The following is a 72,089-nucleotide window of genomic DNA, read 5'->3' as shown; positions in this document are numbered from 1 at the left end:
AGAAAACCACAGCTGGTCTCCAGAGGTCTCACGCGGAGCCACGGAACAAACCCTGAATGTAAAAAAAATAAACCTGGCCTATACATTCAATACATACACCCCCCCCCCAACACCTACAGTACAATAATGTGCAAAATAACTATTATCCAGATATGGATAATAGATTAATTGCCCATTATTAAAAACATTAACTAGCATATTCAAAAAAATAATAAAGTGCTACTGACCTCATCAAGAAGAAGTCTCCGTCGCCAGCAACATTCTTGTCTTGTCCACAAAATACATTGCCAAAACAAAGCCAATACATTGCAATTACATTCAGATATCAATTAACCCCTTAAACACCTTATCGGATAATAACCGCAAAGGTAATTAAGGGGTTAAGCCACACTGGCCGATACCCACCCTTCACCCATGAATTTGTACAGTGGCTTCATCATGCAACTATACATACAGTATATATATATATATATATATATATATATATACACAGATATATATATATATATATATATATATATATATATATATATATATATATATATATATATATATATATATATATATATATATACACACAGTATATACACACACATGATGAACCAATATACAAATAAATGTAGAAGGGTTATCAAAACCATACTGTACTACAAATAACACTTCTCCATACAGACACACTACATTACAATGAATTTCCTTTAATAATCCTAACTGATCTTACAATCTAAATCATCAAATGCCAATGAAAAACCTCACATTCCAATCAATACATTGCATTTACATTGTATAAATGATGCATAAAATCTATGCACCATATACATTCTGCAAATGAATGTGAACAATATCATTGCAAGCCAAATACAAACACAGTACCTCCAAACAAGTCAACTATTTTAAGCAATCAAGTAAACAAAAATCAATTAGCAATCATTATTTACATCCCTAAACAATTGACAGTCCATCCCGTACAATGAAACAATTAACTAATTCACTCCTGGAGCAGAAGAATTTAGCATGTGAAAAAATATAAGTACCAACCAGAATACAAACTTTAAAACCAAGGCTAACCCTGAACACAAGCACACAATATCAACAATTACATCTATCTAATTTTAAAATACTTTAAACACACAATAAAGCATAGCAGCATAGACAAATTATTTTAAAACACATGAAAGAAAGCTTTTAAAACAACATCATTTCTTACCCTGTATGTATATATCTCTCTAGACATATATACATACATACATACATACAGTTGCAAGAAATGATATACCAGAAAAAAAAAAATACACATGTTAAAAAAGCTTTTAAAAAAATTAACAAGTTAAATAAAATACATTTCTTTAGTTCACTTACCATTACTTGGCCCCACCGACTCCCGTTGCGCACCTTACTCACGAACCAATCCACCAGGCACAGGAACCCATAAAATAATAAACCATACAAAAAAATAAACATTAAACTAAAAATCCAAATCAATCCACGGGTCTTCTAATTGTAATCCATCTTCATCTGTATTCTTCTTTCTTCTATCTTCTTCCGGGCGGGGCACGGTCTTCTTTCCATCTTCGGCCACGCCCTGGTCTTCTTTCTTCTCCGGAGGTCCTTCCTCCTCAGCGTCTGGCTTCAAAATGAGACGACATAGGCTTTTAAAGGCCTATGACGTCATATTTTCGTCATATGGTTCCCACGGCCCTGATTGGGCCGTGAAAACCATGTGTTTTGGCCGATAAAAATAAAAATGATGACGTCACTTAAAGGCAATGAAAGCACAGCCAATCAGAATGGCTTTGCTTCAATTGCCTTTAAGATGACGTCATTAAAAGAAACATGGCCGGCCTCACATGGTATGGTAGCAAATCAGAGCGTGGGAACTCCATCCCTACTCTGATTGGCTCTAGTATACCATGTGACAGAGGCTTGAGGGGAGAAAGGATGTGACATCATTGAAAGCTTGTCACATGGTACTAGAGCCAATCAGAGCGTGGTAACTCCATCCCTACTCTGATTGGCTGTAGTACGTCACATCCTTTCTCCCTGACGTTTGCGGACAGAGCAGTTTGAGAAGCGCTGGGGACAGGTCTTGTGTACCGGAGCAGAGGCAGCGCACTGACGTCATTGGAAGACGGAGTCTCACGAGAGTCAGAGCCGGAGCACATGATGCGGAAGTGATCCAGTACAGCAGCAGTGCAGAGAACTGGAGAGAGACAGATACGAGTGTGAGAGACTCATTCAAACTCTCAACTGCCTGATTTAATTTTACAGCATGTGAGTGGAATACTGTTTGTTATTTTTTAGATAGATTTTAATAAAAGGTTTTACACTATTCCTTGTTCTATTTTCCCTTTCCACTCCCCACCCCCTCTCCTCCCCCCCTCCCGGTGAGTCTCATCCCTTGTAAAGGTATCGTCTAGCAGCAGAAGGACGGTGATTCTGCAGCAGCCTTCTGGAGTAATCTGTGCAAGTGAAGTACATGAGACACACAGACATCACAAAGACAACCAGAGGCTGAGTTCCTGAGTCCCATTGAGGATTAAATGCTTTAATTTGCTGAATAAAGTGTAAGTGCATATCTTACCACCCTTAATCTGATAATTATAGACATACTGCCCTATGATATTTTTCTCTCTGTTTCTTCCCTGGCTTATTTGCGACTAGGTCGTTTCTTCCTTGTATTATCCATTGCGGCAAGTGTGGAGCCGCAGACCTAATTGGCAGCATCTGAGTAGGGTCAGATTCTAAGGTATACACCTCTTGTTTGACTGATTGGCCAGGTGTAGTTGTTATAACAATTGCATCAAACGAAGTGTTTGGAATTTGCGCTGTTTGTATCTTGTTTTTATATATATATATATATATATATATATATATATATGTAATATATATATATATATATATATATATATATATATATATATATATATATATGTAAAAAAAATAAACCTGGCCTATACATTCAATACATACACCTCCCCCCCCCAACACCTACAGTACAATAATGTGCAAAATAACTATTATCCAGATATGGATAATAGATTATTTGCCCATTATTAAAAACATTAACTGGCATATTCAAATAAATAATAAAGTGCTACTGACCTCATAAAGAAGAAGTCTCCGTCGCCTGCAACATTCTTGTCTTGTCCATAAAATACATTGCCAAAACAAAGCCAATACATTGCAATTACATTCAGATATCAATTAACCCCTTAAACACCTTATCGGATAATTACCGCAAAGGTAATTAAGGGGTTAAGCCACACTGGCCCGATACCCACCCTTCACCCATGAATTTGTACAGTGGCTTCATCATGCAACTATATATACAGTATATATTATTTATTTGAATATGCTAGTTAATGTTTTTAATAATGGTCAATTAATCTATTATCCATATCTGGATAATAGTTATTTTGCACATTATTGTACTATAGGTGTTGGGGGGGGGGGTGTATGTATGGAATGTATAGGCCAAGTTTATTTTTTTTACATTCAGGGTTTGTTCCGTGGTTCCGCGTGAGACCTCTGGAGACCACCTGTGGTTCTCTCGGGTATATCACGGGTATCAGTCTGGTGGTTCCACGGGTGACACATGTGGGGATGAAGCGGTGGCCTCACATCTGTGGGGGCACCGCAGACCCGTAGTCTGCGGGGATGAAGCTGTGTGGTCCCATTTCTGTGGGGGCACCGCCGACCCGTAGTGAGCACCCGTGAGTTCCCCAGACCCCCGTGGGAACCACCCGACGCCCCGCAGACACCTGTGGGTCTGACCCGGGGCTCCCAGACATCCTTGGGCCTACCGTGGGGACACAATTGTGGCCCACGGTGACACAAGGAGACCACCTGGGGGCCATGGTGCTGGCGGGACCCACCAGCAGGCCTCCAGAACCTGTTTGAAAAGGGTGGCTGGTATAGTGGTAGACCATTAAAATATAATGGTATGATCAAGCACTCACACGGGCTAATGTGAGTCTTCTCCTATCTTGGTATCTTATTGTTGCCCGTTAGGGATAACTTTCAATTGGTTGTAGGTGGTGATGAAGGGGGGAACAATAAGATAAATCACAATACTCACACGGGCCAGTGTGAGTACACACTCCTAGTGGTTTCTTTACACTTTTGTTCCTGTTCTTTATGTACCCCTAAAGCTGAAGATGGGTGAACACAGATTAAATGACACTATGGTCTGCAGGGTAAAAAACTTTATTTTAAGTAAAAAAAACATGAATATAAAAACATGAATATAAAAAAACAGAAACCAAAGGCTTCTATTGGGGAAATAAAAAGCTAGGGGAGTAGTGTGGTGTAGTGTAGTGTAGTAGTGTAGGGGGTCTCTCCTTCCGCGTCCGGATGGGGAGCTACGACTGCACCTCTGCCTCCTCTGAGATAAGCTAAAAAATGTCCCAACTGAAGAATAGAGCAACGCGTTTCGTCCGGAACTGGACTTCCTCAGGCTCAATAGATGTGGACCGGCTGTGCCTTTTCTTTTATGCAGGGATTAGCCAATCCAAATTGCGTTGTAATAGCTTCCAGCTTTCCATCTGCGACGGGACGTCGCCATCTTGGGAGTTGCGCGCGCATCGCGTGTTGTGTTAGGTCGCGCATTTGTGAGTTTCATTTTAGGATAAAGTTTTTAAAAATTGAAGGGGGATTGTATTGAGGGTTGCGTGCGCATCCTTTTGCTGACAGCGTGGCCGCATATCCTCGTGGAGGCCTCTGTTGATGTCCATTTTGTTTAGAAATAAAGTTTTTTTCTTTTTTTTTTTTTCTTGTTTCCGATTTTGAAGGGGGATTATGTTGAGGGTTGCGCGCGCATCCTTTAGTTTACCTCGCGACTGCATACCCTCGTGGTTGTCTCTGTAAATGTCCATTTGCAGCCGGGTATTAGTTTTAACCCTAAAAAAAGCTGGAGTGTGTTCCAGAGATGGCATGGAGGGTGTTAGTTACACCTTGGAGAAATTTGTGTTTAAAGTGCATGTGGTTTTTTTTGTGTCATAAGCCTGTCTGTGTAAGCCTATAAAATTACATATATAAATAAATATAGTGTTGTGTCAGTTTTTAAAGTGCATAAATGGGAATTGTGTCTGGTTTTAACCCCAAAAAAAGCTGGAGTGTGTTCCAGAGATGGCATGGAGGGTGTTAGTTACACCTAGAAGAAATTTGTGTTTAAAGAGCATGTGGTTTTCTGTGTGTCATATGCCTGTCTATGTGAGCCTATAAAATATATAAATAAATATAGTGTTGTGTCAGTTTTTAAAGTGCATAAATGGGATTTGTGTTTGGATATTGCTTAACTTAGAAACTAGTGCTTTGTGTTTGTCCAAGCGTAATAAAAATAATAAAAATATAATCTAATGATTATACCTATGTGAATGTAATGTGCGTGTAATCAGGGGTAATTTAATTAACCTCTTAGTGGTGGTACTTATCCAGTGTCAATGGAGATATTTACATAAAAGTGATGTGTAAGTAATGAAATATACTAATGATAATAATATATATGTGTAATGGGTGGAAAAATGTATTTAAAAACTAATTTCGTTCTTACTAATTAATAATCTATGGGGGTGAATAATATAGATAATATATATAGATAAAGTGGATTAATATATCTTGTGTGTTTACTATTCAAATAAACAGTAACATAAGTGCACTTAACTAGAGTGAAAAAGTGAATGAACGTGGCGTGAATGAATGAAAAAGATATGTATTAAAAATAAAAATAAAAATAAGCAGGAGAATTGTCACTGTACAGTATGTGAATGGAAAAAATATATAAATAAAAAATAAAAAATAAAAATAATCATAATGTATATTCGTAGATGAAACAAGTCCAATGTGCGTGGTGGTTGTATTTAAATGCACATAAAAAACCTCAGACGGATGGATCTGGGGTTAGAAGAGAAAAAACAGGTTAGTTGTTACCTCGGACTATGCATATGTAATGTCTGTGGATAAAGATAATAGATCATAGTCTAGGGGATTGAATGCTCACATGAATGCCCCCAGTTCTATATCTATGTTGAGGCCTCTGGGGGTTAATGTCTTTTACATTGTAAATCCAAAAGGTTTCTCGTTGGCATAGCTTGCGCAACCTGTCCCCACCTCTCCAGTTGACGTCAACTCTCTCTATACCCTTGTATGTAAGAAGGTTTGGGTTGCCTTGATGAAATTCGCTGAAGTGTTTAGAGACACTGTGGGTCATTAGCTGCCTTTTTATGTTCCCCATGTGTTCCAGCACGCGGACCCTCAGGGGTCTTGAGGTACGGCCTCACGTACTGGAGTCCACATGGGCAAGACAACAAGTAAACAATGTGATCTGTGCGGCAGTTTAGGTTTTGTTTGATCTTAAAAATCTCTTTCGTTACAGTAGATGTAAATTCTATTTTGTTTCCCTTTGATACTTGCTTACATGCTTTGCAGCTAAAGCAACCAAAAAAGCCTTTCAATGGAGGTAACTAATTTTGAGTTTTTGGTTCTTCTTTTTTAAAAATGCTGGGTGCCAGTTGAGATTTAATGCATGGGGCCTTTCTAAAAATAACTCTCGGGACATTGGGGATATTGTCTTTGAGGATGGGGTCTTTTTGTACCACATGCCAATGTCTTTTAATGATTTTTGAATTTTCATGGCGTCTGAATTATAGGTGCTAATGAATGGGATTTGGAAGTTAGTGTCTCCCTTTTTTTCTTTTGATATCAGAAGGTCGCTACGTGAAAGTAGCAGGGGTGTAGAGGAGCACAGCAATGTTTCCTGGCAGCATACCAGCTAGTGGACCGCCAAAATCAGGGTAACTCCAGACAGGGAATAGTATTAAAAGGATACTTTAATGGTCAGTATATAGACAGCAATGGTAGGGACGCACCTACGCGTTTCGTCCGTAAAGGACTTTCTCAAGGTGTAACTAGAGGTTCATAAGTGCATCCTTATATTCACAAACCTTTTCGCGCCAAAATCGCGGCATCCGTGACGTCATCTCCATGCGACTGATGGTCCCGTCGCTGCTGTGATGCAAGCCAGACTCCTAACTCACGCCCAGAATGGAGAAGACGAACACAAACGCCGCGATTGGCTGAGAAGGCAATACAATTGAATGTTAAAACTTTAATAAAAAAAAACTACATCAAACACATAATAGTACACTGACAATTCATGTAGACAAAACCAATGGATAGAAGACTGAGCCTGTCCTCTTAGAAAGAGAGGAGGACAGACAAGAGCAATCAATAACAAGTGAAAAAAATGAAAAACATGAAAAAAATGAAAAAAATATAAATAAACAAGGTTGAAATATATACTTAATATGGGAACCAGGTTAGAAGTAATCAAATTAAATGAAAATGAAATAAAATTAAATTAGTGCCTACAAATGTATATGGAGTATTATACACTAGTGGTAGTGATTACTAAAACTAATTCCGGGCACCACATTAGGTATATAGGTACATGTATCAGAGGATGCTAAGGGAACATGGAACTCTCATTCCCCATCTCAATATATTGTTAAAGCTGGAATCATATACTAAAGATAGTATAGATAGATTAAGTATAATCTATAATTTAGTGTATCAATTAGTGCTTTGTATTGAATCCAGCAGACAATATAACAAGTGCACAGAAATACTCATGATAACTTATAACATAGGTGATTGAGAAGAGCTTTGTTTAGACCAAAAATAATTAAAGCGGAGATATCTATAACAGAAAACCAAAAGATATATCATGTGATAACAATTAATCAAAGAAACTTATTTTAAAAAGTGCTGAATATAGATATCTATATATGATTGATATTATTTAAAGAGAATTTAATCTAACTTATTGTCAAAAAATTAAAAAAGAAGAAAAACAAATGATTAAACCCTTAATAATACATGATTTTGTTTTTGCATAAACATGTATAGATGTAATCTCTTAAGTGTATGGTAACTAGAGAGGCACAGAAATCCAAACATATATAGAGGAAACAACATTTACTGATTAAACATGATCATTAGAGATATAAAATATAAATGTCATTGTTTACAAATATAGGAGATGATTTGACCCGAATGATCATAAGCACCTCAGACCCATATGTAAGTTACTGAACTGAGGAAAAACAGCTATAAAAAAATAGCTATAAAAAATGTGTGAGATCCCAGTCAATGTTCATACCGTGAGGCACCCTGGTCCTTAATGTAAAGATCCAGAATGCCTCACGGCGATCCAACTGTAGGGTTCTGTCACCCCCTCGAATTGAGGGAGTAACTATTTCAATGCCCTGGAAAGAAAAATTGGTGGAACCCCCTCTGTTACAGCAAGAAAAGTGTTTAGAGACAGGGTGACTGAGATCTCCTTTACATATGAGCCTGAAGTGCTCCATCATCCTGGTTTTGAGACATCTGGTCGTACGGCCTACGTATTGGCATCCGCACCCACACGTAATAAGATAGACAACAATGGTTGAATTACAGTTGATAAACATCCTATTATTATGAATGGTTCTATTTACAGTAGATGTAAATGTATTACCTTGTTTCATTTTTGGACATATTTTACATTTATTGCATTTGAATGTCCCTTTTGGTAGGTTTGCGTGATTTATTGTGGCTTTATTAAAGAGGCTTGGTGAAAGGGTATTGGCTAGAGTTCTAGCTTTTTTGAAAACTACTCTTGGACCTGATGAGAGGTGATAAAAAGTGGACACTCATCCAGAAATCCAGGGCTTTCTTGGGGACCGCTTGAGTAGGTCTCTCCTGTCCATGGCTGAGACCTCTCTAATGGTTCTAACCAGGTCAAAGTGATTGTAGCCCCGCTTAATAAAGCGGTCATATAGATCCTTGACCTGGATATCAAAGGACTCATTAGTGGAACAATTGCGTCGGAGTCGTATTAGTTGGCCCTTTGGTATACTTCTAATCAGGGCTTTGGGGTGGCAGCTGTTAGCGCGCAAGAAGGTGTTCCGAGAATTCGGTTTGCGGAACACATCTGTATTGATTTTAAGTGAGTTATTAATATAAAGATATAAATCAAGGTAGTGTATGTGATGATAGTTGAAAGTGTATGTGAATTTAACATTGAAGTTGTTAGTGTTAAGTGTCTCAATAAATAATAATAACGTAGTGACATCACCATCCCAAATAAACAGTAGATCGTCGATAAAAAGACGGTAAAATAAAATGTGCTCCCTATAAGTGTTCACTTCTCCAAACACGTGGATCGACTTACCACCAAGGAAGGTAAAGGGCTTATGCCCCTCATACTATTACCTCCCAGTGCTGGACTGACTGATATATTTCCTCCAGGGTGGTATATACCATTATAGGAGACCTATTTTGGGGTACCCGCGTGGGCACAACCAGGCCTCTGGTTTTTCACCCTGGGATGTTATGGATGGATTATTCTACATGTCCTTGAACTTGGATCCAATATGATATATATCATTTATGAGCCATCTATGGTGAAGCACCAATATACACTACTTACTTCGCTACGTGAAAGTGCATTGGTTTTATCGATCGCTGATTCAATAAGTTCTGAACTGTAACTTCTTTCTAGAAATCTTCCTTTTAATGTGTCGGCTTGGTCCCTAAAGGTGCTATCGTCTGTGCAGTTTCTTCGTACTCTCCGAAACTGGCCATATGGTATATTTTCTAGCCATTTCGTGTGATGGCAGCTAGTGGTCATTAAAAAATGATGTACTGTACTGTATGTTGTTTATTGCAATGCTTCAATGTGTGTACAGTATAATGTTTTTTACAATTAGATAGATGTAATCCTTGGTATTGTAAGGGTTAGCCTTGGTTTTAAATTTTGTTTTCTGATTGGTACTTATACAGTATATTGATTTTTGTTTACTTGATTGGTTAAAATAGTTTACTTGTTTGGAGGTACAGTATTTGTATTTAGCTTGCAATGATAATGTTCACATTCATTTGCAGAATGTATATGGCGCATAGATTTTATGCATCATAAATACAATGTAAATGCAATGTATTGATTGGAATGTGAGGATTTTCATTGGCATTTGATGATTTAGATTGTAAGATCAGTTAGGATTATTAAAGGAAATTCATTGTAATGTAGTGTGTCTGTATGGAGAAGTGTTATTTGTAGTACAGTATGATTTTGATAACCCTTCTACATTTATTTGTATATTGGTTCATCATGTGTGTGTATATACTGTATGTGTATATATATAAATACATTGTATATATATATATATATATGTATAGGGATTGTTGTTATATATATATATATATATATATATATATATATATATATATATTTATTTATATTCATGTATTTATTTATTTAGATTTATTTATTAATTGTGGGGCTGCTGTGCGTGAATTTTTTTTATTGTGGGTAGCGGGGGTGAAGGGGGGTGAAGGGGGTGAAGGGGGTATTTGGCCTTTGGTGTGAGTTTAGGACTTGCGGGGGGGTTGCGGGTGCACTTAACCCCTTCACGACCGTAGCAGTTAATACCGCTACGGTCGTGAAGGGGTTAAGTGCACCCGCTACCCCCCCGTAAGCCCTAAACAACCACCGTTGGGGCTAATACCCCCTTCACCCACCCCCACTACCCACAATAAAAAAAATTCACACACAGCAGCAGCACAATTAATAAATAAATCTAAATAAATAAATAAATACATGAATATAAATAAATACATTTAAAATACATTTTTATTCATAGTGTAGATGTGCAGGGGGTCTGCGGAGCTGAACCGCTTTGATTTTAGGTCTGGGGACCCCCTGCTTCCCGAGATACAGGCCCCTTTAGGGGGTGCCGGTATCCCTCTGCTTTGTTTACATGCCGCGGTCACGTGATCGGGACCTTGAAATGCAGAGGGATACCGGCACTTCATAAAGGGGCCTGTATCTCGGGGAGAAGGGGGTACCCGGACCTGAAACCAATGCGGTTCAGCTCCGGAGACGCCCTGCACATCTACACTATGAATAAAAATGAATTTTAAATTGATTTATTTATATTCATGTATTTATTTATTTATTTAGATTTATTTATTTATTTTTTGGGCGGCTGCTGTGTGTGAATTTTTTTTATTGTGGGTAGCGGGGGTGGGTGAAGAGGGTATTAGCCCCAACGATGGTTGTTTAGGGCTTGCGGGGGGGGTAGCGGGAGGGGTTAACCCCTTCATAACTGTAGCGGTATTAACTGCTACGGCCGTGAAGGGGTTAAGTGCACCCGCAACCTCCCCGCAAGTCCTAAACTCACACCAAGGGCCAAATACCCCCTTCACCCACCCCCGCTACCCACAATAAAGCGGGCACGGTGGGTTAACCCCTTCATTGCCTTAGCGGCTATCAGCTATGGTAATGAAGCAGCATTTCTGTATTTTTAATAATATTGTGCAGGAGCAGGGTGTCCCCTGAGCTTTGATTTGTGGCTCAGGGAACCCCCTGATCACTGTACAACATTATTAAAAATAGAGTCATGCTGCTTCGTTACCATAGCACATAGCCGCAAAGGTAAGGAACGAGTGTTTATTTATATATGTGTTTTATTCATACTGTAGATGTGCAGAGGGTCTCTGGAGCTGAACCGCTGTGGTTTTAGGTCCGGGGACGCCCTGCTTCCCGAGATACAGGCCCCTTTACGGGGTGCCGGTATCCCTGTGCTTTGTTTACATGCCGCGGTCACGTGTTCGGGACAATTAAATGCAGAGGGATACCGGCACCTCATAAAGGGGCTGTATCTCGGGAAGCAGGGGTCCCCCAACCTGAAACCAACGCGGTTCAGCTCCGGAGACCTCCTGCACATCTACACTATGAATAAAAATGTATTTTAAATAATTTTTAATGTGCCGATGTTTGCGCAGAGAGAGCAGCGGATCTCTCTCTGCTGCAAACACATCTCGCCAGGGGATGGCCTATAGTATCATTGATGTGCATATACAGTACTGTATGTGTATGTTAGGGATTATAGGGGTTGTTGTAATACAGTATTTACTGTATATATACAGTATATACTGCATTACAATTCATGAATTCCTCGGCTTCAAAGACAACAGCTCGCAAACGCCCCCATGCGTTTTTACACAGCATTGAAGTATTGCAGCCAGCGGGAATAAAATGCTTAAATCACAGCCGTGAAAATAACGCAATGCACCCTGGGAGAAAACGACACAAAACCGCACATCACCGGGATAATCTGAAATTCGTGGAGCTAGCCGAGTTAGAATAAAGTTGGTCGCCACTGTATTGACCTGTACCATAAAGTGGTACAGATTAATACATATTCAGTCAATGTGCAATGAAAAAATTACCAAATAAAAAATTACATCGAAAAAAACTGTAAAAAAAAAATACATTTAAATACATTCAATATTATACTTACCTTTAGAAGCGTTAGCCCTCCGACTCTCGGGGAATCAGGAAGCTCACGTACCGCGAAGGCCTGAAACTGCATCCGATGCCACCTGCCATGAAGGTCCGGATCAGATACCCCAATTAATCTTTCTTTTCAATCCGCTTCTTCTATCTTCTTCTGTAATTATTTCTTAATTTTCTATATCTTCTTTCTTCATCTGTCAATCCCAAAACCCGACGGTAGATCCATAACACAATGTTGTCTCGTTGGCTTCTTGGGCTCAAATGAGGCGTCACGGCCTTAAATATGGCCGGTGACATCACATTTGGGCGGTACATAGTTCAACAGCTATCTGATTGACGGTTAAAACCATGTACCCTTTTTTTTTAATGACGTCATTTAAGAGGAATGATGCCAGCCAATCAGAATGGCTGTGCTTCATTTCCCTTTAACATGACGTCACAAAATCCAAGATGGCCGGCGTCACATGATATTTCAGCCAACCAGATCGTGGGAACTAATTCCAGGGTACACTGTGGGGTCTGCGGACACCTATCGGGATGACAGGGGACCCCGGCCTGGTGTATTAATCCTGTGTGTAAAATAATAAATCCTGGTTTTATGGGGGCAAGGGGTAGGGTGTGGTATTGGTGCTTACTAAATATTTTTACATTTATATTGTATTCCTCGTGTAGATGAGCAGGGGGTCTCCGGAGCAGAATCAAGTTGGTTTCATGTCCGGGGACCCCCTGCTTCCCTAGATACAGGCCCCGTTATGGGGTGCCGGTATCCCTCTGTTTGTTTACAATCCACGTGGATTTTAACATGGCGGTGATACCGGTACCCCATACCAGGGCCTGTATCTCGGGAAGTAGGGGGACCCCGATGCTGAAATCAACTTTGTTCAGCTCAGGAGACCCCCTGCTCACGCACACTATGAATAAAAATAAAATGTAAGCAGCTTCATTACCTTAGCAGCTATCCACTAAGGTAATGATTTTTTATTTGGGGAGAGGGAGTGTTTGATACTAGTGTGAGGGAGCAGGGCATCTCCTGAGTTGAACAAAGTTGATTTCAGCCTCGGGGACCCCTACTTCCTGAGATACAGGCAGCATCATGGGGTGCCGGTATCCCTCTGCTTTGTTTACATCCAACGGTCACGTGACCCACAGGATTATAACATGGTGGGGATACCGGCACCCCATAACAGGGCCTGTATCTCAGGACGTAGGGGGTCCCCGAACCTGAAATCAATGCAGTTCAGCTCTGGAGATCCCCTTCTACAGTACTGTAATGTTAGAATTTTAATGAAACGCATGTGAGAGGTGCGCAGTTAGAGTGACTGATTCTCTTTCCGCGCGTCTTTTACAGAAAGGCAGACCCCGGTAGGACTCACACAGCAGGGACCCCTGCGTTAATCCGATCCATTAGTCTGCTGCGACAAAACTTGTGAGGATCACATGCATATCTCGAAATTCCATTTAGAGATTTGTTAGAATAACGGCCGCTGCATCTGTAGTTTATTGATATTATTATAGATTCTTTTAGCATTATTGTGTTTTAATATGGATAATCTGGTCCCACATGGGACATAGTGATTCTTTGTTTTTATATTAAATGTATACATTTTTCAAATATTGATCCCGGTGCACGGTTTGTGTTTTGCCTTCAAAGGGAAAGTGTCCAAAACTGTGGATGGCCAGGTCTCCCCTCTGGGCATCCCCCTTGGCCCCCCCTTGGTTCTCCGCTTACCTACGCACAGCGGGGGATCCTTCAATAGGAGCAGAGAGGTGGGGGCAATGTGCAGGGAGCGCTCCGTTGCTCCGGACGCTCCTCGACACACCCGGCTATCGGAAGCCACCATGTTGGGAATGGTGCCGGCGCAGGCGTTGCATTACGCATGTGCAGACTGGATCAGGTTGCGGCGGCCATTAGGAGCAGCACACGCATGCACAACGAGCAGGAACAGCAGTGGCCATTACCAATAAGCCCCGCGGGGGAACTACAGTTCCCAGCAGGCCCCGGAGCAGTGGATCACCAGCAGTACTACAGCCAATAGGGCTCCTGGATTCTCCTGCTCTCGCATTGCAACATTTCATGTGCTGAGGAGCACGCCAGATGGATCTGGGTCAAGGAGAGGGTAGGGTGTGTGTGCAGGGTTCCTGTGATCCCTGCACTAGGCCAGAGAGCCCTTTAGGCCCCGACTCCCCCTTTAGCTTGTGGTTGCTGCAGGGAACATCCCAGTAGAAAGGGACACTGCCCTGTAGTACAAGCATGAGGGACACAGCCAGGACATGACAGCAACCTGGAAGCTGGTGGTCTGGGACCAGATCACCATACACAGAGAAAGAGACTATTACGGTTCGACCCTCCAGCTGGACACCACCCCACGCGGAGGCAGACTCAACGCTTATGACGATGGCCTGGGACCGGACGGCCTCTTTGTCTTCAATTGGAGCTACCGGGTGTTGGAGCACCCGGCAGGTATCTTCAAGTGCACCAACCAATCACACTTTAGTTGTGGGCAGTGCAGTCGCACACATTGGGTGGGTTTTTGCTTGAGGCTACCAGGGAGGTTGAGTGCCCAGGGGCACCTCAGAACTTTGGTGAAATATCCCATCCAAGTGTGGACATTGTGTTGGAGGGCATTGTGGGATTGCGGCCATGCATGACCTATTTGGTGTGGGTGTTATATTGTTATTCCTTTCTCATATGCCTGCAGTAAACTGTTATCTTTATCAGTGTGTGTATTATTTTATTTGGTCCTGTGACAGGGTTATCCAACACAGTGGGATCCCGCACAGCTGTAGGCACTGTCACCAGATGGATCAGGTACATCCCAGTGTCACGGTGGACACAACTTATCAACACATTTATATTTCTGGGTACTCGATTGAACACAAGGAGCAAAATAAATTGTGATTTTTTTCATGGATTGACAAACACACGACAACTGCAGAATACACGTAAAACAACACTTACTGGGATACGGGAACGAAATAGATTGTCCTTTGCATGCAAGCGCAAGAAATGCAGTCTTGGTTTAAAGGTCCTGTGGCTAGATCGCAAGTTGCCGATCTAATAACTTTGCCACCTCACAATATTTCGTAGAAGTTCATAGGAATTCGTTTGAGAGTCCCCAGGGCTAACGAATTCCAAAGCTTGGGGTAGATTCTTGGTTGCGTTGGTATTAACCCCTTGCGTACTGGAACGGCTGCCGCTGTGCTTGAACAAAGTCCTGCGTGAAGCGAAGTTACATCATGGATCATAGGAATCACACCGGGGATTTTCCGTGGGCACACTTATAGGTGATTCCTGGGTACCTTTAACATGTACACCCAATCCCCGCTTTGGGAACATTTTACCCACCAATAGTCGCGCTGCCCGCAGTTTGCAAAATCGGGCAAAAAGGCTTTCCGGTTTAAAAAGCGCATGTGCTGGCTTGACACCCAGGCATCTTAGCATACTTGGGATACACCCTCTTGCTGGCGCCTCTTAGTCTGAGGTTTGACCCAAAGGTGTCAATGGACCGGGATCTGCCACTTATCAGGAGTCCGGCCATGTATACATTATGGTGCTCTGAGGTCTTTCATCCCTGTCACTTCTTTAGACTGAGGGTCGCCGGCTCAGCGGGACCCCCTTGAAGTGCCAGGGAGGAAATATCCTCAGCTCATTTACCCCTAGCACATTTACATGCCAGAGGATTTTCCCCGGGCTTATAGAAAAAACAGTCTCTGCCTGTACATTTTAAAATCACAGTTTTACACACTTTATTCAAACTTCATGTTCTGGGTATACTATCACTGTAATTGTTATATGTATCTTCGTGTTTTATTTATTTACACTTGCACACCAAAAACCAGGGTACTGGGTGCCTCCGTTCTCGATTTAGCCCCCTTAATTGAAATGCCGGCTCATGGGAGCCAAGTTCACCGAACTCTCACGTCAATTGACACAGTTCCCACGCCAATTGATTTTCCGGCTTTCAAGTTACGGGGCTAACAAGGAAAGGATACATTCTATCAGTAAATCCCTTCAGAACTTAACCGCAAGCCACTAATTCAATTGACTTGTGGTTACAGGTCAAACCGATAGAAAATGGATTCCCATTCTTTACACAGAACGTTAACCACAGCCACGCTTCTTCAATCAGCGCTTACTGTGGTGCTCACTACTCCATCTTGTGTCTCCACAGGATACAGCAGGCAATACACTCATTTTCAGTACAGCAGGCAGGGAATAGCCTGCAAATGGGGGTTAAAAAGGCTGGGACAGGGCAAATACAGTGGTGTAGTGCAAAGACTTTTAACCCCTTCATCCCCAATGCGAGTTAGGATTAATCAGCCGTGTATAACCTTTATTTTTGGCCTGATTAATCCTTTACTCGTCACACCCAGGCATCCAGCAATGGAGGTTCAGGCCTCCTGTGAACCACAGGTAACGCACCACACACACTCAGTAGCCATCATATCTCCCATAGATTGGGGGAAAGTTCGCTACAAGTGTTTTGAAAATAAAACCACTGAAGAGTTTGTGAGGGCCTAAAATACATCAACTCTTGCGTTCTGCTCAAGGATGTCTTCTCTCTACCCCTTTTGTATCTAATGCCCTCTCCCACCTTAAACCTTTCTCACTAACTGCCCCACACATCTGGAATGCCCTTACCCTCAATATTCCACTTGCACCCTCTCTATTAACCTTTAAGACCCAATTTAAACCCACCTCCTTAAATGAAGAATTTTATTAGCCTGTGGATGATACTTTACACCTCATACATTGACCTTGGCCCCTTGCAGATGCACGTACCGGAAAACCTTCCTACTGTCTTTGTATGTTCTTCCTACTTACTATTTAGATTGTAAGCTCTTCGGGGCAGGAACTCCTTTTCCTAATTGTTACTTTTATGTCTGAAGCACCTCTTCCCATTATGTGTTATTTGTATTATTTGTTATTTATATAACTTTTGTGACGGTAAGTTGGTAACCAGACTTACAATAAAGGTTTTAGCCAACTTGGTTACCTCTGATCCATGTACAGTATTAGGGTTCCAGAGTGTCAGCTCTTGAGCCCAGGGTTTGTACAAGCATAACCTGTAATGTGCGGTTATAAAGTATTTTATGTGTTTTTACCTTTCCAGGAGTGCCAACAAGCAGTGATTGCTGTGGTATGATTTTAAAGGGGGGGTTTGCGGAGAAACTTTTGTCACAATGTACCTATGTGTCAAGGAGAGACTCCTGGAGTGGGTAGGATCTCGGTGGTCGGAACAGCGGGGAGCAGTCAAGGATTGTTGGGGTGACAAGCAGGGGTCGGAGGCAGGTGGCAGATAGCGTGTTCGAGGTCACAAGCAGAGGTCAGAGGCAGGCGGCAGATAGCATGGTTGAGGTCACAAGCAAAGTCGGCAACAGAAAGGCAGGAGCAGGGCAGGAGAGCATGAACTGAGACTAGGGAGCAGGGACTTAGACTTGGGAACAGGACTGGGTCTTGCTAGCAGGAAACAGACTGGGGCAATCTAGTTTAATAGCAAGGACCTTTAATATGAACAGGACTAAATACAGAACAGAACTGGACATAAGCACAAGCATGGGAGTCTGCATACAAAACAAAGGCAAGGGAGGAACAGGAAAAAGGAACTTTAAGGACAGAAGACAGGAGCAACAAGACAGACAGAGAAACCCTAGAGCAGACAGAAACCAGCAGCACACCCGGTGGACAGAGAAAGAAACTATGGCTGGGAGCAGGATGTCTAGGAGACCCTGAAACTAGGTAGCCGGGGTCCAGAGTTGCTGGATACCCCAAAAATGTGCCCGGGAATCATGAGTGATTCCAGGATACATGTAGGCACATTGTCCCGGCAATACCTCCCCTTGAAAATGCTTTCGCGACTCACCACTGGGGGTTCCCTGCATCAGCACAGCAAGAATGTTTAAAGGGGCATAGGGATGTGAGATGTCCCTGAAACAATCAAGGGGTCCCTAGGTTAATGGGGATACCCAGTAAATGCCCAGGTCACCCAGTACCGGTATAGGGGTTCTGAGGTGCTCCAACCATACATATAAGGTTGTGAAGGGATTATTAGAATCCATACTAAGTCTATGCAATAGTATCTGGGGAATATAGCTAATGAAAAATAAAGTGCAGCTTTTTATTCTATTTCCCATACCAGAAAGACTTAGGTTTTTAAAGTGTATATTTTATTAACAAAGTGTGTTAACTACATATACAGTATGCTTTGTGCACAGTAAATGAGCTGGGACTTTCAGAACCAATGTTCTGACAGGCCATTGGGTGCCAGTAGGTCAGAAAGGACATCGGAGATGAAAGCTACAAAGGATGTCGGAATTGTCAAGACCATTTGGGCAGGAGGGAAGAGCAAGTACCCATGTCCTGGGATGAATGGAAGTTCTCTGAATTTCCATTTGCCCCACCAGACTTAGAGGAGCCCAACCCAGCATGTGGTTTCTGAATAGCAAGTGGCTGAGGTGGCAACCTTGCACATGCCCTTGGCAGATTCACCCCCCCCCCCACTTTCCCAGCTTCAGAAGACCAGCATCACTCTGATTGGCTGGTTAGGAAACACCCACGTCCAGATTGACTGCAGGGTTTTGTGAATGAAACTCAGAAATTTTATAAACCCCTGAGCCATTCAGATTTGTAGATTCTAAGCACCCAGTCCAGCAAGTAAATTCAAGTCCTCTGGAGAGAGGGGAGCGGTGGTGTCTGGAATTGCAGGCTGATTTCAGTTCCAGGATATTTCAGGCTAGGTCCCTGTCAGGTTAAACTTTGGATTTAGAAGCCCCAGCACCTAGGAAAATTTAGTTTTCATCCCCAGACCCCCAGTAAGTGTGTATTTTCTTATTTAGTTTGTGTAACATTGTGTGTCTGCCTTTTCCGGTGAACAAATTTATAATTAATTTAATTAACTGGTATACTCAATGTGTGATCCTGGTAAAAATGTGTAAATACCTGGTTTCTCATGACAATTATGTCACGTGTATTACTGCTGTGAAGCGCTATGTACATAAATGGTGCTATATAAATAAAGATATACATACATACTGAACATACATACATACTGTGTGGACTCATACTGACCCTACATAATAGAGAAAAAAGGAAAAACAAAACACAAACATACAGTATATCAAAATGGTGCGTCCCCCACAAAATAAGTTGACCTCTTTCGTTGTGATTTCCAGGATAACCATGATCACGTAGATGCAGTGATGAAGTTAACTCAATACACCTGTAATTCTAAGGTGATCTGTATGACCCATACCAGCCTCGGTAGCTGGAGTGAGAAATCATTGGCTTTTGCTAGTGATGACTGATGCCCTGCAAACGGATCACACTACACACAACATGTTAGTCGCTCCTCTTTATAGATTGACTATTTTTGATGTTTGTTTGATCTTTTTTGTCTGTTATTTTTTTACCTTCAATTTTTCTTTCTTTTTGGTCTATTTCTGTTCATAGGTATGGATTATATATACTCATCTTTTTTTCTTTAGATCCCCAAATTATATACCGCTGGATTTTGGTAAAAACTCATTAGTAGTGCAGAGACGCACACCTTTGGAAATTAACTGCTATATGTCACTGTTATATATAATCCGAACAGATTGTATTCATAGTTTACTTATTTTGTGGGGGCCTAGATAGACACATTGTCAATGATAAGCAGTATTTAAATGTTCTTAATTAACAATATTAAAATATATTATTTGCCCCCCTTTGGCTACAGTAGTGGCTTGTATATCATTGCTAAGCAAAGCTTCACTAACCGCTAAGGTGATGAAGGGGTTAACCCCTCCCACCACTCCCAATGGGAGGCCTAACTACCCTCCTAGAGGAAACTAAACACATCATCCACCCTAATAACACCCCCTGCACGTAAAGTGCAAAACCATTTTAACCAAATGAGGACCCATTGAAGCCTAAGTAGCTGCAGTGACAAGGATTTTAAGGCTTTATTTGTATTATTTGTTGTAATCTATATTTTGTGAAAAAAAATACATATTGTAATGCTTTTCAATAGGCAAAATCCTATTAGCCACTGTGACAGAGTCACTGACTCATTAGGCTGAAACAGTGAATTTAGAGACGCTGCAGCCAGTACACAGAGCGTTAATCTCTTCAGAGAGAGAAAACAGCAGCTGAGGACTGATTAATCAGGGGCTGGGCTCCACAGAGAAACAGGGAAGTGCTTTAAAGGACACAGGAAGCTGCTGCACAGAGTGACTGCTTTACTCCACAGAGAGGGGGAAGTGAAAGCTCTCCCAGCCGGGGAGAATCTGGCTGTACTTGACCCTAGGACTGAAGGAGCAGGCCTGTAGGGTCCAACTGGAAATCACACCCAGGATAAAGACAAAGACTGACAGATAAGAAGGTTTTCTTAAAGGGGTAGTAGCCCCAATGCTTTGGTTGCTGTTTGGTGGCTAATAAACCACTACAGTTTACAGTTTCATATCGTGTATAGCGTGTTACTGACCCTGCCGCGAGGGCGTCCTGCCACACCACATTTAGCTATTAGGGCTATTGTCCGTTACTATAGGGGTGTGCTTTTTTTGGAGGTAGGGTGGATGTGGGTGATGGGGGTAGTTGCCTCGAGTGGGTGATTTGGCCTCCCAGGTGTGGCATAAAAGGTTAATCCCTTTATTACCTTAGCGGTTACTAATGCATTGCTAAAAAAAACCTAAAAATTATTCTGAATAATTCTATAATCACAGTGTAACGGAGTGCTCACCAAAAACAAGGTGTTACCCTATGGCTGAGGTGGGGATTTGATATTGCACCAACCCACAGTCCCGTGGGCGCGTCTGGAGTGTACATTTGTCGAGGTAGCCTGGTCGGGTAGGAGAGGTTAGGATGGTCAGTAATACTTGCCGAGGTCTGTGTTGGAGAGTAGCGGATCGTAGGAGGAACCCGTGATCGTTCCACGTGTCCGAAACCCTTCCAGTGCACAAGATAGTGGACCAATCCCCTTGAAATAATGGAGTCCAAGATAGACTGGACCTCAAACTCTTGTTGGCCGTAAACTTTTAATGGAATAAAGTGAGACTACTTGGAAAAGAGGTCTACAACAACTAAGATGTTCATCTCTTTAGATACCGGCAGTTCGACAATGAAATCCATGGACAAGTGTGTCCATGGACGGTTTGGGTTGGGAAACGGTCGAAGGAGTCCTGGTAGTTTATCCTGGGGGGTCTTATACCGAGCACATATCGAGCACGCAGCAATGAATTCTTTGATGTCCTTTTGCATGCCGGGCCACCAACAGGTCTGTTCCACAAGGTCGGTGGTCCATCTAGTACCTGGATATCCAGAAGACTTCAAGGAGTGGCCCCATTCAAGGACCCTACTTCTGATGAGGTAGTGAGGTAAACAATTGCCCATCAGGAAATATGAGACACTCAGGAATGTGAGACTGCTCTTGTACAATGTCTCTCAAGGCATCAAAAGAGTTGGTGGAGAGAATATATTTGAAGGGAAGAATAGGTTCCTGCTGATCCTCAGTCTTATCATCTACCAGGAACTGATGGGAAAGTGCATCGGCTTTGATATTTTTACAACCCGGAAGAAAAGAGATAATAAAATTGAAACGAGAAAAGAAAAGCAACCACTGGGCTTGAGGAGCCACTATGCGTCGAGCGCCCTCGATATAGAGCAAATTTTTGTGGTCGGTGAGAATAGTGATCAGGTTATCTGTGCCTTCCAACAGATGTCTCCATTACTCCAGGGCTAACTTGATTGCTAGGAGTACCCTGTTACCCACGTCATAATGTTGTTCCGCTGGACAAAATTTTCCAAGAAAAAGGCACAGGGTTGGAGTCTGTCTTGAGGTTTCTTTCTCTGGGAGAGAATAACACTGGCCCAGACGTCTGACGCATCTACCTCCAAGGTGAACGGTAGCTTGGGGTCTGGATGTATGAGGATAGGTGCAGAACTGTAGGCGGTTTTCCAGTGATCGAAAGCTTGGGTAGTTGCCCGGGACCATGAAGCACGATCCGCAACTTTCTTAGTTAAAGCTGTGATGGGAGCAACCGCAGAGGAGAAATTTTTAATGAACCTGCGGTAGTTGTTCGCAAACCCCAGGAAGTGTTGCACGGCTTTTTAGGGTAGTGGGACGAGGCCAATCCAGAACCGCCTTTACCTTAGCGGGAACCATTATGAGACCTGTGTTGGAAATGATGTATCCTAGGAACGCAGTGGAAGTTTGGTGGAACTGGCATTTTTCCAGCTTGGCGAACAAATGGTTTTTCATTTAGGCAAAGAAGAACTTGTTTGACATGGTTGACATGCTCCTGTGAGGATTTAGAAAATATCATAATATCATCCAGATAGATGATGACAAATTGATTGAGCAGATCTCTGAAGATTTCATTAACAAAGTCTTGGAAGACGGCAGGAGCATTACAGAGACCCAAGGGCATGACGAGATATTCATAGTGGCCGTCAAGGGTATTGAAAGCCGTTTTCCATTCATCACCTTGGCGGATCCTTACCAAATTGTACGCCCCATGGAGGTCCAATTTAGTGAAGATGTTGGCACCCTGGAGGCGCTCGAAAAGTTCCAAAAAGCAGTGGTAAGGGATAATGGTTTTTGATGGTGATCTTGTTAAGACCTCTGTAATCAATACATGGTCGTAGCAACCCGTACTTTATCTTCACAAAGAAGAAGCCTGCGCTGGCTGGAGAAGAAGATTTTTGAATAAAGCCCCTTTGTACATTTTCATTGATGTACTCCTTCACAGCTTTAGTCTCAGGAAGGGAAAGTCGGTAAGAAGTTCCTCTGGGAGGTACAAAGCCGGGAAGCAAGTCAATAGAATAATCAAAAGAACGATGCGGTGGTAAGACCTCAGATCTGGCTTTATTAAAAATGTTGCAAAATTCGGCGTAGAACTCTGGCAATTTTACCTTCTCTTCTTTGGGAGCAGTAACTCCACAAATACTTTTGATGGGCACAGCGCAGTTCTTGGAACAAAAGGAGCTCCACAGGACCGGCTCCTTGTCAGACCAATCGATGCGTGGATTGAGAAGTTGAAGCCATGGAGGCCAAGAATCACGTCTACCGGAGGGATGTGGATGGCATCCAGCTGGATCTCTTCCGTGTGGTCCTCATCTGTACGAAGACGAAAGAGAATGGTCTGTAAAGAGATATAAAGCAGTAGGTAGAGAAAAACATAGAGCACTGCAGCTGAAGAACTGGAGGCAGGATCAATTATGAAAAAATAAAAAAGCTTTATTTGCAAACAATGCCCAACAGAGAGTTAAAAAGCACTCTGACGCGTTTCTCGCTGATAAAGCACCAGTTCAACGAGAAACGTGTCAGAATGCTTTTTAGCACTCTCATGGGCATTTTTTGCAAAAAAAGCTTTTTTATTTTTATAATTGATCCTGCCTCCAGTGCTTCAGCTGCAGTGCTCCATGTTTTTCTCTACCTACTGCTTTGGATTTCATTGACGGGAGGCACGCAGGATGAGATTTATGGTTCCAATCATGAAAGCTGTCCGTGAGTAAAGTGAATATTTTCCTGTGGTTGGCTCACTGCCTATGGAATCTACATGGTTTGACTAGAGCTGCTGGTTGTTATTTGACTCCACGGGTTGCCTCATATTATTGTGAGACTCCTATTGGTTTCTATTCTAATAGTTCTTTATCTGGTCTGATAATACAGCCTGTGAATGGACTTCATCCTATTTAGGGATTCTGATGATATTTTTTTAATACAATTGGACTTTCAATAATTTCCTGTAGCACCACAAGGGGATTAATTTCTCCATATACATACTGTAAAGAGATATATTGCAATATGGAAAATAGCTGAAGCGCTCAAATGCAGGTATATCTCAAAATGATAATAAGCCAGACCACTGTACCAGGGTACTAACAATTGATATAGTACCTATTGTATCATATAATGGGTACTATCCTCCTGAAGACAGGTGGTGTGTGGTGCAACCCACTCACCATCAGTCTCATTGGCAGGTTCCCCTGAAAAATATGCAAATACTCACATCCTGGTAGGGCAGGCAGGCAGGCTGTGCAGCTACTCAATGCAATACAGGAAAAAGGGAGACCAAAAAGCGCACCAGCACAAACGGAGCAGGAAGAAACCAGGACAAAAAAATGATTAAAAGGGCACTTTAATGTGGCAAAAGACCCATCCAATGCATTTCGAACGTCGCAGCGTTCTTTTTCAAGGATAAAACACAATGTGATAACATCCATTATATACCCTCTTACCTGTGGGCCATTTCGCGCCAAAAATCAGACCCTGATGACGTCATAACAGAGCGACTCAGTGCCGATCTAAGGGCAAAAGGCAGTACCAAAGGCAGTGTGGCCATTTTGGATGTGGGCAAACATAGGAACACAATAACAAAGCTTTATTGACCATTCCAGCAGAACAAAATACATTGCTGCTAACTGGACAAGCATAATTAAACGAAATAAAGCTATATTAAACTAAACTAATGCTTAATAAAGGGTACTATTATATCAAGGAAAAACATGAACAAGGTGGATTAAAAAACTAGCTGTGTTGCAACTAAGTTATATACAAAAAAAAGTTGAAAATAAAAACCTCTAGACATGATTAAAAAAATGTGCAAGAAAAGTACATTTAAAGACATATTACACATACATACTGCATAACACAGATTGTGTACCTAAATCATAGGAACCAGGGAAATACATCCATTATAAAATATGAAGTATTATCCACAAGATACATCAAAGAACAATTTAAGCTTACATATTAGCATAATATTTGCATGATAAGGCATAGGTTCAAAGGTTATAATGATAAGAATATAATGTCCAATATAATGACAATTGTCTTATTTAATCTGTATTACCAACTAATTACACCATAATACGTCTATCACAAAAATGTTTACAAAAAATGTGTTAGTTGCCAGTCAATGTTCAAGCCCAAAGGGAAGCGCGTTTGGAGAGTGAAGATCCAATACGCCTCCCTACGGTCCAGAAGGTTGATATGATCACCTCCTCTAGATTTAGAAATAACTGATTCAATCCCCAAAAAGGAAAAATTATTAATTCCTCCCTGACCACATTCAGTGAAATGTTTTGAGACTGGATGATTAGTGTCTCTCAATTTTATGAGCCTTAAATGCTCTAACATCCTGACCTTAAGGGCTCTAGTCGTCCTCCCCACATACCTCTTGCCACAACCACATGTTATTAGATAAATCACAAATTGACTTTTACAATTTATAAAACTGTTAATCTTAAATTCCTTATTTGGTAATATATTCACACCATGTGGCGGTGGCAAGGCAAACTGGAAAAAACTTTTGGCAGGCTTCATGTGTTTACATGCACTACAAGAGCCACATTTGAAGGAACCCCTAGTGATCAAAGGTTTTTTGAGACCAGAAGATTTGAGTTCACTTGGTGAAACATGAGATCCAATTGTTCTCGCTCTACGATATACAAAAGTAGGACCAGAATCCACATATTTTTTAAGGACAGGGTCCATGGATAAGACATTCCAATGTTTTGAAATTATAGAGTTTACTTTTCCACTTTGTTTACTAAATTGTGAAATAAAAAGAGGACATTTGTTTTTTAATTCTGTCTGTCCATGTGAGTCCTGTTTAATACCAATTGTCTTAACATTGTTAGCAAGGCGAGAATCTCCAATTGGATGTGTGGGCAACAATGATGCTCTCTCTGTATGTAATGCATTATCAAATGCAATTGCTAAATGTGATTTGGGGTATCCCCTTTCCAAAAATCTCCTTGTAAGTTCCTCAGACTGAGAAAGGAAACCACTCATAGTGGAACAATTCCTTCTCAGTCTGAGGAACTGTCCCCTTGGTATGGCCTTTATGACATGGGATGGGTGGCAGCTGTCCGCCCTAAGAAAGGTGTTCCTGGCATTTTGCTTCCTATAAACATCCGTTTGGATTTTTTTGTCTATGTCTACAAATAATTGTAGATCCAGAAATACAATGTGATGGAAATGAAAATTTAATGTAAATCTTAGATTATAAGGATTATTATTAAGATAAGATACAAAAGTGTGAAGTGTAGTGACATCCCCCCTCCAAATAATAATTAGGTCGTCCACAAATCTTTAATAAAAAACAATATTGTGACGAAATAAATTAGTGCTCGAATAAATAAAAAGTGCTTCCCACCATCCCATAAATAAGTTCGCAAAAGAAGGAGCAAAACTTGTACCCATAGCAGTGCCAATAAGTTGCAAATAAAACTTACCATTAAATGTGAAAAAGTTGTGCGTGAGTAAAAAGTGTATAGCGTCCAAAATAAAAGCCGATTGAAAAATTGATATTTCTGGTATCTCAATAAATTGGCGGACCGCTGCCAAACCATGGTCATGTTGTATAACAGAATACAGAGAGGTAACATCAAGTGTTACCCACAGGTAATCATTACCCCATTTAACATTTTTGATCTGATCAAGAAGATCACCAGAGTCCCGTATAAATGAGGGCAATTTCCTAACAAATGGCTGAAGAAAACCATTAACATATCTTGACAGACCATCTCCCAAAGATCCAATACTAGAGACAATGGGACGACCTGGAGGGTCGACCAATGTCTTGTGGATCTTTGGGAGATGGTGGAAGATAGGAATAATGGGATGAGATGGAATAATGAATTTAACCTCGTCCTTCGACAGAACTTCCATAATAACACCTGAGTCAACCAGTTCTACAAGGAACTCCAAGAATTGCGGTGTGGGGTCGGCGGATAGTACACGATAGGACCGGCCATCATCCAGTTGGCGTAATGCCTCCCTGATGTAACCGTCTCTGCCCTGCACCACCACCGCACCCCCCTTGTCCGCACTCTTAATGACCAATGCAGAATTATTTTTCAAAGATTTTAAAGCTAAACGTTCACTTTGATTCAAATTGTCATGATCTATATAGGATAGGGAAAATCCCTGAGCTAGAAGACGAAGGTGTCTTATAACCAGATTTTCAAACATAGTCAGAAATTGACCCTTGGCATGAGTAGGGTAGAACACAGAACTCCTTTTTAGGCCTGAATTCCATTCAGAAAATGTAGGAATATTAACATCATCAACCGTCTGTTCAGATAAAAGATCATTCATATCTTGCAGGGTACAAAAATCATTAAATGTATGTAAAGCAATAGATACCGGAGGAACAGAGTCGGATGAGGGGACATCACTCTCGGTAGCGTGTGATGGCCCCCCATCTAAATCCTCATCTCCGGTCGACCTAGTAACATTTGGAATAAAATTGTCAAAAAACTTTTTCAAGGATAATTTCCGAACAAACTTATACACATCAATAGTGGTTTCGAACAAATTAAAGTTCATTGAAGGTGAAAATTTTAGGCCTTTATCCAGTAGTGACAACTCTGTAGGAGAGAGAGCAGTTCCTGAAATATTTATAACATTAGATATATCATTCAAAACTTCTTCCTTTTGGAGGCGGACCTGTAGCCCCCTCCTCCTCCCCCCCCTCTTCCCTCTTCTGATTCTCTTGTGTCCTTTTGAAATAAAGGGAAAGATTTTGGTTGTTGCTGTTGCTGTCTCTGTTGATTAACATTTTGATAAGAAAAAGCATCCTGGGACTGGTCCTGACCAGAATCAGACCTAGGTGGTTGACCCCAAAAGGTGCGTCCACCCCTCCCTCGCCCCCTAGATGGAGCTCCACGACCACGATGATCATCATTCTCAAATGTATTGACAAAAGATACAGAATGAGAGGTAGAGGCAGTTTCTGCATCTGAAACATCAGATTCGCCACTCTGATAATCCACATTCTTAGATTTTAAAATGGACTTATTGGGAGTAGATTTAAACTGAATGAATGATTTATCTTTGTTATTTGATCTTTCCTGAATAGAATTTATCCTCTGCCAATGGTAAACCTGGTTCTTTTCATAGTCATATCTGTCCCGATCATATTTACTTTGTTTTTTAGACATAATACCACATTCCACATTTTTTACCGTTTTGGAGAGAATAACATCAAATTCCTTAAAGCCCTTTAAACCTTTGAAACTGTATAGGTTTTTTTGCAGTTCTGTGATTTGAATATCAAGCTGATCTTTCTCCTTCATTTTCTGAAACACTATTAACTCCATCAAACGAAAAGAGCAGTCATTGAGGGCTGTCACCCATCTATTTTCAAAATCCACATCCGGAAAACCAAAGGAGGGGGCTTTTTTAACCCTTAGTCCTCTTGGGATCCTTTTACATTTAGCATAGTTCTCCAGGCTTATAATGTCCCACCATAAGCGGTTCTTATGAATCAATAAACTTTCCAATTTTTGAAAGTGGATTTTGAGATCAGAGATGTCAGTGGTATCCAAATCCACAATGTTATCAAACACACGTAAAGCTTGTTTTTTTCTCTGTGTATCATCACAAGTGTTGAAAAAATAAGTATCTGAAATATCTTCTAATTCAACCATATTATCCCCTGGTTCCTCCATACCAATATAATGGAACACAAAGGGGGTACTGAAGCCACAAAAAAGTAACTATAAAAGTGTATAAAAAGCAAAAATATAAAAATTAGGGATCTTCCTTTTAAATTCAAAGATTAAGCTCCAAAAAACCTATGCATGTGCGGCTCCAACCTCTATATATTGCAATATGGAAAATAGCTGAAGCGCTCAAATGCAGGTATATCTCAAAATGATAATAAGCCAGACCACTGTACCAGGGTACTAACAATTGATATAGTACCTATTGTATCATATAATGGGTACTATCCTCCTGAAGACAGGTGGTGTGTTGTGCAACCCACTCACCATCAGTCTCATTGGCAGGTTCCCCTGAAAAATATGCAAATACTCACATCCTGGTAGGGCAGGCAGGCAGGCTGTGCAGCTACTCAATGCAATACAGGGAAAAGGGAGACCAAAAAGCGCACCAGCACAAACGGAGCAGGAAGAAACCAGGACAAAAAAATGATTAAAAGGGCACTTTAATGTGGCAAAAGACCCATCCAATGCATTTCGAACGTCGCAGCGTTCTTTTTCAAGGATAAAACACAATGTGATAACATCCATTATATACCCTCTTACCTGTGGGCCATTTCGCGCCAAAAATCAGACCCTGATGACGTCATAACAGAGCGACTCAGTGCCGATCTAAGGGCAAAAGGCAGTACCAAAGGCAGTGTGGCCATTTTGGATGTGGGCAAACATAGGAACACAATAACAAAGCTTTATTGACCATTCCAGCAGAACAAAATACATTGCTGCTAACTGGACAAGCATAATTAAACGAAATAAAGCTATATTAAACTAAACTAATGCTTAATAAAGGGTACTATTATATCAAGGAAAAACATGAACAAGGTGGATTAAAAAACTAGCTGTGTTGCAACTAAGTTATATACAAAAAAAAGTTGAAAATAAAAACCTCTAGACATGATTAAAAAAATGTGCAAGAAAAGTACATTTAAAGACATATTACACATACATACTGCATAACACAGATTGTGTACCTAAATCATAGGAACCAGGGAAATACATCCATTATAAAATATGAAGTATTATCCACAAGATACATCAAAGAACAATTTAAGCTTACATATTAGCATAATATTTGCATGATAAGGCATAGGTTCAAAGGTTATAATGATAAGAATATAATGTCCAATATAATGACAATTGTCTTATTTAATCTGTATTACCAACTAATTACACCATAATACGTCTATCACAAAAATGTTTACAAAAAATGTGTTAGTTGCCAGTCAATGTTCAAGCCCAAAGGGAAGCGCGTTTGGAGAGTGAAGATCCAATACGCCTCCCTACGGTCCAGAAGGTTGATATGATCACCTCCTCTAGATTTAGAAATAACTGATTCAATCCCCAAAAAGGAAAAATTATTAATTCCTCCCTGACCACATTCAGTGAAATGTTTTGAGACTGGATGATTAGTGTCTCTCAATTTTATGAGCCTTAAATGCTCTAACATCCTGACCTTAAGGGCTCTAGTCGTCCTCCCCACATACCTCTTGCCACAACCACATGTTAAGGATAAATCACAAATTGACTTTTACAATTTATAAAACTGTTAATCTTAAATTCCTTATTTGGTAATATATTCACACCATGTGGCGGTGGCAAGGCAAACTGGAAAAAACTTTTGGCAGGCTTCATGTGTTTACAGTACATGCACTACAAGAGCCACATTTGAAGGAAACCCTAGTGATAAAAGTTTTTTTGAGACCAGAAGATTTGAGTTCACTTGGTGAAACATGAGATACAATTGTTCTCGCTCTACGATATACAAAAGTAGGACCAGAATCCACATATTTTTTAAGGACAGGGTCCATGGATAAGACATTCCAATGTTTTGAAATTATAGAGTTTACTTTTCCACTTTGTTTACTAAATTGTGAAATAAAAAGAGGACATTTGTTTTTTAATTCTGTCAGTCCATGTGAGTCCTGTTTAATACCAATTGTCTTAACATTGTTAGCAAGGCGAGAATCTCCAATTGGATGTGTGGGCAACAATGATGCTCTCTCTGTATGTAATGCATTTTCAAATGCAATTCCTAAATGTGATTTGGGGTATCCCCTTTCCAAAAATCTCCTTGTAAGTTCCTCAGACTGAGAAAGGAAACCACTCATAGTGGAACAATTCCTTCTCAGTCTGAGGAACTGTCCCCTTGGTATGGCCTTTATGACATGGGATGGGTGGCAGCTGTCCGCCCTAAGAAAGGTGTTCCTGGCATTTTGCTTCCTATAAACATACGTTGAAAATGCATTACATACAGAGAGAGCATCATTGTTGCCCACACATCCAATTGGAGATTCTCGCCTTGCTAACAATGTTAAGACAATTGGTATTAAACAGGACTCACATGGACTGACAGAATTAAAAAAACAAATGTCCTCTTTTTATTTCACAATTTAGTAAACAAAGTGGAAAAGTAAACTCTATAATTTCAAAACATTGGAATGTCTTATCCATGGACCCTGTCCTTAAAAAATATGTGGATTCTTGTCCTACTTTTGTATATCGTAGAGCGAGAACAATTGGATCTCATGTTTCACCAAGTGAACTCAAATCTTCTGGTCTCAAAAAACCTTTGATCACTAGGGGTTCCTTCAAATGTGGCTCTTGTAGTGCATGTAAACACATGAAGCCTGCCAAAAGTTTTTTCCAGTTTGCCTTGCCACCGCCACATGGTGTGAATATATTACCAAATAAGGAATTTAAGATTAACAGTTTTATAAATTGTAAAAGTCAATTTGTGATTTATCTAATAACATGTGGTTGTGGCAAGAGGTATGTGGGGAGGACGACTAGAGCCCTTAAGGTCAGGATGTTAGAGCATTTAAGGCTCATAAAATTGAGAGACACTAATCATCCAGTCTCAAAACATTTCACTGAATGTGGTCAGGGAGGAATTAATAATTTTTCCTTTTTGGGGATTGAATCAGTTATTTCTAAATCTAGAGGAGGTGATCATATCAACCTTCTGGACCGTAGGGAGGCGTATTGGATCTTCACTCTCCAAACGCGCTTCCCTATGGGCTTGAACATTGACTGGCAACTAACACATTTTTTGTAAACATTTTTGTGATAGACGTATTATGGTGTAATTAGTTGGTAATACAGATTAAATAAGACAATTGTCATTATATTGGACATTATATTCTTATCATTATAACCTTTGAACCTATGCCTTATCATGCAAATATTATGCTAATATGTAAGCTTAAATTGTTCTTTGATGTATCTTGTGGATAATACTTCATATTTTATAATGGATGTATTTCCCTGGTTCCTATGATTTAGGTACACAATCTGTGTTATGCAGTATGTATGTGTAATATGTCTTTAAATGTACTTTTCTTGCACATTTTTTTAATCATGTCTAGAGGTTTTTATTTTCAACTTTTTTTTGTATATAACTTAGTTGCAACACAGCTAGTTTTTTAATCCACCTTGTTCATGTTTTTCCTTGATATAATAGTACCCTTTATTAAGCATTAGTTTAGTTTAATATAGCTTTATTTCGTTTAATTATGCTTGTCCAGTTAGCAGCAATGTATTTTGTTCTGCTGGAATGGTCAATAAAGCTTTGTTATTGTGTTCCTATGTTTGCCCACATCCAAAATGGCCACACTGCCTTTGGTACTGCCTTTTGCCCTTAGATCGGCACTGAGTCGCTCTGTTATGACGTCATCAGGGTCTGATTTTTGGCGCGAAATGGCCCACAGGTAAGAGGGTATATAATGGATGTTATCACATTGTGTTTTATCCTTGAAAAAGAACGCTGCGACGTTCGAAATGCATTGGATGGGTCTTTTGCCACATTAAAGTGCCCTTTTAATCATTTTTTTGTCCTGGTTTCTTCCTGCTCCGTTTGTGCTGGTGCGCTTTTTGGTCTCCCTTTTCCCTGTAAAGAGATATATGCTGGTCGCAAAGGCCGACCATCTATGGCTTCCAACCCCACAGGGCATTTCATGCGAACGAGGGGGATGTTATTCCTCTCGGTGAAGCCTTGATCGACAAAATTGCCTCCTGACCCGTTATCCAGAAATGCCATCGCAGAAGTGTGGAAGCCCTCGCCGGAAAGCGTAACAGGAAGCAAGATCCTGGTTGGCAGCAGTTTTTCTATGAAAAGGGATGAACAAAGTGTTTCCAATGTGATTCCCCTGGACGTCATTGGGAGTTGGCATTTTCCTGACTTGTGGGGGCAAAAGAGTACCTGATGTCCGGATTTGCCACACTACAGACAGAGACCAGTGTTGCGTCGATGCTGTTTCTCTCTGGAAGATGCTATAGTGGCCTATCATGCCCATATTATATGGGTATTATAAACCACTATGCCAATCAATGGGTATAGTGATCCCAGGGTGGGTGCTTAGGCCTCCCGGGTGGGTAGCAGGGAGGGTGGGTTAACCCCTTAATTACTATTGCGATTATTAACCGCTATGGTGACTAAAAGGTTAGGGACCATTAGATTGTATATTTTCTTGTATAATTTCTGGCAACGGAGGATATGGCCCTGCAGTATGCTGATGAGGACACCCTTCATGATGGCAGGGGTAAGTAGAAAGGTTTATTTACTTTATTTATGCTGGCTGGCTAATGTTTGATTTAATAATGGGCAAATGAGCTACTATCCAAATCTGTATAATAATTATTTTTACCATTACTGTACTGTATGTGTTGGGGGGGGGCGAGGGGGTGTATTTATTTAAATGTTAGCAAAACAAAATCCCACACGACTGGTATCGCAGGCCAGCTGGGACCCGAGGGCTCCCAGACACCCGCAGGGACCACCTGAAGAACCATGGACACCCATGGGGACCACATGAGGGTCCTCAGAAACCCGCAGGGACCACCTGAGGACCCAGGACACCCACAATGTCCACCTGAGGGCCCACAGACACCGTGGGGACCACCTTAGGACTTCCAAACACCCGATGGGACCATCCAAGGGTCCACAGACACCCAAGGGGACCACCTGAGGACCCCCGGACAACCACGGCCTCTTGTATCAATCATCTGGGGCTAGAGAAGGTGGGTTTCAGTGTTTATTGTGGGTATCGGGTGTGAGTGAAGGGGGTATGTGGCCATTGGTAGGTAGCAGGAGGGGTTAACCCCTTCATTCACTTAGCGGTTAGCTGCAACGGTAATGAAGTTGCCTGTAAATGTATTTTTATTGCATGGGATTCATGCTGGGGTTCTCCGGTGCTGATATTAATGGATATCAGCTCTGAAGACTCCCTGCGTCAATCCAATGCAGAAAAAAAATCATTTTTTTTTCTAAGTCTCGTCTCACGGCTTCTCAGAAGGTTCTTCCTTCTACCACCTTCATGCCAACTTTTCCTGGCATGAGGATATGGGGATAAACTCGCCATTCTAGAGCCACAATAGGCCTCAATAACCTATTCAGGGCTACTAGAATTGCACGAGTTTCAGAACCTGCCGATAAGTGGCTTATCACCGCTCACTCTGATTTTTTTTTTGAAGACTCAAAATGTTGGTAATTCAGTCTTTTATCACCCACTTATCGACGCTTACAGAATCATGGTAGGCATTTTGGCCGATAAGTGCTCGATAAGTGGCTTATGGACACTTAGAGCATAGGCCCATAGACATATTTTTACATTTCTTGATTATTTGTGAATATTATATTTAGTTGCATTACTGTATATTGTAATATTCTGGATATTTATTGATTTCAACATACTGTAGTTTGTTAAAGTACCATTATATGCTCCGAATATTAGGCAGGAGGCAGGGTTTAAATTGAAAGGTAGTACCTGAGATATAGATGTCACTGCCAACTGAACAATAGCTACATGCAGAGCGGACAGTAAGCAGGGCCATTAGAAGGAGGTGTGAAATATAGGAACACTTTAGATAGAAATGATACATGAGGGGACATATGACATAGTGGCAACCCATCAGCCCAGTGTCTACTGCATCCATAGATATAATGTAACTGTATTTAGTAGTTCTACTCGGGCCATGTTGGTCTGAATGCACTTTTAAAAATCAGAATGCCCATACATTTCTTGTATTCATACTCTGTGCTGTGATGCGTTTTGGATGCAGGAACTGAGCTATCTTCACTCTTATTTCCTTCATTTTCAGCCCATAGGTAAGAGGATTCAGTAGTGGTGGCACCACAAGGAACTGCACTGACATGACTATCCTCAGTTCATAAGGTAATATGGTAGATTTAAAACGGTGGAGGAGAATCTCACAAAGTACACCAGTAGCAAAGTTGATGAGAGTTATCAGATGAGGAGTGCAGGTCTGCAAGGCTTTGGCTCTGGTGTCTTCTGAGGCTTTGATGCACACTCTCAGAATCTGTATATAAGAGACTAATATCAGCACTGGTATCAACACAACCAGTATTACAGTGATGAAGAGGCCATAGATATTGTTCACTGCTGTATTAATGCAGGAGAGTTTTACTACAGACCAGTTGTCACAGTAGATCTTCTCAATGACTGAGCCACACAGAGGAAGCCTAATTGTCAATATAAATTGTATGGTAAATAGTAAAATACCATACAACCAGGCTGCAGCAACCAGTTTGAAAACGGTGGTTAAGGACATAATGCTGTTATATCTAAGAGGGTTACAGATACATACATAGCGATCAAACGCCATAACTGCTAATATGGTTACTTCACATGCCATATAAGTATGAATGCAAAACACTTGAGTCAAGCAGCCAATGTAAGAAACTGTTTGGATTTCAGAAAGTAGGTTGACAATTAGACTGGGGAAGAAAGCAGTGCTGCCGTAGAGTCCATTTACACACAGCGCACAAATGAAGATATACATCGGCTCTTGCAAACCTCTGTGTAACGCTACAACAGTGATCACTGCACTATTGGATAGAATGGTCATCACATAGCCAACAAAAGCTATGATACTGTACAGATATTTTACTGCTGTCATTTCCCCAAAGCCAATCATTCTGAGCATGGAAGGATGCGGGTATGTGGAATTTTCCATTGTTATTGCTCTCTGGGATATCGGCTCCTATAAAAAGGAAAAGAAAATATGGAAATTAGTCTATTGGTTCCCACTAAAGTCACATATTGTTTTGTTTCATGTTGCCAATATCTCTAAAAACGGGTTTTCTTTGATGGCACTTTAATGCAGTGTATTTTAAAAAGAAAATGAATGACTCTTTTGGAGTATACATGGTGTTATACAGATGTAGCAGACGTTAGTGCTCCGGCTGGGGAGTAGAAGCACGACACACAACGCTCCAGGGCGAGCAGACACCATTATATTTGGATTACGCATGAATGACAGGGGCGTGGTTAATGTGAAATGTCACTCCCTGATGTGCGTCAGTGTGTTCAATAACATCTGCTACATCTGTATCTCTTGGATCTTTCTTGTGAGGTCCATAAATCAGAAACAAATACACATCCCGAAACACATTTTTATTGAAGGAAAGGAAAAATATCAAAAGAAACAAAAAATACAAGAAAAACATTAAAATGAGAAACACAATGCATGAGAAACCTCAGTACAGAGTACAGACCGGAAAGGTCGAGACGTTTGCATGGGACCTGCACACGAATAAATCTATAGATGACCCATGGTGAGGTAATACTGCATTGCTCTATATAGAAGTGATGACATTTGAACTATAAGTCTTACATATCTGGGACTTTTTTAATATTGCAAATCTACAAAGTGATTTGATGCAAGTGGACTATGGGGCTTTTATAGTGTATGCCAAAATGGGGGGAGCTGCCAAAGCACAAGCTAAGTGCTAAAAAAACTAATGGTTTATACCCTCCAACAAATTGTGGCTCAAGACGATAAAAACAGGGATCGCTACATAACCTTTTCCTTATTGCACGCTTCCACGTATAAGGAGGTGGCGAAAATTTGTAAAAATCATAGTTTTCCATAAAATACTGATAAATTTGAACAACTGCTGCCATCTTATCTTCCGTTGCATTAATCGCGGCCCATATCAAATACGCGTAACTTCTGTCGGGTTTTTTGAAAACGGGCTGCACTTGAACGCTCATGGCGGGCGGCGGGTCTCTGGAGAATAGTGTAACTGAAACTGAAACTGGTCTTTGTCTTTCTTTAATATGAAATTCCTAAATTGATACATTTTTGCAACCTCTTCCTTCAGTCTCAAGGCCAAGTCCACGGCCAAGGCACACGGTGGTACAGTATCTTTTTGAAGTGAAACTTCCTTAGTGGCACCTCATTCGTGATGGGGCAAAAAAGAATTGTGGAGACAGAAATGAAACGGATGTGACGTCAGTGGTGGCAGTTGAGGCCGGGCTGTGTTCTGGCTCAGCCCGACCCCAACACTGACATCACACCCGCTCCACAAATCAGATGCTCCTAATCACCCCCCCCCCCCCCAGCCCCACACCCCCCACACACCGTGACATATGCGGCGGCGATAGCCGCCGCTCCTAACGGCCACTGCCATGCCGCGCAGCCTCTCTCCTCCCTACCTCCGCTTTCCTGCGTCCCGCTTACTGAGCGCCGCCGGGGTCGAGGAGGAGAGGAGCCCAGGAATCATGGAGGGTATCCGCCGCCGCAGCTCCTAACTAGTGCTGCTCCCCCCACCCGCGGCAGCCCTCAAAATTTAATTGCCGCCACTCCTGCTGACCTCCCCCGGCCGAAGCATGGAACGGGGGGGGGGTAGAGTGAGCTGCGTTTCCCACAGCACCATCAGAAGGGGATCGCTGCAGCGCTCCCCTCGAAGCCAGCTGACGATGACGCGCTGCCCCCCTTCCCCGCCGACACTGCCTCTGCCCACGCAGCACTTCCGGAGGGGGGGGGCCTTTATTAGGTATCTTCCCGGTGCCCGGTGCGGCCGCGTCTCGCCGGGGGGTGGGGGGGGCGAGGAGAGACTCAGGCAGAGCCGCCGCGGGTCCGCAGCTCTGCCTGTCTGTGGGGGGAGTAGGAGTCTCAGGCAGAGCCGTCGCGGGTCCGCAGCTCTGCCTGTCTGTGGGGGGAGTATAAGTCTCAGGCAGAGCCATCGCGGGTCCGCAGCTCTGCCTGTCTGTGGGGGGAGTAGGAGTCTCAGGCAGAGCCGTCGCGGGTCCGCAGCTCTGCCTGTCTGTGAGGGGGGGGGGTGTGAGGGGAGAAGGATAGTCTCGGGCAGAGCCGCCGCGGGTCCGCAGCTCTGCCTGTCTGTGAGGGGGGGGTGTGAGGGGAGGAGGAGAGTCTCAGGCAGAGCCGCCGCGGGTCCGCAGCTCTGCCTGTCTGTGAGGGGGGGGGGGGTGTGAGGGGAGGAGGAGAGTCTCAGGCAGAGCCGCCGCGGGTCCGCAGCTCTGCCTGTCTGTGAGGGGGGGGGGGGGTGGTGTGAGGGGAGGAGGAGTGTCTCAGGCAGAGCCGCCGCGGGTCCGCAGCTCTGCCTGCCTTTGAGGGGGGGGGGGGAGTCAGGAGAGAGTGGGCAGGACACAGAAAGAGAGACACACATACAGTGACAGACACACACACATACATATATACACACACAGACACACACACTGACTGACACACATACACACACACACTGACTGACACACACACACACACTGACTGACACACATGCACACACACTGACACATACACACACACTGACTGACACACACACACACACACACACACACACACACACACACACACACACACACACACACACACACACTGACTGACACATACACACACACACTGACTGTGAATAGGTTAGGGGGATGTGTGAGGTGCAGGGGGGCTGCGCATACGTCACACGGTCACACGCACGCACACGGTCACACACACACGCACATGGTCACGCACACACGCACACACACACACACAGTCAGTCGCGCACACAGTCAGTCACGCGCACAGTCAGTCGCGTGCACACGCACTGTCACGTGCACCGTGCACTGTCACGCGTACACGCACTGTCACGCGCACAGTCACACACAGTCACACAGTAACACGCACAGTCACACGCACAGTCACACAGTCACACGCACAGTCACACAGTCACTCACACAGTCACGCACACACACAGTCACACGCACAGTCACACAGTCACACGCACAGTCACACAGTCACACGCACAGTCACACAGTCACACGCACAGTCACACAGTCACACGCACACACACACACACACGAGGAATTCACGCTTAGTGCAAATACAAGGGATGTGTACGCATGTTCTAAGTCAAATTTATTTGCGTTTTGTCAATGAAATTGTATTTTGATTTTTAATTAAAACATCACCAATACAAATACAATTTCTGTGACAAAAGTCAAAGAAGTTTCACTTACTATGCGTGTGCACAGCACACACAGCTTTTTTTTTTTTCAACGAAACACCTGCAAGTCGACACATTAATGAAGCGCATGCGCATCACAATTCATGAATAACTGCCATCTGGCGGACACGCGAATAATTGCAACCTATTAAATCTGAAGCCTTATCAATAAACGCATCAACCGCGCGTCAAGCCGTGGCTGAGAACGCAAAATGAATGCGGCATGCTCCGGGTGCAGTGCGTCGCATTCCAGGAAAAAGCCAGGGAAAACCCGGCGATGTGTTAGACTCAGATGCGCCACAGCAGTAGCTGTTGTCAGCAGCGATACCGGATATCCGAGCACAACCTCAAGAATATTCAGTACTCTGTTTGCTATGCATGTGTTCTCTATCCACATCTTCCTCTTTTTCCACGAGGTAGCTTTATGTTACAGTTTTAAACTAGGAAGTGCGTTTATCCTTTTCAGGGCCTCTTTGCACATTATATATATATATATATCTATTCCTTTGAGGGGCTGTGTTGTTATAACATCTTTACACCCCCATACCATCATTGGACATAGTCGGTCATGGATTCGGAACTAGAACGAGGTAGCTTGACATTTGCCTTTTTTTTCCACAGACCTTGGGACAGGTGACATGTGTACATAATTATTAAAACTAAAAGGGAACTTCGTTTTTTATTTAAAACCAAAATTGTTCCCAATAAAATTAATTAAGATGAATTAGTTGTTTACCCTGATAGTAGTTTACAGACATACCCCACATTAACGTATGCAATGGGACCGGAGCATGTATGTAAAGCGAAAATGTACTTAAAGTGAAGCACTATCTTTCCCCCACTTATCGATGCATGTACTGTACTGCAATCGTCATATACGTGCATAACTGATGTAAATAACGCATGTGTAACAGGCTCTTTAGCCTCCCCGCTTGCGCACAGCTTCGGTACAGGTAAGGAGCCGGTATTGCTGTTCAGGACGTGCTGACAGGCGCATGCGTGAGCTGCCGTTTGCCTATTGAGCGAGATGTACTTACTCGCGAGTGTACTTAAAGTGAGTGTACTTAAACCGGGGTATGCCTGTATATTTTTTAATTTTAATGTTGTATTGTATTGTATGTCTTTATTTATATAGCGCCATTAATGTACATAGCGCTTCACAGTAGTAATACATGTGTTAATCAAATAAATAACAGAGCATGGGAATAAGTGCTTTAGAAATAAAAGTAACATTAAGGAAGAGGAGTCCCTGCCCCGAGGAGCTTACAGTCTAATTGGTAGGTAGGGAGAACGTACAGAGACAGTAGGAGGGAGTTCTGGTAAGTGCGTCTGCAGGGGGCCAAGCATTATGTATCGTGTTTAGAATATCCACAGTGCTATTTATATGCTTCTTTAAGCAAGTATGTCTTAAGGTGGGTCTTAAAGGTGGATAGAGAGGGTGCTAGTCGGGTATTGAGGGGAAGGGCATTCCAGAGGTGTGGGACAGTCAGTGAAAAGGGTTTAAAGCGGGAGAAGGCTTTAGATACAAAGGGGGTAGAAAGAAGACATCCTTGAGAAGAACGCAAGAGTCTGGATGGTGCATAACGAGAAATTAGGGCTGAGATGTACAGTAAGGAGGGGCAGAAGAGTGTAAAGCTTTAAAAGTGAGGAAAATAATGGAGTGTGAGATGCGGGATTTGATCGGAAGCCAGGAGAGGGATTTCATGAGGGGAGTTGCTGAGACAGATCTAGGAAAGAGTAGAGTGATTCTGGCAGCAGCGTTTAGGATAGATTGTAGGGGAGACAGGTGAGAGGCAGGAAGGCCGGACAGCAGGAGGTTACAGTAATCAAGACGGGAGAGAATGAGGGCCTGAGTCAGAGTTTTAGCAGTCGAGCAACAGAGGAAAGGGCGTATCTTTGTTATATTGCGAAGGAAAAAGTGACAGGTTTTAGAAATGTTTTGAATGTGAGAGGCGAATGTGAGAGAGGAGTCGAATGTGACCCCTAGGCAGCATGCTTGGGCTACTGGGTGAATGATCATAGTTCCAACAGTAATGTAGAAGGAGGTAGTAGGGCCATGTTTGGGAGGAAGTATGAGGAGCTCTGTTTTAGCCATGTTGAGTTTAAGGCGGCGGAGGGCCATCCAGGATGATATAGCAGAGAGACATTCAGAAACTTTGGTTTGTACAGCAGGTGTAAGGTCGGGTGTTGAAAAGTATATTTGTGTGTCGTCAGCATACAGCCGCAGTCCCTTTTATTCTCCATCTCCGAATTTTTTCGGGGATTTTTTCCGAATGCCACGCACTTCAACGCACTTCACTACGTTCATGCCGGATTCTGACCGCATTCATACCACATTCATGTTGCATTCACACCCGCGGTTGATGCGCGGTTGATGTGTTTATTGATAATGGTTTGGATTTGTTAGGAATGTGAGCACACAGCGCCTCAGGCGGAGCTCACGGCTCTCTCCTTACACTTCTCAGACCCTTCCACTACAACCACGCAAGCCCCCTTCACCTTCATCACTTACCCCTCGGAATGGTGGGACGCTCCACGAGGTTCTTCCTCCACACTCTGCGCCGCAGCCGTCGGCGTGGAATCGCCATCCCACGCGCACTTGCGCACCCCACGTTGCTTCCTCTCATGCACACGTTGGACTTACAGTGCACACACAAAAGCCCTTGAACTTATCCCCACTCAGGCTTCGCCCCCAAACACCGCATGGTTACAATCTGGCTCTTGCTGAGTGTCACCTGAGCTCTAAGAAAAGCATCCAATGCACTGAAGCTCCCTGGGCTCCTCCAGGCACGCCCCCTCTCCTGGTTGGCTGTTCCAGCTTTTTATACCCTCTCTGTTCTGTGCTTCCTCGCTCGTCATAGTTTTTGTTATAGTGTTTCACAGTGCTTGTTCTTTGTTTCTCTCAGTTTTGACGCGGCTTGGCAGACTACCCACTTTGGCTCTTGACTTCAGATTGTTCCTGTTTACGTACCTTCTGGCTCCCTTCGATCACAGCACTCATCTCGATCCCTCCATACGTCTCCTACCCCTGATCTCGGCAACGGCAACTACCATTCTTCTGGGAAAACGGTATCGGCAAAAATTCTCGCAATACACCCCATCTGGCCTGGCACCATCTAATTCCACAACCCGGACACGTCCCTCGCTCTGTCGGTGTGTGTATTCATACCTGCCACCTCAGTTCTAGGGACGGTCTGGTCTGCGGGCTACTCCGGCGTAACAGGATTTAATTGGTTGCATATGGGACTGGCAGTGGCTTGGCGCCAGCTGATTGGCAAAGTCTATGGTGAGTAATGTTGCCGTATTTTATTCTGTTTTTGAAATATCAATATCAATGCACAGTCAAGCGATTCTCCTGGAAGCAATATCATTGGCTGAGCAGCTTCTACAGTAGATACTGAACAATTGGTGGAACCCTAGGCGCATGTGCATACGAACCTTCTTGAAACGCATATGTGTGTCATCACATCAACAGTAGGCGCATGCGCATGTGAACAGGAGATGCCCCCCGAGAAAATTATTGGTGGGACTGACTGTGGGAACTTCTTTAGGGGACTGACTGATCATTACAGTAAAACTTTTACTTTTTTTTTTTCCTCAGAAAAGAAAACTTTGTCATCTCATGAGGAAAACGACAAATGGAGGAATTTCAATGGATAATATCGCTTTGTGTTATAATGCCTGCACATTGCTGATTCTGATTTAAAAAAACACGTACCGGAGTCAACAGTTTAGTTGCCGTTGTTATTGATTAGGATAGAACACTGTAACTGAGAGCTTCATAGAAAACTTGAAACAATATGCTGTTGTTTTCAGACCGTATACAATACTTTTTTTATATATACAGTACTGTATAATAAACCCGAAAAATAAACGTATGCATTTATTCTACATGTATTCCAGTACATATGTGTATTCTATACCCGTATAGCATGTATTGTTTTAATACTCTTGTGATGTACTGTACAGTGCTGAGCATGCCTACAGTATACTGGACAGTATGCCTGGACAGTACTGTACAGTATGTTCTAGAAACACTGTATTTTGTTACAGTATAAAAGGAGACAATGGAACAATTTAAAACAAATCAACATTTTCTTTTATTGGTGGAGTAAGTAGTGTACAAAAACATTTATTTACAAATACAATTTAAAAACATTTTAAGTGTACAGCACTTCAAAACATTAACAGGTATATGGTTTACTGCTAGTGAAAACATTTATGTACAGAAAGTCAAAACATTTACAGTAGCATGGTGTACAGAACAGTCAGTAAGGACTGCACAACTCCAGCCCTCGAGGGTCGCAAACAGCCCCGGTTTAAGGATAACCTTGAAAATTGGGACTGTTTGCGGCCCTCAGGGACTGGAATTGTACAGTAAGTAAAAACATTTCTTTATTAATACAAGTTAAAACACGCAACATCTCCTTTATTAAAGTACAGAAAGTCAAAACATGTAAAGCACAACAGTATGGTGAAGATGGGCTGTAGATTTCCGGGAGAGCGGCGGCAGCGTCGTGGACAAGTAGTGGAGAAGATGGGATGTAGGTTTCCGGGAGTGCGGCGGCAGAGTCGTCGAAGCGTAGTCGAGGAATTGGCCTGCGGGTTCGATGGGTTGGCTGACATTTCTTTTGCCTTGAGTGTACATCACCGAATTTCTTCATGACATAATAAGGCTTACATGTATTAAAACCCTTAGCCTTTGGGGTTAGCAGAATGTTTTCTTTATTAGCATTAGCCTGTCGCTTTGAGAATAGTAGTAACAGGCGGTTCACTGCAATCGCAGGGGCATAAAAATAGAAGTCCTCATGCAATGATTAAAAGGTTGTTTATTAGGTGCATTGGCACAAAATATTCCGCTACATAGAAACTCTGACGCGTTTCGTCCGCAGGTAGGGACTTTGTCAAAGGCATAATGAGTTTTTGGAACGATGCAAAAAATATATTGACCATATTGCGACTGTGTTGCCCTTTGTGATCGCGCGTAATGGGCAAGCATCAGGGAGGTAGTATGGTATAGTACTGTACTGTAGTATTGTAAGTACAGTATGATACAGGTAAGTATAGCACAGATTTTTTTTCCCTGAGAGCAGCACTAGCCATCTGGTTACAAAGTATTTAACAGTAGTCACAGTATACAGTAGTTCCAGTATATAATTTTTTGACAGTACTAACTGCATACTGTAGTCCAATATGGAGTAGCTATACAGTACACAATGTCATCATATGCACCTAACTGCTCAATTGAGAAAATGGAGCAAGCGAGAGAATACAAGACGTTCAAGGAGTTTAGAGGCAAAAAGCAGGAGGGAGACAGGTCGATAGTTAGAAAGACAGGTAGGGTCAAGATTGCTGTTTTTGAGTAATGGTATGACTGTTGCATGTTTGAAGGAGAATGGAAAGGTTCCAGAGCAGAGGGAGGAGTTAAAAATGTGTGTGAGCATAGGGATTATAGAAGGAGCAAGAGTTTTAGGAGATGGGAGGGAATGGGGGCAAGAGGGCAAGAGGTAGAGGGAGAAGAGGCGATCAACAGTGACACATCCTCCTCTGAGATAGTGGAAAAAGAGTAAAGGAATGCAGGAAGAGAGTTAGGAAGAGGTGTAGGATGGGAGGAAGAAACAGAGGGGATGTTCTGACGTATGGATTATACCTTTTCCTTAAAATAGTCAGCAAAATTCTGAGCGGAGATGGAGGAAGGAGAGGCAGCTGAGGGTGGTTTGAGTAGAGTATCAAAGATAGAGAACAGTCGGTGTGGGTTAGACTTGTGCATGTTGATTAGTGAAGAAAAGTAGGCTTGTTTAGCTTGCAAGAGGGCAGAGTTGAAACAGGATAGCATAAATTTGTAGTGAAGGAAGTCTGTGAGAGTATGAGATTTCCTCCAGAGGCGTTCAGAGGAACGAGTGGAGGAACACAGCATGCACATGTGGGAATTTTGCCAGGGTCTAGGGTTAGAAGGGCGAGCACGGCAGAGAGAAAGCGTGGCATGTAGATCAAAAGAGGTGGACAACGCAGAGTTTTAGTTCCTGACCAGGTTGTCAGGGTCTGTAGCAGAGCTGAGAGAGGGGAGCGTAAAGGGGACGCAAAGTCAGGTAAGTGAATAGAGCGCAGGTTTCTGCAGAACCGGGGGGGTAGATGGAGGTGGAGAAGGGGAGAAGAGATAGAGAGAATGAGATGAGGTGATGGTCAGAGAGAGGAAAAGGGGAAATTGAGAAATCAGAGAGAGAGAAGTTTTTAGTGAAAACCAGGTCTAAGTAGTGGCCATCCTTGTGGGTGCTTGGTACAGTCCACTGTTGAAGGCCAAAAGAAGAGGTTAGAGAAAGAAAGCGGGAAGCCCAAGGGAGAGAGGGGTCATCAATGTGGCAATTGAAGTCCCCAACGAGAGGAACAGGGGAGTCTGAGGAGAGAAAAAAGAGAACCAGGATTCAATGTGAGAGAGAAAGGCAGAAGGCGGATGAGTAGAAGTAGGTGGGCGATAGATGACCGCCACATGGACAGGGAGAGGAGAGACGATCTGGACAGTGTGAGCCTCAAAGGAGGGAAAAGCAAGAGATGGAGGAATAGGAAGGGTTCGGTAACAGCAGAGAGAGGAGAGCAGGAGCCCCACGTCTCCACCCCTGCCATCAGGGCGTGGAGTGTGGGAGAAGGAAAGGCCACCATAAGAGAGGGCAGCTTCCAGAGCAGAGTCAGACTGAGTAAGCCAGGTCTCAGTTATAGCAAATAGGAGCAGACAGTGAGAGAGAAAATTTCATGTACAGAGAGGAACTAGTTAGAAAGGGAGCGAGCATTCCAAAGGGCACAGGAGAAAGGGAGAGAGGAGGGAGGTTGGAGGGGTTGACACCAGAGGGAGTAGAGGTTGCAATTGGCAGATGAGGACGAGCACTTGCAGGAATAAGGCAGAGACCAGGATTGGGAGAGATATCCCCAGAAGCAAGGAGGAGAATCATGGATAGAAAGAGAATGTGTGAGGATGATTTGTATGGATGTGCTTTATTTCTGGGGATATAGCTGTGTGGTGTCAGAAGGAGCAGGTAAGAAAGGAGTTCATGTGAACAGAGAAGTGATGAAGGAAGGAGAGATGGAGATATATGAATAGAGTTAGAGACATACTGAGGCTGGTAAAAAGAAGTGCATAATTTGAGAAGAAGTAAAGTCACAGCAAATATAAATGGTAAAGGTAGCATCACAGCAGTAATGATGCAGTCTGGTATAGATGATATCCTCCTTTCCAGCATAGTTCAAATGCAGGAATCAGGGCCAGTTGGGGGTGTCCACTTCTTCACTTCTTTTGAACTTCCTTTTAAACTTCAGTTGTACAGTAGTCCTGCCACTTATAAAGGGCCACTTGTACATGAGCTGCAGGCAGCATTAGGCTGTTCTATCTGGGTTTATATGGGCCTAAGATTGTTGCAGTTGCATACAGTATACTAACATACACACAGCAAAGAGTTGAAGCAGACAGGATTCAGATATGGGAAATTACCTAAGATTGTTTCAGTTGCATATACTAACATACACACAGCAAAGAGTTGAGGCAGACAGGATTCAGATATGGGATATTACCTGAGGAGAGAAGATGATTTTGTTAGGGTAAGGGGTCCTTCCTTTGAAACTTCAATTGTTCAGTAGTCCTGTCACTTATAATGGGCCACTTGGACTTCGGCTGCAGGCCTTGGAATGTTTGTAAAGTTCTCAAAAATCCTCATCTTACGGTTACATAGTTAGATAGCAGATGAGGTTGAAAAAAAGACTTCCGTCCATCAAGTTCAACCTACTGTATAAGGTTGCTCTTTTCTGATGTACTGTAAGTCACATGTACAGTATACTGAATATTATAAACAACAACTAGACCTAGAAGTACTAGTTTGCCCCCTGCACTATTCTTTGCTTATATGACGTCCAGTAGCTGTGTGGCTTTACTCATCCTTACAAGCTCAAGTACATTGATCTGTAAAATGGGATTTGAAGCTTCAATGTCACTTGGCAAAATATTAAATTATTAAATTATTCACATATTAAAGCTTTACACTCTTCTGCCCCTCCTCACATCTCAGCCCTAATTTCTCGCTTTGCACCATCCCGACTCTTGCGTTCTTCTCAAGGATGTCTTCTTTCTACCCCCTTTGTATATAAAGCCCTATCCCACATTAGACCTTTCACACTGACTGCCCCACACCTCTGGAATACCCTTCCCCTCAATACCCGACTAGCACCCTCTCTATCCACCTTTAAGACCCACCTTAAAGTTGCAGTTCAGTCTTTTTTTTTTAATTAATTTTTTACTTCAATAGTTTCATGTGGGCAATCTCTAATTACCTACAGAACTGTATAGCTGCCAGACAATTCGTTCTCCATGTATTGATCAGCAAAATTTGGCAAGATCTTTGGCATATGTTTTTCTTCTGCTTCTGTCACTCAGTGGAAGCTCATGAATATTCATGAGCACTCCTGCACTGACATGTGCAAGAGGGAGGGAAGGGCTGACAAAAGGGGTGTGCCAGGGCTTGTGACAGGACATGAAAGGGGAGTGCCTTAGCAAATGGTTGTTAAAATAGAAGACAAGAAAATTGGTCTTTCAAAGTTGTTTTTTTAAAAACAGAAAATGCTAAAAGTATTTTTTCTTACTTCAGAAGTGATTTATTAAAAAAAACACACATGCAGGATATTGACTGAACTTCAGATTTAAGACACATTTGCTTAAAGAAACATATGAATATCACTGTGGATAATCCTGGACACATGATACATAAAGCTTGGCCTCCTGCAGACGCACATACTAGAATTCTCTCCTACTGTCTCTATACGTTCCCCTACTTACCAATTAGATTGTAAGCTCCTCGGAGCAGGGACTTCTCTTCCATAATGTTACTCTTATGTCTGAAGCACTTATTCCCATGACCGGTTATTTATATTATTTACTCTTTATATGATTACAACATGTATTACTACTGTGAAGCGCTATGTACATTTATGGTGCCATATAAATAAAGACATTAAATACAATACAATATTAGACTTGCAACAAAGTGAAAGAACTTAACTATGTGACAATTTCTGTACCATCTCTAACTGTTGTTTCATATTATTAAATCAACGAATAAGCAGTATTGAAGTGACCAGGGCAGAGCTATAATAAAGTGCTGTATGTGGCCAGGGTGACAGCACAAGGTAGAAAGTTACAAAAAACACTCCAGAAAACATGATTACTGTAACATCCACTAGTGCCCAGCATGTCAGACTTTGGGGAGGATGAAGGGAGACAATGGTCATAATCAAATCTGGCACTCTAGTATAAAGGTTTTTAATGTATCAACATTTTAATCCCAATTAGAGACCTTTACCTTTTATTACCTTAGGGTTCAAGATGAAAAAAGCAAAGTACAGGCAATTTGTACAACACAGTTAAACCTATCACATGATCACTGTTTAAATTAAAACACCCTTTTCATTGCAAGAAGCATGCAATACACACACACACCTACCAACTAATTTCAGGTCAACAATGTGATGTGATCTAGTCCTGGCTTTGTGATCCCATATAAACCTTGATCTGGTGGAGTACAGTAGGTACTTTAGTACCAGAGAGTAACAAACGGGAGTCAAATAACAGAAAACTAGTTGCTGCTGTTTTTGGAGCTCTATCATAACTGTGAGTATACTGCAGAGCAATGTCAAACTCGACAAAAAAAAAACCCTGACCCAGAGAGCTCACGCTCTAAGTGGCCCAGATGTAGCAAGACTTACAATACTGTGCTTGGTGCCATGGATGAACAAACAGAAGTCTGCAGTGTCGGGGACATCAATAGGGCTGTTTGGGTCTGAATGGGAACCCTTGCAGCGTTAATTCTTTGGTGCCCCTTTTATAGTGACAGTAGGAGAAAGTGTATATGCTGGGCCTGTGAATGAGGGTTCAGTAAGTGCCTCTGAGTGTGGTGGACAGAACACATAAAACCAGACTATTAAAATGCTTCATGCAGATACATTTTGGTCCACCAATGATGGATTTTTAACATGATTGTGTCCCTTTGGCTGCTACTGGATGTGTGCTGTTCTGAGTTGACCGAGTATATAATTGGTGTGTATTATTTCATGTGAGTGTATATGTGTATATGTGTATACATTGGATAAAGTTTGTTTAAAGTGGTGATTGTGCTGTGTCTGGGAAAGCTGTTACCATGTTTTTGAAAGATATATGCAATAGTTTTGCTTAGAAAGCAGATAGGGAGAAGGGCTCCCTGCAATAAATTAATCTTTCTTTAAGTAGAAAAAAGAAAGTGGACCAATTACCCTGTCAATAAAAAACGTAATGAAACTCTGGGACTGTAAATTAAAAAATGGTGGTACTTTGTGGTGAATATTAGATGTCTCCCTCCTATCCCTGTCAGTTCCTGGTGTAACAGTAACAGTTAAACAACAAGCCATGATTTTATCATTTGCAGCACAGTCTATTTATAACAGCTTTTCTTCTGCATCAGATGCCAGGTTTCTGCTGCCTAGAGATCTGTGAATCTTCCCCATTCCTTCAGAGAATCAGACATTATTGACAGGGGGATATACTGTAGTAGACTGAGACTTGGCAATTCTTTGCAAATTAGCATATTAAACTAAATGAGAGTGCATGTTGATTTATTGCTGTTAAATCGCTTGCAAACTCTTACCTTTATCTTTAACTGTTCCTGTAATATCTTTATATTTAATGTACAGAATATCCCTGTTATACCTAATATTATGCAATGCCTTTATATATAATGTATACCCCTGTTTACCTAATGTAACCATGTATTTGTAACCATGTATCTGTCATCATAACTGTGCCCAGGACATACTAACAACGAGAGATAACTCTCAATGTATTACTTCCTAGTAAAACATTTTATAAATAAAATAAAATAAATGACTCAGCTCCAGCTTTTCTCGCTACTTAAATAGCGCATGGTTTGCGACCTCATTGAAACGTTCTCTAGTATTATCATCAAAACGACTATAAGGAGAAACATCTCAGCATTTTGTTCTTAACATAACATCCAAGTACTGATACAGATACCAATATGATACAATAGGAAACATTGTAACTTTGTCATGTTTTTGTATCAAATTGATTTGAAAAGAATATTGCCAACAAGTGACCTGTTTCTTCTATTAAAGACACTACATCCCAAACATAGTGTATCAATCTAATTTTTGTTCTACTAAGAACTGCACCTTTAAAGCCCCAGTCTTACTTACAGAAGCAATATATAGGACTTGCAATTACTGTAGATAGTTTGAGGCCCCACTGACAGTAAAGTATAAAGTTAAAGTATGCTCACTTACTGATACTGCAAATGCTCACTTCAGAATAACAAGTGCAGAGTAGTCCAGCTGTTCTCCTTGTAATATATTTCTATTATGGGGTTTTATACCATTACAGCCATATCCCTACTGCTGTATTGTGTGGGCCAATCAGAACTTGTTAATAAATTGAATTTTAATGATTTCTGTTTATCTTAAAAAAGTGCCCTCTTTTGGGAATCAGGTACAGTGGGAATAAGAATCTCTGTACAGAGCAGAAGTAGCAGAATCTGTGGAAATAAAATGAGAATTAAGTGCTACATGTTATCTTTGGTTACCTTGTGCAGCCCTGAGTAATCAGATATTTATTTTGACACCCGTGCCAGGCTTTTTGTGGGTATCGGGGGAGGGAAAAGGGGGTATTTGGCCCTTGGTGGGTGTGTGCCCCCACATACTGTAAAACCATGATTTAATTTTTTACACACACAATTAATACCCCAGGCAGTGCGGGTCCCCGGTTGTCCCGATGGGTGTCCACAGGTCCTACAGTGCACAACGGGTGTCTAGGGGCCTTCGGGTGATCTCCGCTAGGCTCCGTTGGCCTCCAGGTGGTGCCCGGGGGTCCACAATGCATAGTGGTACATCATACCCATATAATATAGGTCTGACATGCCACTATAGCACTCAATGGGCACCTAATCAAAATACATTAATACACAAAAGACACAATAATAAAACATACAAAAACACCTAAACACCCCAATTCAATACATTAAAACAATAGCCAACAAATGCAATTAATACAAGCACTAACCAACACAACAAAAAATTAATTCAACCATTTACCAACAAAGCAATTAATTAATAAAACAACTCGGCTAACCAACGAGAAATTAATTCAACCATTAACCAACAAAGCAATTAATTAATAAAACAACCTGGCACCACAACCATTAAAATCATTACCCAACACAAGACATCATTAATAAAAAAAGAAAATCAATCGCCAAATTTTTTTAAATTAATGCAGCAAAATGACAAACAATTACATCCACATAATAAACACCCATAGAAAAAATCACACGCAATACAAAGCAAGCAGTTCAAAACAAATTATTGACCTAATAATGTATTGACCTGTACCCTAAAGTGGTACAGATTAATACATAATCAGTCAATGTGCAATGAAAAAATGACCAAATAAAAAATTACATCGAAAAAAACTGTAAAAAAAATACATTTACATACATTCAATATTTTACTTACCTTTAGAAGCGTTGGCCCTCCGACTCTTGGGGAATCAGGAAGCTCACATACCGCGAAGGCCTGAAACTGCATCCGATGCCACCTGCCATGAAGATCCGGATCAGATACCCCAATTCATCTTTCTTTTCAATCCGCTTCTTCTATCTTCTTCTGTAATTATTTCTTAATTTTCTATATCTTCTTTCTTCAACTGTCAATCCAAAAACCCAATGGTAGATCCTAACACAATGTTATCTCGTCGGCTTCTTGGGCTCAAATGAGGCGTCACGGCTTTAATATGGCCGTTGACACCACATTTGGGCGGTACATGGTTCAACAACCATCTGATTGACTGTTAAAACCATGTGCCCTTTTTTTTTTTAAATTACGTAATTTAAGAGGAATGATGCCAGCCAATCAGAAAGGAGGTGCGTCATTTCCCTATAACATGATGTCACAAAATCCATGATGGCCGGCGTCACATGATATTTCAGCCAACCAGATCGTGGGAACTAATTCCAGGGTACACTGTGGGGCCTGCGGACACCTATGAGGACGACAGGGGACCCCGGCCTGGGGTATTAATCCTGTGTATAAAATAATAAATCCTGGTTTTATGGGGGCACAGGGGAGGGTGTTGTACTGGTGCTTACTAAATATTTTTACATTTAAATTGTAGTCCTGGTGTAGATGAGCAGGGGGTCTCCAGAGCTGAATCGCGTTGGTTTCATGTCCGGGGACCCCCTGCTTCCTGAGATACAGGCCCCGTTATGGGGTGCCGGTATCCCTCTGTTTGTTTACAATCCACGTGGATTTTAACATGGCGGTGATACCGGCACCCCATACCAGTGCCTGTATCTTGGGAAGTAGGGGTCCCCGATGCTGAAATCAACTTTGTTCAGCTCAGGAGACCCCCTGCTCACGCACACTATGAATAAAAATAAAATGTAAGCAGCTTCATTACCTTAGCAGCTATCCACTAAGGTAATGATTTTTTATTTGGGGAGTGGGAGTGTTTGATCCTAGTGTGAGGAGCATGGCGTCTCCTGAGTTGAACAAAGTTGTTCTCATCCTCGGGGACCCATACTTCCCGAGATACAGGCCCCATTATGGGGTGCCTGTATCCCTCTGCTTTGTTTACATCCAACGGTCACGTGACCCACAGGATTATAACATGGTGGGGATACCGGCACCCCATAACAGGGCCTGTATCTCAGCACGTAGGGGTCCCCGGAACTGAAATCAATGCAGTTCAGCTCCGGAGATCCCCTGCTACATTACTGTAATGTTAGAATTTTAATGAAACGCATGTGAGAGGTGCGCAGTTAGAGTGACTGATTCATCAGCCTATCTATTTCCGCGTGTCTTTTACAGAAAGGCAGACCCCGGTAGGACTCACATAGCAGGGACCCCTGCGTTAATCCGATGGGCCATTAGTCTGCTGCGACAAATCTATTGAGGATCACGGGCATATCTTGAAATTCCATTTAGAGATTTGTTAGAATATCGGCCGCTGCATCTGTAGTTTATTGATATTATGGGGGCAATGTGCAGGGAGCGCTCCGTTGCTCCGGAGGCTCCGTGACGCACCCGGCTATCGGAAGCTACCATGTTGGGAATGGCGCCGGCGCAGGAATTCCATTATGCATGTTCAGACTGGGTCAGGTTGCGGCGACCATTAGGAGCAGCGCACGCATGCACAATGAGCAGGAACAGCAGTGGCCATTACCAGTAAGCCCCGCAGGGGAACTACAGTTCCCAGCAGGCCCCGGAGCAGTGGATCACCAGCAGTACTACAGCCAATAGGGCTCCTGTAGGTAAAAAATAGGTGTAAAATCAGCGCTTATGCAAACAACAAATAACAAATAAAAACCTTAGATACAATGTCCGAATGGTAGTCCTGGAGCTGCCTTGAAAAGATAGTTCTGGTATCTTTTTCCCAGAATTGGATTAAAGGTGAAAGGTGATCTTTTCTGGCGCTGAGGTGAGGTAATAGAAGGTGATGCTTGAAGTTTCTTCTATTGAGCAGTGTCCTCAGGAAAAGGAGAGACAAAAAGACAAAACATGCAGGAAGCCTGCAATGGTGTATTACCCAAGGGATAGATGAATACAATTGAAAGAGCAATTTATTAAAGGTTAAAATGACCATGGATGACAAACATAAATACAAAAGAATAAATAATTAATTGAATAATTAAAATGTTTGACAAATAAATGAACAATGGGCAAGTGCCTAAGCACTGTCCACACTCTTTCACTTTGGAACGTAGTTCAAAATTCCTTTCTTTGCTCCGCCTGGGTTAAAATTGAAATCCTACTCACCGGACGTGAATAGGAATAAAGCACTTGGTTTTTTGGTCTTTGCCGTTGGGTTCTCCACTCGCCTGGTGGTGTTTTCGTCTCTGCAGCCGGTGGATCAAATTCTGTGCTCCCACGTGAATTCCTTCCGGGAACGCACACGATCCGTTCGCGCGATGACGTCACCAGTTTTTTCCTCCGCTACGGTGGCTCAACAGTGCCAAAATACCTTCCAACGCGTTTCGAAAGCACAAATAATGTCTCTCTTCGTCAGGGATAAGTGCTAGGTACATCTGCGCTTCTATATATGTCCAAGTCCGTAATTGAAGATGTTTTGTGATTGGCGCAATTACAGATAGAATAATTAGTCTCATCTGCCTTCTAAATGATGTCTTATAGAGACAAAGATATATTATAACGTGAAAACAACTTATGATATTACAACAGTTTTTGGTTATTTGTTACAACAAATGTTGGATGTTTGTTAAATATATTAAATATTGATTATTTGTTAAATAATGATTACTTGTTAAATAATTTCTAGACATTTGCAATAAAGCATCTCTGTGATGTAATAAGACTTGTGTGTTGGAGTTATAAATTTTTTCCTGATCCATTTTAAAGTTAAAGATATACACTGGCGACACACTTTATTCGAGCTCGGCTAGTTCCACGAATTCGGGTATACCCGGGTGTATTGAGGTTTGTGACTGTTTTCTGCCCGAGTGCATTGAGGTATTTTCCAGGCAGGGATTGAAGCATTTTATTCCCGCTGGCTGCAATACTGCACAGTATATATATATACTGCATTACAATTCATGAATTTATGCCATCTGGTAGACACGCGAAGCATTGCAGCCTATTAAATCCTAATCATTATCATTTAACAGATCAGCCGCCCGTCAGCCAGGCATGAACCCAGGCTGGGAAGGCAAACGCAACAGGGCTTGTCAGAGGTGAGGAGCGGCGCATTCCAGGTATCTGCCAGGTACATACTGGGTATTTGCTCGAATAAAGTGTGTCGGTGCAGTACTGCTCCTGACGAAGCTGTGTACTACAGCGAAACGCGTAGAGCCAATGAATCTGGAGCAGCTGCCTCCACGAGAAGACGCCGGACGCTAGAACTCTCCCGCAGACTCTTCACCATCGCCGTTGCCATCCCTTTCCACCGGATGCGGTCACCCGCGAGACGGAAGTGACGTCACACGTCACCGCCGGCGGCACGGCTGGTAGCAGAGGAGGATCGGGAGGATACACCGCCGCGATTGCGAGCATTTATTTGCCAAAGATACCCTTTCATGTACATATCTTTTGTACTTAGTGTGAGTACTTTTCTTATCCTCTTAATGATATAAATCCATTGTATTGCAATCTGCACCATTGGCCGTTCTGTGTCTTCTATTTTGCATATACCACATTGGGAGCTGAATACCTGGAACAGTCTCCTTGCATAAGAACAGAATGGGGCCAATATACTTCTAAAAGGAATACCAACTACCTATACATCTCCTGGTTGAACTAGACCAGAATACTACACTTTATTTATTTTTGTAAGTAAGTTACTCCTTAAGAGCCAAGACTTTTATTTAATTCACAGCACAATAATATACTGCACTATTATTGTTTTTCACGTTTTTTACCTACATGAGGTGTTCCCGATTGGATCGCTCCCTTCCCACCCCAAACAAAGACTGTATCTGTGGGAAATCTTAGCACATTTCCTTGGAAAGGTTGAGAAGTATCGTGTTGGGTAACATTTTATGTTAATTTTTATTTTTATTTTTTCAATATAACTCTGTCGATACTTAAGGAAACTGTGGCGCCTATGCAAATCATTTAAGTACCATTTTAAAGTTAGCAATCATATATTGACTTAATGAATGAATTTGTCCCCCCTTTAAAAACTAGTCTCAGTGGTCTCAGAGATGCTTGTGGTGAACAGCAAATGGAAGCATAATTTTAATTACAAAACGAAAATTTGCACATTGTTAAACTTCGTGTGCTGATTGACCCGATATATTATGTAGGACAACAAAATTGAAAATGAAGATTAAAATAAAGATTTTACAGAACTTTGTTCTTATTGCGAGTAAAGTTAAAATGCACTTTTAGTCATGACTTAGAATAGAATAAGGAAGGAAGATCTGAGCTGGTCATGATTTGAAGTGATTTAGAACATTATAATGAAGTGAATGTGTTATTTAAATGAATTTTACTTATAGGTTACTTAAGTGATTCCTGGGGTGAAAAAATATGTGGTGGAAAATAATAATAAAGGGATGATGATGAATATTTATAGAAATGACTCGTGGTATTAGTGTGTATGAAATTGGTAGTGCTGGTGTATTATATACAGTGAATTAAATGCTTGTGTGTAATATATATTAATAAGTAATTAATTTTATAATAATATATTGTGTTATAAACTTAATCTTAACCACCTATTAAAGATCATACTGATACTGTCATCAGGTCGGCAGACAACATCATAATTGTGAAATTAGTGTGATTTCAAGAAGGCTGACAGATCGAATTCAATGTTTAGACCTGATGGGCTAAGGGTCTTCAACTCGAAGATCCAGAATGACTCTCTTTTAGAAATGAAGTTGATTTTGTCTCCACCTCTGTTACTGAAATTTGGACATTCAATGGCATGACATCTCAACCCCACAGGACTCTGCTAATGGACCTTTTTGAAATGAAGTTATACATTATGTAGTTCAAATCCCTTCTTTATATTATAAATGTGTTCCCCCAATCTTCTCTGTAATGTTCTACCCGTGCGGCCTACATATTGGAGGCAACACGGGCATTCTAGAAGATATATGACATATTGACTGTGACAATTAATTAATGTTCTGATGGGATATTCTTTTCGTGTAATGTTTGATGAGAATTGTTTAGTTTTAATACTATACTGGCAAGCTGTACATTTTGCACATGGGAAATAACCTTTGATGTTATTTTTAGTAATAGTATTTTTACTAAAGGGACATCTTGGTGACAAAAACGTTTTCAGATTGTTAGCTCGCCTGAAATATATTTCAGGTTTTTCTTTGAGATGTTTCCTTAAGATCTCGTCCTGTCTCAATAGGCCCCAATGTTTGGCAAAGATTTTTCTTATCTCTGGTGCTGATGTGTAGTATTGTGTGGTAAAAGCTACTGTTCTATTCTTATCTTCTTGATCCCTGGGTTTGTACTGCAGTAAATCTGATCTCGTCATGTTTCTTACAGTTTCCACTGCTTGTTCTAATTAATGTTTGTTGTAGTCCCGATCTAAGAACTTTTGTTTCAGTTCTTGTGCCTGTAGTTCAAACATGTGAGGCTCAGAACAATTACGTTTGATCCTAACCAGCTGTCCCTTGGGGATGTTTTTTATCCAATTTGGATTATGGTTACTGCTGGCTAGGAAGTAATTGTTGGCCTGGACAGGTTTGTAATAAGTTTTTGTCTGCAAGATCTTATTATCTACATAAAACTGGAGGTCCAAAAAATCGATATTTTTCTTACTCTCTTTGAAAGTGAACCTTAAGTTCCTATCGTTGTTATTAAGATAGAGTTTGAATTGTTCTAATTCAAAAACAGAACCCCTCCAAATGAATATGATGTCATCTATGTAGCGCCGCCATAGGACCAAACTTGCCCCCAGCTCCGGGTTGGACCAGATGAAATCATCCTCCCATTGCCCCATAAATATGTTCGCATAGCTGGGAGCAGATTTGGTACCCATGGCGGTGCCACATACCTGTAAATAAAATTTTTCCTGAAAAATAAAATAATTGTGTCTTAAAATAAAATCTATAGAAACCATTAGAAATTGAGCCAGTTTTGGTGATAACGTATTGTCTTGTTTTAACTTGGATGGAATTGCTTTACATCCACTTACATGAGAAATTACAGTGTATAGTGAGGTCACATCTGCCGTCACTATTATGAAGTCATCATGCCACTGAATGTCCCGTAGTATTTGTAAAACGTGGGTGGTGTCTCTTAGATGAGAACGTAACTTAACTACATATTGTTGCAAATGGTGGTCAATGAATTCTGACAGAGGTGAAGTCAATGATCCTATACCAGATATTATTGGACGACCTGGTGGTCTATTGAGATCTTTATGTATCTTTGGGATCATATAGAAAATGGGTAATCTGGGGAAGATGTTATAAATTAATTCTTGTTCTTTCTCCCCTATTGCTCCATCTGTAACTGCCTGTTCTAATATAGTTTTTAATTTTTTCTGATATAGAAATGTAGGATTATTCTCCAGCATTTTATAAGTGTCTTTGTCCTCCAATATATGTCTAGATTCTTCTAAATAGTAGGAGGAATCCATGATTACCATGCCCCCCCCCCCTTTATCTGCCGACTTGATAACTATCTGATCATTGTTTTCCAATTGTGTGATTGCTTCTTTCTCATGTTTGCTCAGATTTTCATTCCCTATCTTCTTTTTAATAATGCATTTCTCTATGTCTGCTGATACCATTTCTGCAAACGATTCCACTAGGTTACCCCTCGCAAATTTTGGGTAAAATGTGGAGCTAGGTTTAAATTTTGAAAAAAAAAATTCTGTCCTTTCATCATCTTGAATCGTGTTAGCTGTGTTAGTATTTTTTGCAAATAATCTTTTTAAAGCTAACTTTCGAATGAATTTTTGTACATCCACATGTAACCCAAAATGATTCGGGCCACATGTTGGAGCGAAAGTTAGGCCCTTACTTAGAACCTTTCTTTCATGTAAAGTAAATTGGTATTTACAAATGTTGAATATATTTAATTGTTGTTTTAATTGTTTTTTTTAACACTTTAGCTTCCTTTATTCGCTTGTTGCTCTGGCTACTCTTTTCTTTCCCCCTCTTCTACCTCTTTTTCTATTTTTCTTTTTCTCGAATTTGGAGATTCCCATTTTTTCTCTGGTTGTTTCCTCTGAAACTCCTGATCTCTTTCTCTCTTCCAATCTAAAAAAGAAAACGTTGTCTTCTTTTCTTGATTGGATTTTTGTGTTCCTCCTAGTTTTTTATCTTCACTATTGATTTTCGTACATTTTTCTGGACTAGCATGTTTCTTTGATATTGAGGTTGGAGGGGGGCTTTTTTTCTTTTGATTGGTATGATCTAAGTGTAACCCTCTTAATTGATGAAAAGGTGAATTGATATGATATTTTGGTTGTATATTCTCATCTTCTCTATGGTCTTTATTCTCAGATCTTTCCTCTTTTCTGTTACTTGCTTTTTCTTGTTTATTTTCCTTTTTATTGTCTATATTATGATGTCTAGATGGTGTTCTATCGTAAGATGTCTCACGAGTATCTTTAGATGGTGCTCTATATTTATTGTCATAGTAAGGCTTTTTATTTTTGCTACGTCCTTTATAGACATTCTGGGATTTTTCTTGATTTGATGTTTTTTTCCAATTTCTATATTTACCTTGGGCATAATCTATCTTATCCCTTTGATGTTTTATTCTTTTGTTTTCTTTGATGTCTTTCTCTGCCTGTCTTGTCTTTTAGTCTATTTTATCTTCATATAATATTTTTTCCTGACTGTTCACTGTCTCAAGATATTCCTGAATCTCTGTGATCTCGTTGTCTAATCTACGAAGTAATTGTCTCCTATTTGAGATGAGAAATCTCATCAACTCAAAGGAGCAATTATCAAGCAGTCTGTTCCACTCAGTTACAAATTGATCATTGTTAAAATCTGTGGTCGGTGATTTAAAAATTCTCAGACCGCGGGGAATCATTTTTGGTTCTAGATATTTCTCTAATGCTACCGCATCCCACAGTTGTCGAGATTCGTGGATCATTAATTTCTCTAATCTATCATAAGTGGCTTCTAAACCTTCTACCTGTATATCTTCCTGTATCATAGGTGAATCTGGGGTATCTACTGTTGAAAATACTTGATATATATCTAGACCCCTAGTACTATGATTTAAAAATAGATTACTCATATTATAATGTTATATTACACAGCTGCTAACACCCAAGATGAACACTAATAGGTAAAAAATAGGTGTAAAATCAGCGCTTATGCAAACAACAAATAACAAATAAAAACCTTAGATACAATGTCCGAATGGTAGTCCTAACTTTCGCTCCAACATGTGGCCCGAATCATTTTGGATTACATGTGGATGTACAAAAATTCATTCGAAAGTTAGCTTTAAAAAGATTCTTTGCAAAAATACTGTACTAACACAGCTAACACGATTCAAGATGATGAAAGGACAGAATTTTTTTTTTCAAAATTTAAACCTAGCTCCACATTTTACCCAAAATTTGCGAGGGGTAACCTAGTGGAATCGTTTGCAGAAATGGTATCAGCAGACATAGAGAAATGCATTATTAAAAAGAAGATAGGGAAGGAAAATCTGAGCAAACATGAGAAAGAAGCAATCACACAATTGGAAAACAATGATCAGATAGTGATCAAGTCGGCAGATAAAGGGGGGGGCATCGTAATCATGGATGCCTCCTACTATATAGAAGAATCTAGACATATATTGGAGGACAAAGACACTTATAAAATGCTGGAGAATAATCCTACATTTCTATATCAGAAGAAATTAAAAACTATATTAGAACAGGCAGTTACTGTACAGATGGAGCAATAGGGGAGAAAGAACAAGAATTCATTTATAACATCTACCCCAGATTACCCATTTTCTATATGATCCCAAAGATACATAAAGATCTCAATAGACCACCAGGTCACCCAAAAATATCTGGTATAGGATCATTGACTTCACCTCTATCAGAATTCATTGACCCCCATTTGCAACAATATGTAGTTAAGTTATGTTCTCATCAAGAGACACCACCCACGTTTTACAAATACTACGGGACATTCAGTGGCATGATGACTTCATAATAGTGACGGCAGATGTGATCTCACTATACACTGTAATTTCTCATATAAGTGGATGTAAAGCAATTTCATCCAAGTTAAAACAAGACAATACGTTATCACCCAAACTGGCTCAATTTCTAATGGTTTCTATAGATTTTATTTTAAGACACAATTATTTTCTTTTTCAGGAAAAATTTTATTTACAGGTATGTGGCACCGCCATGGGTACCAAATTTGCTCCCAGCTATGCGAACATTTTTATGGGGCAATGGGAGGATGATTTCATCTGGTCCAACCCGGAGCTGAGGGCAAGTTTGGTCCTATGGCGGCGCTACATAGATGACGTCATATTCATTTGGAGGGGTTCTGTTTTTGAATTAGAACAATTCAAACTCTATCTTAATAACAACGATAGGAACTTAAGGTTCACTTTCAAAGAGAGTAAGAAAAATATCGAATTTTTGGACCTCCAGTTGTATGTAGATAATAAGATCTTGCAGACAAAAACTTATTACAAACCTGTCCAGGCCAACAATTACCTCCTAGCCAGCAGTAACCATAATCCAAATTGGATAAAAAACATCCCCAAGGGACAGCTGGCTAGGATCAAACGTAATTGTTCTGAGCCTCACATGTTTGAACTACAGGCACAAGAACTGAAAAAAAAGTTCTTAGATCGGGACTACAACAAACATCAGTTAGAACAAGCAGTGGAAACTGTAAGAAACATGACGAGATCAGATTTACTGCAGTACAAACCCAGGGATCAAGAAGATAAGAATAGAACAGTAGCTTTTACCACACAATACTACACATCAGCACCAGAGATAAGAAAAATCTTTGCCAAACATTGGGGCCTATTGAGACAGGACGAGATCTTAAGGAAACATCTCAAAGAAAAACCTGAAATATATTTCAGGCGAGCTAACAATCTGAAAACGTTTTTGTCACCAAGATGTCCCTTTAGTAAAAATACTATTACTAAAAATAACATCAAAGGTTATTTCCCATGTGCAAAATGTACAGCTTGCCAGTATAGTATTAAAACTAAACAGTTCTCATCAAACATTACACGAAAAGAATATCCCATCAGAACATTAATTAATTGTCACAGTCAATATGTCATATATCTTCTAGAATGCCCGTGTTGCCTCCAATATGTAGGCCGCACGGGTAGAACATTACAGAGAAGATTGGGGGAACACATTTATAATATAAAGAGGGGATTTGAACTACATAATGTATCACTTCATTTCAAAAAGGTCCATTCGCAGAGTCCTGTGGGGTTGAGATGTCATGCCATTGAATGTCCAAATTTCAGTAACAGAGGTGGAGACAAAATCAACTTCATTTCTAAAAGAGAGTCATTCTGGATCTTCGAGTTGAAGACCCTTAGCCCATCAGGTCTAAACATTGAATTCGATCTGTCAGCCTTCTTGAAATCAAACTAATTTCACAATTATGATGTTGTCTGCCGACCTGATGACAGTATCAGTATGATCTTTAGTAGGTGGTTAAGATTAAGTTTATAACACAATATATTATTATAAAATTAATTACTTATTAATATATATTACACACAAGCATTTAATGCACTGTATATAATACACCAGCACTACCAATTTCATACACACTAATACCACGAGTCATTTCTATAAATATTCATCATCATCACTTTATTATTATTTTCCACCACAGGAATCACTTAAGTAACCTATAAGTAAAATTCATTTAAATAACACATTCACTTCATTATAATGTTCTAAATCACTTCAAATCGTGACCAGCTCAGATCTTCCTTCCCTATGCTATTCTAAGTCATGACTAAAAGTGCATTTTAACTTTACTCGCAATAAGAACAAAGTTCTGTAAAATCTTTATTTTAATCTTCATTTCCAATTTTGTTGTCATACATAATGTATCGGGTCAATCAGCACACGAAGTTTAACAATGTGCAAATTTGCGTTTGTAATTAAAATTATGCTTCCATTTGCTGTTCACCACAAGCATCTCTGAGACCACTGAGACTAGTTTTTAAAGGGGGGACAAATTCATTCATTAAATCAATATATGATTGCTAACTTTAAAATAGATCAGGAAAAAATGTATAACTCCAACACACAAGTCTTATTAGATCACAGAGATGCTTTATATCAAATGTCTAGAAATTATTTAACAAGTAATCATTATTTAACAAATAATCAATTTTTAATATATTTAACAAACATCCAACATTTGTTGTAACAAATAACCAAAAACTGTTGTAATATCATAAGTTGTTTTCACGTTATAATATATCTTTGTCTCTATAAGACATCATTTAGAAGGCAGATGAGACTAATTATTCTATCTGTAATTGCGCCAATCACAAAACATCTTCAATTACGGACTGGGACATATATAGAAGCGCAGATGTACCTAGCACTTATCCCTGACGAAGAGAGACATTATTTGTGCTTTCGAAACGCGTTGGAAGGTATTTTGGCACAGTTGAGCCACCGTAGCGGAGGAAAAAACTGGTGACGTCATCGCGCGAACGGATCGTGTGCGTTCCAGGAAGGAATTCACGTGGGAGCACAGAATTTGATCCACCGGCTGCAGAGACGAAAACACCACCAGGCGAGCGAAGAACCCAACGGCAAAGACCAAAAACCAAGTGCTTTATTCCTATTCACATCCGGTGAGTAGGATTTCAATTTTAACCCAGGCGGAGCAAAGAAAGGAATTTTGAACTAAGTTCCAAAGTGAAAGAGTGTGGACAGTGCTTAGGCACTTGCCCATTGTTCATTTATTTGTCAAACATTTTAATTATTCAATTAATTATTTATTCTTTTGTATTTATGTTTGTCATCCATGGTCATTTTAACCTTTAATAAATTGCTCCTTCAATTGTATTCATCTATCCCTTGGGTAATACACCATTGCAGGCTTCCTGCATGTTTTGTCTTTTTGTCTCTCCTTTTCCTGAGGACACTGCTCAATAGAAGAAACTTCAAGCATCACCTTCTATTACCTCACCTCAGCGCCACAATAGGGCTCCTGGATTCCCCTGCTCTCGCATTGCAACATTTCATGTGCTGAGGAGCACGCCAAATGGATCTGGGTCAAGGAGAGGGTAGGCTGTGTGCAGGGTTTCTGTGACCCCTGCACTAGACAAGAGACCCCCTTTAGGCTCCGACTCCCCCTTTAGCTTGTGGTTGCTGCAGGGACCATCCCAGTAGATTTATTTATTTATTTATAAAATATTTTACCAGGAAGTAATACATTGAGAGTTACCTCTCGTTTTCAAGTATGTCCTGGGCACAGAGTAAAACAAATAATACATGGTTACAAGTACAGTTACGTAAATGAACAAGGTATACATTATATACAATATTTTCTCAACCCAGTTTTTTGTATACCATTGATCTGCACCATGGAGGTCTGTTTTTATCTTTCCATGTACACCTGCTAATGATACCCCAGTTCCAGCCACCTCCTGTGTTTACTCAGAGGGACCCACCAGATTCTACTGATCACGCCACTATACACATCCTACCTACATCCTGTGAGTAGGCAGCACTTAGAGGCCAAGCATCACAATCATCTCACACCTGTACATTCCAGTCTGCACTTAGTGTGTTTTTTTGTTGTGTTTTCTCCCACATGCTCCCCCTGGGTTGAGAAAATATCGTTTGATCTTCTGGGACCAGTCAAGACAGTCCCTTCCAGAGGGTCTGAGCAGGGGGTTGCAACTTATATTATACTTTCACCTTTGCACTATTTGAGTCACGATTTTCTTTGATATCACTATTTATGAGTTATATATATTCACTGTAATTTAAGTGATCACTAGCACTTAATTAGCGCCAGTTTTTTTCACCAATCACGTTATCATACATTATATACAAGACATTGCGTGCACAGTTAAAGAAAATATATATTATGAGCGTATGAAACAGTTACAGACCATATTAAAATGTGAGACAGCCTTAGATTTGAAAGAACTTAAGCTGGTGATGGATATGAGAGTCTCTGGTAGGTTGTTCCAGTTTTGGGGTGCATGGAAGGAAAAGGAGGAATGTCCGGATACTTTGTTGAGTCTTGGGACCATTAATAGTCTTTTGGAGTCTGATCTCAGGTGATAGGTGCTACATCTGGTAGGGGTGAGGAGCTTGTTCAGGTAGCTGGGTAGCTTGCCCAGAAAGTATTTGAGGGTGATAGATAGGGACACTGCTCTGTAGTACAAGCATGAGGGACACAGCCAGGACACGGCTGCAACCTGGCAGCTGGTGGTCTGGGACCAGATCACCATACACAGAGAAAGAGACTATTACGGTTCGACCCTCCAGCTGGACACCACCCCACGCGGAGGCAGACTCAACTCTGACGACGATGGCATGGGACAGGACGGCCTCTTTGTCTTCAGTTGGAGCTACCGGGTGTTGGAGCACCTGGCAGGTATCTTCAAGTGCACCAACCAATCACACTTTCGCTGTGGGCAGTGCAGTCGCACACATTGGGTGGGTTGTTGCTTGAGGCTACCAGGGAGGTTGAGTGCCAAGGGGCACCTCAGTACTTTGGTGAAATATCCCATCCAAATGTGGACATTGTGTTGGAGGGCATTGTGGGATTGCGGCCATGCATTACCTATTTGGTGTGGGTGTTATATTGTTATTTCTTTCTCATATGCCTGCAGTAAACTATTCTCTTTATCAGTGTGTATTGTGGCATTTGGTACTGTAACAGGGTTATCCAACACAGTAGGATCCCGCACAGGTGTAGGCACTGTCACCAGACGGATCAGGTACATCCCAGTGTCACGGCGGACACAACTTATCAACACATTTATATTTCTGGGAACTCGATTGAACACAAAAGGAGCAAAATAAATTGTGATTTTTTTTCATGGATTGACAAACACACGACAACTGCAGAATACACCTAAAACAACACTTAATGGGATAAGGGAACAAAATAGATTGTCCTTTGCATGCAAGCGCAAGAAATGCAGTCTTGGTTTAAAGGTCCTGTGGCTAGATCGCAAGTTGCCGATCTAATAACTTTGCCACCTCACAATATTTTGTAGAAGTTCGTAGGAATTCGTTTGAGAGTCCCCAGGGCTAACGAATTCCAAAGCTTGGGGTAGATTCTTGGCTGCGTTGGTATTAACCCCTTGCGTACTGGAACGGCTGCTGCTGTGCTTGAACAAAGTCCTGCTTGAAGCGTAGTTACATCATGGCTCATAGGAATCACACCGGGGATATTCCGTGGGCACAGTTATAGGCGATTTCTGGGTACCTTTAACATATGCACCCAATCCCCGCTGTGGGAACATTTTACCCACAAATAGCCGCGTTTCCCGCAGTTTGCAAAACCGGGCAAAAAGGCTTTCCGGTTCGCAAAGCGCATGTGTCGGCTTGACACCCAGGCATCTTAGCATACCTGGGTTACACCCTCTTGCTGGCACCTCTTAGTCTGATGTTTGACCCAAAGGTGTCAATGGACTGGGATCTGCCACTTATCAGGAGTCCGGCCATGTATACATTATGATGATCTGAGGTCTTTCATCCCTGTCACTTCTTTAGACTGAGTGTCGCCAGATCAGCGGGACCCCCTTGAAGTGCCAGGGAGGAAATATCCTCAGCTCATTCACCCCTAGCACATTTACATGCCAGAGGATTTTCCCCAGGCTTATAGAAAAAACAGTTCCTGCCTGTACATTTTAAAATCACAGTTATACACACTTTATTCAAACTTCATGTTCTGGGTATACTATCACTGTAATTGTTATATGTATCTTCGTGTTTTATTTATTTACACTTGCACACCAAAAACCAGGGTGCTGGGTGCCTCCGTTCTCGAGTTAGCCCCCTTAATTGAAATGCCGGCTCATGGGAGCCAAGTTCACCGAACTATCACGTCAATTGACACAGATCCCAAACTGTGGCAAAACAAAAACAAAGGCAAGGGAGTGTAGAGGGAGAAAGTGGGTGGCCCGGTATTAAAGGGATTGCACCCCATATGGCCATCCCCTGACCTCACCAGAGAGACAAGAGGTTAACTGGACTGCGGTCCAGGGATGAGGTTTGCACCTTTTTGTTCCTTGAAAATGTATGTTCCCCTGTTCCCATGTTTCATTATAAGCATGTATTTTAATGTTTTAAAGTGCATTTCTGTATCTCCAGTTCTGGAGATCGCAGAGAGTTCATATTTGGCCAATATGTGGAGTCACTGTAGGCATTAAAAACTGGCCAAGGTCGACCCACTGAGCCCACCAGAATGGAATTTATTAATATGTGTAGATATTAAAGTGTATATGTATTTTATTTTGGATCTGTTCTGAAAATGCAGACGCCATTTGCTAGGCTCATGGGTCATGAAGGGCAGATGGCTGAGTGGCCTAAGCATGGTGATCAAAAGTTACCTGCCTTGATTGTTACCCAATGTCTAGGGATTAAGTATTAGTCAATCAACAAACTCTGTTACCTAAGGGAATGGGTTAGTCTGTTAGTCTGTGTCTCCAAGTTAGATAATTGTTCACCAATAGGCTGTGTTCAATGTTAAGAATAGGGTTGCACAGGTATATAAACTGTGTCAACTCTACAGTTTTTAGTTGTGCTGGATTGCTGGAGTTGTGTGCTTCTGATTCCACCTGGAATGTCACTGGATTGATGGAGAATTGCAAGAGGATACTTCTCCATTCCACAACCCTAAGTAAGTGTTACCTTCTTGTCTGTTAATTGTACTATATTGATGTGTTCACCTTATTTAAGGAATAAATTATATTTTATTATATCTAAGCCTCGTTCAGTTCAACCCAGATATTTGGTGTTCATTATATCTTGTCATTAGCTACCGTGACAGGGAGGAACAGGAAAAAGGAACTATAAGGACAAAAGACAGGAGCAACAAGACAGACAGACATACAGAGTAACCCCAGAGCAGACAGAAACCATCAGCATCTCCGGTGGACAGAGAAAGAAACTATGGCTGGGAGCAGGATGTCTAGAAGACCCTGAAACTATGTTGCCGGGGTCCAGAGTTGCTGGTTACCCCAAAAATGTGCCCGGGAAGCATGAGTGATTCCAGGATACATGTAGGCAAATTGTCCCGGCAATACCTCCCCTTGAAAATGCTTTGGCGACTCACCACTGTGGATTCCCTGCTTCAGCACAGACAAGAATGTTTAAAGGGGCATAGGGATGTGAGATGTACCTGAAACAATCAAGTGGTCCCTAAGTTAATGGGGATACACAGTAAATGCCCAGGTCACCCACTACCGGTATAGGGGTTCTGAGGTGCTCCAACCATTCATATAAGGTTGTGAGGGGATTCTTAGAATCCATACTAAGTCTATGCAATAGTGTCTGGGGGAATATAGCTAGTGAAAAATAAAGTGCAGCTTTTTATTCTATTTCCCATACCAGAAAAACTTATGGTCTTAAAGTGTATATTTTATTAACAAAGTGTGTTAACTACATATAATGTATGCTTTGTGCACAGTAAATGAGCTGGGACTTTCAGAACCAATGTTCTGACGGCCATTGGGTGCCAATAGCTCAGACAGGACATCGGAGATGAAAGCCACAAAGTATGTCGGAGTTGTCAACACCATTTGAGCAGGAGGGAAGAGCAAGTACCCACATCCTGGGATGAATGGAAGTTCTCTGAATTTCCATTTGCCCCAACCAGACTTGGAGGAGCCCAACCCAGCATGTGGTTTCTGTATAGCAAGTTGCTGAGGTGGCAACCTTGCACGTGCCCTTGGAAGATTCACACCCTCCCCCCCCCCCACTTTCCCGGCTTCAGAATACCAGCATCACTCTGGCTGGCTAGGAAACTCCCATGCCCGGATTGGCTGCAGGGTTTTGTAAATGAAACTCAGAAATTTTATAAACCCCTGAGCCATTCAGATTTGTAGATTATAAGCACCCAGTCCAGCAAGTAAATTCAAATCCTCTGGAGAGAGGGGAGCGGTGGTGTCTGGAATTGCAGGCTGATTTCAGTTCCAGGATATTTCAGGCTAGGTCCCTGTCTGGTTAAGCTTAGGATTTAGAAGTCCCTGCACATAGGAAAATTTAGTTTTCATCCCCAGACCCCTAGTAAGTGTGTATTTTCTTATGTACTTTGTGTAACATTGTGAGTCTGCCTTTTCCGGTGAACAAATGTATAATTAATTTAATTTACCTGATTTACTCAATATGTGATCCTGGTAAAAAGGTGTAAATACCTGGTTTCCCATGACAATTATGTCACGTGTATTACTGCTGTGAAGCGCTATGTACATAAATGGTGCTATATAAATAAAGATATACATACATACATACTGAACATACATACATACAATGTGGACTCATACTGACCCTACATAATAGAGAAAAAAGAAAAAACAAAACACAAACCACAAACATACAGTATATCAAAATGGTGCGTCCCCAACAAATAAGTTGACCTCTTTCGTTGTGATTTCCAGGACAACCATGATCACGCAGATGCAGTGATGAAGTTAACTCAATACACCTGTAATTCTAAGATGTGTATGACCCTTACCAGCCTCGGTAGCTGGAGGGAGAAATCATTGGCTTTTGCTAGTTTTGACTGATGCCCTGCAAACGGATCACACTACACACAACATGTTAGTCGCTCCCCTTTATAGATTGACTATTTTTGATGTTTGTTTGATCTATTTTGTCAATTTTTTTACCTCCAATTTTTCTTTCTTTTTTGGTCTATTTCTGTTCATAAGTATGGATTATATATACAGAGAGGGGGAAGTGAAAGCTCTCCCAGCCGGGGAGAATCTGACTGTACTGGACCCTAGGACTGAAGGAGCAGGCCTGCAGGTCCAACTGGAAATCACACCCAGGATAAAGACAAAGACTGACAGATAAGAAGGTTTTCTTAAAGGGGTAGTAGCCCCAATGCTTTGGTTGCTGTTTGGTGGCTAATAAACCACTACAGTTTACAGTTTCATATCGTGTCTAGCGTCTTACTGACCCTGCCGCGAGGGCGTCCTGCCACACCACATTTAGCTATTAGGGCTATTGTCCATTACTATAGGGGTGTGCTTATTTTGGAGGTAGGTGGTAGTGGGTGATGGGGGTAGTTGCCTCGGGTGGGTGATTTGGCCTCCCAGGTGTGGCATAGAAGGATAAATCCCTTAATTACCTTAGCGGTTACTAATGCATTGCTAAAAAAACTAAAAACTATTCTGAATCATTCTATAACCACAGTGTAATGGAGTGCTAACCACAAACACGGTGTTACCATGAGGCTGAGGTGGGGATTTGATATTGCACCAACCCACAGTCGCGTGGGCGCACCTGGAGTGTAGATTGGTCGAGGTAGCCGAGTCGGGTAGGAGAGGTTAGGATGGTCAGTAATACTTGCCGAGGTCTGTGTTGGAGAGTAGCGGATCGTAGGGGGAACCCATGATCGTTCCATGTGTCCGAAACCCTTCCAGTGCACAAGATACTAGACCAATCCCTTTGAAATAATGGAGTCCAAGATAGACTGGACCTCGTACACTTGTTGGCCGTAAACATTTTAATTTAATAAAGTGAGACTACATGGAAAAGAGGTCTACAACAACTAAGATGTTCATCTCTTTAGATACCGGCAGTTCGACAATGAATCCATGGACAAGTGTGTCCATGGACGGTTTGGGTTGGGAAGCGGTCAAAGGAGCCCTGGTAGTTTATCCTGGGGAGTATTATACCGATCACATATCGCGCACGCAGCAATGAATTCTTTGATGTCCTTTTGCATTCCGGGCCACCAAAAGGTCCGTTCCACAAGGTCGGTGGTCCATCTAGTACCTGGATGTCCAGAAGACTTCAAGGAGTGGCCCCATTCAAGGACCTTCTTCTGATGAGGTAGTGAGGTAAATAATTGCCCATCAGCAACTATGAGACACTCAGGAATGTGAGACTGCTCTTGTAAAATGTCTCTCAAGGCATCAAAAGAGTTGGCGGAGAGAATATATTTGGAGGGAAGAATAGGTTCCTGCTGATCCTCAGTCTTGTCATCTACCAGGAACTGACGGGAAAGTGCATCGGCTTTGATATTTTTACAACCCGGAAGAAAAGAGATAATAAAATTGAAACTAGAAATGAAAAGCAACCACTGGGCTTCGAGGAGCCCCTATGCGTCGAGCGCCCTCGATATAGAGCAAATTTTTATAGTCAGTGATAATAGTGATGGGGTTATCTGTGACTTCCAACAGATGTCTCCATTCCTCCAGGGCTAACTTGATTGCTAGGGGTTCCCTGTTACCCACGTCATAATGTTGTTCAGCTGAAGAACATTTTCAAAGAAAAGGCACAGGGGTGGAGTCTGCCTTGAGGTTTCCTTCTCTGGGAGAGAATAGCACTGGCCCAGACGTCTGACACATCTACCTCCTAGGTGAACGGTAGCTTGGGGTCTGGATGTATGAGGATAGGTACAGAACTGAAGGCGCTTTTCAAGTGATCGAAAGCTTGGGTAGCAGCCGGCGACCATGAAGCGCGATCCGCAACTTTCTTAGTTAAAGCTGTGATGGGAGCAACCGCAGAGGAGAAATTTTGAATGAACCTGCGGTAGTTGTTCGCAAACCCCAGAAAGTGCTGCACGGCTTTGAGGGTAGTGGGACGAGAATCACCTTTACCTTAGCGGGATCCATGATGAGACCTGTGTTGGAAATGATGTATCCTAGGAACGCAGTGGAAGTTTGGTGGAAATGGTTTTTCAGTAGGCATAGAAGAACATGTTTGACACGGTTGACATGCTCCTGTGAGGATTTAGAAAATATCATAATATCATCCAGATAGATGATGACAAATTGATTGAGCAGATCTCTGAAGATTTCATTAACAAAGTCTTGGAAGATGGCAGGGGCATTACAGAGACCGAAGGGCATGACGAGAAATTTATAGTGGCCGTCAAGGGTATTGAAAGCCGTTTCCCATTCATCACCTTGACGGATCCTTACCAAATTGTACGCCCCACGGAGGTACAATTTAGTGAAGATGTTGGCACCCTGGAGGCGATCGAAAAGTTCCAAAAGCAGTGGTAAGGGATAATGGTTTTTGATGGTGATCTTGTTAAGACCTCTGTAATCAATACATGGTCGTAGCAACCCGTACTTTATCTTCACAAAGAAGAAGCCTGCGCTGGCTGGAGAAGAAGATTTTTGAATAAAGCCCCTTTGAACATTTTCAATGATATACTCATGCATAGCTTTAGTCTCAGGAAGGAAAAGTGGGTAAGAAGTTCCCCTGGGAGGTACATAGCCGGGAAGCAGGTCAAGAGAATAATCAAAAGAACGATGCGGTGGTAAGACCTCAGATCTGGCTTTATTAAAAACGTTGCAAAATTCGGCGTAGAACTCTG

The 72,089-nt window shown here is 41.6% G+C and overlaps 1 protein-coding gene across 1 annotated transcript; it reads right to left on the bottom strand.

Moving 5' to 3' along the window:
• Positions 1-34,829: 34,829 nt before the first annotated feature.
• On the bottom strand, positions 34,830-35,804 carry LOC142490827 (olfactory receptor 52D1-like). The gene has a single exon (XM_075593248.1). It carries the CDS (start codon positions 35,802-35,804, stop codon positions 34,830-34,832), a length of 975 nt encoding a protein of 324 aa, XP_075449363.1.
• Between the last annotated feature and the right edge of the window lie 36,285 nt (positions 35,805-72,089).

The sequence above is a fragment of the Ascaphus truei genome, chromosome 3 (genome assembly GCF_040206685.1).
Source record: "Ascaphus truei isolate aAscTru1 chromosome 3, aAscTru1.hap1, whole genome shotgun sequence".
Lineage (NCBI taxonomy): Eukaryota > Metazoa > Chordata > Amphibia > Anura > Ascaphidae > Ascaphus > Ascaphus truei.
This window is presented reverse-complemented; position numbering and strand designations above follow the sequence as displayed.

Bases quoted from the DNA above. Each gene is read 5' to 3' on its own strand.
- LOC142490827 (XM_075593248.1), bottom strand. From the start codon at position 35,804: ATGGAAAATTCCACATACCCGCATCCTTCCATGCTCAGAATGATTGGC.